This window comes from Ailuropoda melanoleuca, chromosome 13, assembly GCF_002007445.2.
Source record: "Ailuropoda melanoleuca isolate Jingjing chromosome 13, ASM200744v2, whole genome shotgun sequence".
In the NCBI taxonomy this organism is placed as follows: Eukaryota; Metazoa; Chordata; class Mammalia; order Carnivora; family Ursidae; genus Ailuropoda; species Ailuropoda melanoleuca.
Window position 1 is genome coordinate 20,315,022 of NC_048230.1, and position 70,554 is coordinate 20,385,575.

At 49.3% G+C, this 70,554-nt stretch overlaps 1 protein-coding gene and 2 long non-coding RNA genes across 4 annotated transcripts; 2 read left to right on the forward strand and 1 right to left on the reverse strand.

Moving 5' to 3' along the window:
- Positions 1-19,565: 19,565 nt before the first annotated feature.
- On the reverse strand, positions 19,566-22,786 carry LOC117795385. Its single transcript, XR_004619350.1, has 3 exons — positions 22,671-22,786; positions 21,743-21,896; positions 19,566-20,259 (listed from the first exon to the last, which is right to left on the reverse strand). It is a non-coding gene; the product is annotated as an uncharacterized LOC117795385 (long non-coding RNA).
- Positions 22,787-45,607: 22,821 nt separating this feature from the next.
- On the forward strand, positions 45,608-46,421 carry LOC109490669. The gene is made up of 3 exons (XR_004619437.1): positions 45,608-45,652; positions 45,916-46,120; positions 46,390-46,421. It is a non-coding gene; the product is annotated as an uncharacterized LOC109490669 (long non-coding RNA).
- Positions 46,422-48,692: 2,271 nt separating this feature from the next.
- On the forward strand, positions 48,693-54,188 carry TOB1 (transducer of ERBB2, 1). Of its 2 annotated transcripts, none has more exons than XM_011233309.3 (2): positions 48,693-48,890; positions 52,249-54,188. In XM_011233309.3, the coding sequence occupies exon 2, from the start codon at positions 52,393-52,395 to the stop codon at positions 53,425-53,427; it is 1,035 nt and encodes a 344-aa protein (XP_011231611.1). In that variant the 5' UTR covers positions 48,693-48,890; positions 52,249-52,392; the 3' UTR covers positions 53,428-54,188. The 2 variants fall into 2 exon arrangements, with proteins under 2 accessions (XP_011231611.1, XP_034496550.1); XM_034640659.1 differs by lacking the exon at positions 48,693-48,890 and adding an exon at positions 50,031-50,330.
- The last annotated feature ends 16,366 nt before the right edge of the window (positions 54,189-70,554 follow it).

Below are 70,554 nucleotides of genomic sequence, written 5' to 3' on the forward strand. Positions count from 1 at the left end.
CAGCCATGAGCTTCCTGCTGCAGCTTGTGCTGGAGAATTTGAGGAGCCGAGAAAGCTTCTCACCCAAATCGTAAAGACGGGATGTTTCACGACTCTGAAGTCACGAGGATTCGGGGGACGGGGTGGTATCCAACCCAGTAAAGGAGAATAGCCAACATGCGCTTTCGTGCATTCCTTCGGTGGTGCTTTTTGAGTACCTACTATGTGCTGGTTCCCTCTAGGGCCCGGGGGCCCATTATTTAATTTCCCCACCAGCTTATGCAAGAGGCACTGTTGTTCCCATTTACAGATGAGTAAGCTGAAGCTCTCAGAGGCCAGGTTCCATTGGTGTCCGTCCCCTGCAGGAAAGCTGTATCCCAAGTCTCCCTTCCGCTGGCCCAGGCTGGCAGGGGCGGGGCAGAGGCTAGAAGGCCTGTGGTGGGGGTTGCCCACTCATTGCCCTCTGGTGCCTGGGGTGCTCTGTGCTCTCTGGCTGGGGTCAGAGTCTCCAGGGGCCCCTCGGCCTGGACCCGACCAGGGCAGCCTCACCCACCCTGCAGAAGGAGGGCCGGGGCACCTCATCACATGTCTGTGTGTGCCCCTTCTGGAGACACAATGAACCGGGTGACCTCTGACCCACCCTCCAGCCCAGACGCTGTAAATGGCAGGTTCCTAAGAAGATCCTAAGAAACGCTCATGTTTACTGGGGACCTCTCTGCTTATAGAACTTACACTTTACAAGGTTTGGAAAAGTATTTAAAAGTCACCCGCGATGCCACCAGCTAGAGAGGACCAGGGTTAGTGTTTGGAGGTCTCTTGCCTTTCTGTTCCCAGGTGATGTCAAATATGAAACACAAGCAGATTGTCTTCCCCTCTGGGGGCACGGATCATGGGTATCTGGTGTTGTTTGTATCCCCTCCATCCCTTTTTTGGCTTGTTTGGAGACTTTTTTTTTTTTTTTTAAGTCCTTCCTTGTACGTAGCACAGACTTCAGGAAATACTTGTTCAATGAAAGAGCGGCAGGCAGAGCCCGGTCATGGTTGGGGCCGGAACACTGGCTGGCTTCGGTGGGGCCCAGCACTGGGCTGAGACGGCTCGTTGCCACTCACCGCCCAGCCATTCCCGGCATCCCTGGCCCGTGCTCAGCCCTCACTGGGCTTTGTCGACCTTTAATAAGAGAGAGATGCAGGTGGAGAGGAGAAGCCGACCTGGGGAAGAGGAGGGGGGGCTTTGGTGTCAGCCAGGGTCTCGGCCTCCTCCCAGGGTCACAGGCAGAATACAACCCCAGGACTAAGGTGTGGGGATCCTCCCCTTTGAGAGCCCTGAGAGGGTGTTTGGCAATAGGGCACTGATCTTCAAGAAGAAAGGAGGTCTGTGCACTCTGTACACTCCGAGGCTTGGCCAGGCCAGCAAAGGTCGCAGAGTTTCTCTTCTGAAGACTTCCAAGAATCGGGGCATCGCTGTGCACTGGGTCAGCCGCCACCTACCCTGGGGCAGTGGGGACTTCGGGAGCCCTTCCAGAGAGCCAGGAGGCCGTGGCAGGCTGTGGACAGAGGAGGGTGTGGTGGGACGGCCGAGCTGGGGGAAAGGCAGGGTTTCCTCCCTGGGCTGGGCAGGGCGCCTTGCCAACTCCGAGGGGCCCGGCTTCGTGCTTCTCCGGGCCTCAAGCCCCTCTCAGATCTGGGAGCTGGTGGGAGCCTTCGGACGGAGCTGGCCCACTCGGCAAGGGTACATTAGGATTCTTTCTGGAAAACCAGAAGGAGGAGGGAGTTCCGATGCCAGGCTGCCAGCCCCTGCCAATGGGGAGGCCTGCACGGTAGGGCCTTGGACCCCTGGGCCTGAATCTACACTCTGCCACGTCCAAGCTTGGTGACCGTGGGCAAGAGGAGATCTCACCTCTCTGAGCGTCAGTGTTTTCCCCTGTGCAATGGGGATTCAAACCAGAACAAAACACCGAACTTTTTTCCTCTGTTCACCTCCCCCTCTCAGGGTTGCCGAGAGGATTATGCAAGATAAATTAGGGAAAAGGTGCTCGATAAACCTTATTCTGCCCTAAAGGGTGGTTCTCAGAATTGACTGCCCATCCGAATTGCCTTGGGGACTTGGTGAAACCACAGCTCCTCCCCCCTCCCCCGCCAAGCGGGTCTGCGGTGGACCTGACTTTGCCTTGTTCCTAAGAGCCCACCGGTGATTCTGAGGCAGCAGGACCCCCCACAGAGCATCAAAGATGCTAAAAGGCTATTTCCAGGCAGGGATCCTGAGTGGGGGCGCAGGGTCTCCCCACCACTCTCAAAGCCTGGCCCACAGCCCCTCCCTCCCAAGGGCGCAGCGCACCCTGTTGTGAGCTGCTGGTTGCTGGGATGCGATGTGGGTTTTTGTCTGCTGTCCCCACCCCTTGCCAACCCGCCCAGCAGGCCCCACTGCCTTGGCAACGCATTGCAAAGTCCACACAAAGGGAAACTGTGCCGGGGAGGCTGGTCCTGCCCGACGCCTGGGGAAGGGTTTCCATGGCAACGCTGACATCACCAGGCTCAGCTGCCTGCCAAGCCAGGCCCTGAATGGAGGCGCCTGGGTGACCACGCTGCAGCCCCGTGGAGAAGGGCGACCCAGGGGCTCTACGCGATGCTGGGGCGGGCCTTCCCCAGTCCCTGGCCCCATGCAGATCTGGGTTCAAAATCCAGACCTGCCCCTGACTTGCCCGGTGACTCTGAGCACGCCGCAGAGCTGAGGCTCACTCTCCCCGTCTACGGCACAGAGCCAACAGTATTTACCTTGCCGTGAAGATACACAAAATCACAGATAATATATGGCTCCATGGTAAATTGTAAAAACCAATTCCAGGGCTGAGTGGCAACATTAGGTTGTTTCCAGGGGAGCCCCCTGACTGCCAGCCACCTTGATGGAGGATCCTGGAAAGAAGCCTAGGAACCGGAGAGGAGAAGGCACGATTATTCAGCAGCTCCCCCTGGGGGAGGGGCGGATGAGGGGGCGGCATCTGGTTAGGAAAGCCACGGAATGGGGCAAGTGTGGGTCGGGATGGTGGCTCCGGGCTGTTCCGATCTCACACCCTGGGTTCACAGAAGGGGATGCAGCGGTCCAGAAAGTAGGTGGGACTGGCCCCGTCATACCCTGAGTTATGAGGCGTCAGGAGGCGGATAAGGGTCCCTCTGCGCCCTGCGGGTGTGCCCTGGGGGGGGGCACCTCTGTTCTTCACACAGAGGGAGGACACTGATGGCTCTGCAGAAACCAGGTGTCAGAAGCCCTGGCAGGAGAGGCTGTGAACCTCAGAGAGCTGTGAAGTGTGGGTTGGAGCTCACCCCCGTGTAGTGTGCAGGCAGCAGGGGGTTGGGGGCACTGAGAAAGGCCATGGGGGCTTCCTCTTAGCTGCCTCCTCCTCTGGGCTCTTTGCAGGGGCGGGACAGCGTGCTCAGAAGTTTCCCTCCGCCATTTCCTCTCCCCAAGCTCTGGCCAGGGGTGCTGTCTGCTCTCCAGCAGTGCCCGCAACCTACCCACCCCTTCTGAGCACCCGAGGTGCGGGCCCTTCTAAGAAGAGGCCCCACAGAGTGTGGCCCACCCGCTCCCCTCCACCACCAGCTTTGCCCTTCCCAGCCCGTCCCCCTCAGGGTCCACACCCGCCCCATGCTCTCCATCTTCAAGGCAGGTGCTGGGGCCTGTCCCACTCACAGAGGCGCAGCCTCAGGCCAGGACTCCGGACCCCTGTGCTGCCAGGCTTTGCTCAGCTTCTAACCAGACGCCTGTGCCCGGGGGCCCTCGGCTCCCTTTGAGGGAGGGCGGACCTCCCACCCTGCCCCTCAGGAAGCTTCTGGTGAGTTCTGGAATAGCCATTCGGACCTGATAGTAGGAAGGCTGCAGCCCCTCATTCCATCCACCCCCCTCCTTCACCTCCCAGGGTGAGGGACCCACGTGCTGCTGGGACGAGGAGCGCGTGGGCTGCCCAGCAGCCGAGGTAGGGTCACAGGAGGAGAAGGGAGCCATTGGGGTCACTTTGCCAGGCTTGTGCCCAGGGGAGGACAGGAAGGAGCTTCCTATGCACATGCCATGGTCTGTCCCTGGGTCCCTATGGACCCTCCGCCCCTCAGGGCCTGGAACTTATAGTCACCTGCTGTGGTCTCCTGCTCAGACGGACTGTGACACGACACTGTTTGGCTTCAAACTGGTTCTGTAAGGGTGGCCCCTGTCCAGTATCCCGAGGGTGCAGCGTCATCCACGGGAGGGGGGTGCCCTGCAGGAGGCCGTGCCTGGGAGTGGGAGCGCCCAAAGCAGGGGGGAGACGGAATGCCCCTTTTGAAACAGGGCTCCCCTGGGAAAAGAACTTGGTGCCCGCTTAAGACACATTCTCTCGCAGCACAAGGGAGCTTCCGGACTCCATCAAGGGGACAGTGGCTGGACTTCAGCCCCTGGGACACCAGCCACACCTTCCCCAGTCTGGCTTTCCTTCAGGGAGACAGGAATTGGGTCAAAAGTTGGAAGCACCTGACAGTAGGCCAACTCTTCCCAAACCAAGTAATGGGCTTTCCCAGGCTGCCTCCTGCGGCCTCCTCGGCATGGGACGGTGGGCCCCAGTGTCGGGGCCTGAGCTCTAGTGCCCAGAACACATTTGGGGAAGTGCCCCGTTCACTCAGGCCACCTGCTCCAGCCTTCGAGAGGCTCCCGCAGCTGGCCCAGGCCTTCAGACACTCTAGGGGGCTCAATTCTGGACTCTTCGACTTGAGTCTGCTCAGCCCAGCCCTGATTTACACCATGTGGCTCTGCAGAAGAAGCCAAGTCGGCCCTCAGTGTGGGGAGAGCCGCAGCTGCAGCCTGAGGTGGGTGGCCGGCCTTGGCCCGCCCTCACCGTGACCCTGGCTCCCGCCTCTCACTGACCTTCACAGACTCCTCACCGAAGAACTTCTGGCCCCAGCGTGGCGTCCAGTGGCCTGGATGGAGCAGGAGCCAGCTGCCGAGGCTGAGGACGCCAGGCTCCCTCCCCGGGGAAGTCCTGGGGCTTCCGGAAGGCTCTTTCACACCTACCATGCCACTGCACCTGGCCAGGACCTGCTGAGGAAGGTAGTGTCTTTTCCAGGTACCAAGAAGGGAAGGGCATCACAGCTATTCCTCCACGGAGACCAGATGCCCCAGGCCTGTCCTGGGTTCCGTGTCATCTCTGACCAGGGAGCACGGCCCACCCTGTTCACCCCAGGGCTCACACAGACTGTCTGAGAGTCGGTGGGTGGCCTTCTGCCTCCCCAAGGTCTCCAAAAGCTGGAGAAAACTCCCTCTGTCCTCCTTCTTCCTTCTTCTCACCAGAGTGTTGACACCAAGTGAGCACACAGTGACAGGTGAGACCCTGCTGCTTGGGAAACGGCTACGCCAATGACAGTGGGCTCAGCCAGCAAGGACGCCCTGCCAGCGAGTGGCAGATGGACCGTCTCAGGGCCGAGACAGCCTAACCTTGCCTGAAAGGGCAAAACGAAGGGCTGTTCTGGATCCCGGCTCTCAAAGTGACTGTCCTTTCCAAGACACATGTTGGCGGGTCCTTAGCCCCCATTAGCCCAACCCTCAGACCAGAGATGTTGTGTCCTGGGGTCCTTCTGCCAGAGGCCGGGGCAGGCCTGGCACAAGCCTGGGAACCGCAGACAGGTCTGCGTCCTAGGCTGGCGTCTGGAGGCCCAGTCTCCCTCGGGCTGACCAGCTGGGACACTTTGAACAAGGGCCCTAATCTCGCTGACTCTCCATTTCCTTGTCTGTAAAACCGGCCCTGCCGACGAGGAAGGTGTTGTGGGGGCAAACGAGATCCTGTGTGCCCAGCTCTGTAATGAGGCAGGCGCTGAACAAAGGGAGGAGGGCGGCCCCCACCCTCTGACCACACAACTGAGGGGATCAAAGGCCAACAAGGACATTCAACTTTGTTGGAAGAACCAGAGATTGTAAGGTGAAGCCTCTGCCCCCTCCCTGGCCACCTCTGCCTCCTTTGGCTCGGCCCCGGCCCTGTTGAGCTAGGTCTGAGTAAGGCCAGGAAGGCCAGTGACTCATAGTGACCTCACTCCTCCTGGGCTCTATGGTTCCTTCTGTAAAATGGGCACAGCAGCTCTTGGTTAAACAGTCTCCCAATGGAAGGCCCCTGATGGCTGTGGAGCTCTGTAATCACCCTCACCACCGCTCCTTGCTGTTACTCATCTGCCCAGGAAGATGTGCAAAAGGGGGAGAGTCCAGAAAAGAATCAAAAAATTAAGAAAATAAGCTTCACTTGCAGTCCAGAACTCAGAGCCAGCTGGGTCTCACACCTCTCCTCATCACAGCTGGCTGTTCCTTCCCTGTCACTTTTCCACAACCAAAAACAAGTTACCATTTAACCAGGCCATGGGAACTGGGGCCAAACTCTCCAAATGGCAAACCAGCAGGACCTGTTTGCTGGGACGCAGTAACCCCACTGGACCTGGTACGTGGCTGCCCTCCTACAGCCTTCCAACTCCTGCCAGGCCCAGCCCAGCAAGGTGACCTTGGCAAGTCTCCTGACCTTCCCTAGCATCTAGCATGTGTCACGGGGGACGTTGGGGGGAGGGGCCGCCAGGAGGAACCAGAGATGGGGCTTGGGGGGAACACACAGATATCCAAGGGGGAAGGAAGCAGTGTCCTCCAGACTTGGCTGGGCAAGCCCAGAGCCATCCAAGAGTCCTGGAGAGACAGGCTAGGAGGGGAGAGGGAGATTGAGCAAGAACTAGAGAGAAGGGGGGCCCCCAAAGTCTACAGGCTGGGGGCCATGGGAGCCAGGGAAGGGACAGATCCCTCCTCTTCCCTCGGTCCTCCCACTGCAGCACCCAGGCCAGATCTGCCATGGGAGGTCTCCCTCCTTGGGTTCCTCCTGAAGCAGGGTTAGGTCTTAATCACCCCAAGGGCCCCCACATGTCTGATACCTGTATATATCATCAGCGCTTATGGAATAACTGCTTGGCTCTAATTCTTCTCCCCAAAGCCCCAGCCTTTGGTTGATTCAGCACCCGGATTCCTGGACTCTCAGAGCAGGGTGGTGGGAGGGGTCTTAGCGACGATTAGGGTGGGGATGAGCGGGTAAAGAAGAGAGTGTGGGAAGGAACTTATGCTTTACTTTAACTTTTTTTTTTTTTCACCCAACCCAGGGCTTGAACTCACGACCCAGAGCTTGAGATCAGAGCTGAGGTCAAGAGTCAGATGCTTAACTGACCGAACCACCCAGGTACCCCTACTTTATTATGTTTTAAAAAAATTCTTTGCCTAAAGTGACATCAGATTATATGTTTCCCCTTTTTAAAGTTTTAAGTAAATTTAAATTATAAAATATTTCAAATATACAGAGAAGAGCAGATAGCCACACACCCAACCTTGAGCTTGAATAAATGTTAACGCCGTGCTATATTTTCTTTAGGTCTTCTTTGGTCAAAAAGTTAAATGTTGACAATAGAACCCAAGTGCCATCCCCAGTTTATGTCCTTCCTCCCTCTTCAGAGGAGGCCTTGAACTTGAAATCGATGCATTTTTCCATGTGCATTTTCATACTTTTACTACAGAAATGGGTCCATAAGCAACCTACAGTGTCCTTCTGATGTTCATAAAATGCTGTTGAAACGTGAGCTGTGGACTGAGGAATGGTGCAAGGTTTTCCTTCTTGGTCCTCTGGGGCCTGGCCTACGAGTTACCTCCAGGGCTGGGGCTGCAGGAGGCCAGGCCCAAGCTCTCACCCTCTTCAAACAGGGGCAACTCTCTCCTCTGACTTATAGATGAGGCTTCTGTGTGAGATTTCCTTGGAAAAACAGGTTCCACTGCTTGAAATCCCAAGTCTAATGGAAACCCCTCTCCTGACAGAGGATGTGATTAGGGCCCAGAGAGGGCAAGTGACTTGGTCAAGGTCACACAGCCGGTTCAGTGGCAGTGCCCATTGATGCCAAATTCAGGGTTCTCAGTCTCCCCACTGGCCTCCCTTGTTAAACAAAGGAAAGATAGAAGAGCACCCAGCCTCAAAGGTTGATTTGCTCCCGCACTGGGGAAAAGGAAAAGCAGTCCGGACCGGCACCTATGAGGACACCAAACCACCACCCCTTTGGAGAATCACAGGGCACAAGGAAAGCCCAGTATGGCAGCCACCAGCCACCTGTGGCTGCTGAGCGCCGGGAAGGGATCTAACCCAAACCAGGAGCTTCTGCAAGAGTGAGCTACACACCGGCTTTCAAAGACTTAGTATGGAAAAAGGATATAAAAGATCTCATTCATTTTATGCTGATTGTACGTTGAAATGATAATATTCTGGATGTGTTGGTTTAGGCAGAATATGTTCCTAAAATTGATTTTACCTGTTTCTTTGCACTTTTTAAAACGTGGCTGTAGACAAAGTTAAAATTAGATATGCGCTAGCCTTCTGCTCCGCTGGATAGTGCTGCCCTAGGCCTTATATCCAGTGGCCGAAGGCAAAGCAGTCAGACCACAGAGAGCGAGGCCAGAGCTGGAGAAAGACGGACTCTGGAAGCCCTGAGCTGGGGGCTCTACACAGAATCCACACCAGGGCACAGGATTCTGATCAGGAGGGGATGGAACATGCAATTGCCCTCCTGCCCCGTTAGGGGCTCCTCTCTCTCTGAGCTCCTCCCACCCTGGTCCTCCAGGATCCAAGCTCGCCCTTGCCTCTGTCCTTGAGAGCCCTGGCGTTCCCTCCCTCTACCTCTGTCTGCACAGACTCTAGGGAATTGGGACAGTGTGAGTCCCCTCTTGCAGATCTCTGGCCTCTTTTTCCTGTAATGATGACAGGGGTCTTTGCTGCCCCCACCCCATCTTCCCTGCCCCATGGAGTTGAGTGCTAGAACCGGATTCCTTCTCCTGAACCACCCCACACACACACCACTGGACCTCCAGGAGAGGGACCCCGGGCTCTAGTGGGCTGCGGAAGCCCCCCCACCCCCACCCCATGGCAGCAGGCACACTCCACAGCTCCTGGCGGTGAGAGGGGCCGCTGAAGGGCCTCAGCGTCTGGATATCATGCCTCTCGTCTGGCATCGTGGGAGATGACCAGCCCACCCCCAGGAAGCCTTCCACGAGGACTGTCTTCCCGGGCACCATCGCCCAGGTCTGCGGTTCCAGCCAATTATTCTGTCGTCCCCAGAGTTGGCAAAGCATGACACTTCCCTATTGGAACTTCTCAGCTATCTCCCCGTGCAGCTGGGAGCTGTCAGCCAGCAGCTTTTCTCTGTTAAGGTAGGGGTGAGGAGCGGGGGGTGGGGGGCTGCAGTGCCTATCAGAAAATGAGAAAAATGTCAGGCGCTTAAGTGCATATGACAGATAGCAACCTCTCCTCCCCATGGGGCGAAACAGAATCCAGGATATAACAAGTTTGGAGGTTTCGACAGGTTGGGGGAGACCCCCAGCAGCGCAGAGGCAGAGGCACGTAGTAAAACATTCCGATGACACCAAAGCCGAGTTTTTGAAGGATGGACACATAATTCACCTTTCGCCACAGGCTTTTGAAAATCCAGAGGTGGGTGCCGGTAGGAATTTTACAGGACACTTCCCTGGAAATACTCTTTCTAATGTAGAAAAAAGTCGTCAACAGAGCCCTGCGCTTCAGAAACCACAGACTATGAAGAATGAGCATACGTGTTGAGAGTTCACTGTTCTAATCAAATAAAACCTACAACAAAGTTAATCTGACACATAGTTAATGAGATAATCATTGTTGCGCTTCGCGGGAATTAGGCATTAATGGGAAGCAGTTTTTATAAATGACGGTAATTATACTGCTGCCTTTACTCAGCCAAAATGTTAAGGTTTTTTCTTCGTGTTTTGTTACTTCCCCTGTATATGCGGTCGGTGTCTGTGATGAAGTTTCCTGTGGGTCTCAGGGCGGTGTTGTCACTGTCGCCGCCCGCCCCACCCCCACGCGGGGCGCAGGCCCACAGCGACTGCGAGGTTTTCTTGAGCACCTACCATGTGCCGCTGCTCGAAGCTCTCAGCTCGGGTTATCTCGTTGAGTCCTCACAAGACTCTCCAGAAATAGGTGTTTTTAGCTGGTAGTTCACAAAAGAGAAAAGGGAGGCTCGGGTTGGTGATGCCGCCCACGGTCACGGTCACGGAGGCAGGAATGGGCCGCCCCGGGCAGGCTGAGCCTGTGGCTGGAGCGGAAGCACAGTGTCGGACAGCCCTTCTCCCCTGTCCCTGGCTGGCCTCTGCTCTCTGGGGACACCCTGTGACGGGCACTTGAGGGCAACAGGCGGCAGGGGGAGAAAAGGGGGCTCAAGGCAGCAAGGGCTTGGCAGCCACGTGGACCAAAGTTCAAATCCCGGCTGCTCACACACGGGGCATGTGACCTTCTGAACCTCGTCTGCAGGGCCCTCATCCGTCAGGTGGGGAGGGGGTCCGGGCAGCGGGGTTGATAGAGGCCTAGCGCAGGCCGCACACACGGGTGGGGGCAGGCCCGTCCGGGGGCGCAGGAGTGGCGGCAGGGACCGGGGTTGCACAGCCCCCTACCTGGGAGGCCTGGGATCCAGTGAGGGAAACAATCCAGAAAGCACATTTCCCGCTGAGCTCTGTGATCCGGGCGGCACCCAAGGGGCGACACCGTCCCAGGCTGTCATCGGGACTCGCTGCGGGTCAGTTTAGGGTTCATGAGTAAAGAGAATCCCCACTTTCATCGCACATCTCCCCAAAAAGCCTGCAGTCCCCTCTGTAGTCCTTTTACGCTGTTCTCCAGTACGAAGGGTTAAGCCCCTGGGTCCAGTCCTGCCCGAGGCACAGGGAGGGGTCAGCCGGCAGGAAACCCTAGGTGGAAAGGGAACAGAACGGAGAGCCTGCAAACACTGTCCAAGACAAACTTCTGCCACCTTACCATTTTGCCCTGGGCCTGACCTATTCGCCGTGACCAACAGGGGGGACAAAGAGAGGTTATGTGTAAAGGTACTTTGTGTCCCTGCAACAGGAGGCCAGCAGGGAACTCTTGTCACCGGCTGGCGGGGCTGGGATTCCAGGGCATGACCTAAAGCACCAAAGTCACTGGCAAAGCCGGACTGAGTAGGGGCTGTTGTGGCCCCTGGAGGGGCTTCCATCCTCAGGCCGGGGCCACAAGGGTCACTGGGGCTGGCAGGGTCATCTGGGGCCAGTGGAGTCCTGGGCACTGACCAGAGTAGAGAGCTCAAGAGTCGCAGGGCTGCATCTAGGCCACACTTGGGGCTGAGTTCTAAATCTGCCCTCTTCCGGCTGCGAGACCCCGGGGAAGCTACTTCTTTGCTCTGAGTCCCAGCTTCCCCATCTGTGAAATGGGCTCGGCGGCCAGGCTGCGGTGAAGATGCGTGTACTCTGACTCGCATGCCGAGCCCAGGGGCTGACTCAAATGGGGGCTCTGTCAACGTCAGCCATTCATAACAACAATAAATATTATGAAAATTTTTTCCGGAAATGCCTGTGTAGCACCTGTGACAGGCCAGGCCCCGTGCAGCGTGCTCTTGGACTGCGAAGGTGAGTAAGATGAGTCCCGCCCCTCCTAGGGGGCATGTGCAGGATTAATTCTAACCTAAGCCTGAGAGCACTGAGTGACGTGAAGAGAGGTGTGCCAGGACAGGCATTCAGGGAAGGCTTCCTGGAGGAGGCAGCTTTTCAGCTGGGCTCGGGCAGGTGGCTAAGACTGTGGAGGTGGGGGCAGAGAGGAAGGGCATGACTGCATGAGGAAGGAAGCAGAGCTGTGAAAGAGCATGCAAGTTTAGGGCACACAGAAGCTCTGTGTGGCTGGAGCACAGTGTCCAGTGGGGGCACAGGGGAGTGGTCAGAGGGAGACTGTTACTGTCCCACGAACATGCCAGTCTGCTTCTGCCGTACTGGGTGACCCTGAGCCAGTCACTTCCTGTCTCTGCACCTGGTGGATGGCTCCCCATCTTTCCCTCTGAGAACTTGAGTTACCCCCTTCATTTTTTCCATTCTCTCTCTCACGCAGGCTGAATCTTTGTATGATGAAGTCACTGAAGGTTTTGACCTTGGCTGTGAATGATCAGTCCCAGGCAAAGTGCAAAAGCCCCAAAATTGTGTGGGGGGGTGGGACGATGGGAGGGCCCTACCATAGTCCAGGAGGGCTAGATGGGGCCTGGGCTGCAGGAGTAGAAGAGAAGGGTGGGGTGGAGTGGGGTGTGGGGGTGGAGGGGGGTGGGCTGAGAGCGGTGAAGGAGAAAACACTTTTCCTGCCTGGAGCCCTGGCCTGGAGGTCTGGAGGCGGGGCCAGGAGGAGGAGGAATCAGGGATGGCGGAGTCCCTGGGTCAGAAGTAGGGCCTGGGTGACTTGCTCGCTGCAGAGCTGGGGAACCCAGCCAGACGGACAGCTCCGCTCTCCGGAGAGGGAGTTAGGGGCTGCTTTGAGCGCACATGGAATTGGAATCACCTGTAAGAGCCTGCAGTGGGGTGTTCAGTAGGGAAGGGGGTTAGGACCGGGCACTACCGGTCTGGACGTTGCTAGATGGGGCCAAGGCCGGAAACACAGTTTATCCTGTCCAGCTCAGGGCCTTTGACTGATTCCACAGGGACGTGGGGCGCGGGGGATAGGGAAAGAGAATGACATAGAAGTGACAGTCCGGGGCCTCGCTCTCCCCCTTCTGTGGCATGAGAGGTCTTGACCGGGGGTGGGGGGTGGGGGGGACCAGCTCTCCTGCACCTTTGCTTTAAACCCCATGAGATGGTCTGGAGAACAGCCTCTGTTTCCAAGTGCAGTCTCCTTGCCAAGACACCTGTTCTCTTTCCCTTGGGAAAATCCTAAGGTGCCCCCACCTTGGCCCTTTCTGCTTCCGCTGTCACTGCTCTGAATTCTTGTGGGGTGGGTGGGCAGGTGAGGAACAGAAAGGTTCGTTTTAGGGCAGGTGTTGGGGCCCAGGCCCTGTTCCTGCTGACCATTTTCTTTGGTATCTGAGGGGAGGCCTGGCCTGGGTAGGCGGGACCGATGAGACTGGTGCCTAATGAGTGACTGATGTGCTGGCCAGTGGGACACACTCAGGCCTCCTAACCCAGCAACTCAAGGGGTCTTAAAGATCACCTGGCTTTGGCCTCCCATCCCCCACCACCCCCACCCCCACCCCCAGACCAGAAAAGAGTGGGTAGGAAGAGACCTGGGGCTGACTTTTTATCTTTTGAAAAGCCTAACAGAAATAGAACATTTATCTGTGTGAAGGCTACACAGGCTTAACTAAAATGTCAAGTTTCTTTGCTGGAATTATAACGGGGAGCATGATAAATGTACATTTATTCAGTCATTACTAATTCAAGACCCTGTTTTGTACGAAACAAANTCGGGACTCGCTGCGGGTCAGTTTAGGGTTCATGAGTAAAGAGAATCCCCACTTTCATCGCACATCTCCCCAAAAAGCCTGCAGTCCCCTCTGTAGTCCTTTTACGCTGTTCTCCAGTACGAAGGGTTAAGCCCCTGGGTCCAGTCCTGCCCGAGGCACAGGGAGGGGTCAGCCGGCAGGAAACCCTAGGTGGAAAGGGAACAGAACGGAGAGCCTGCAAACACTGTCCAAGACAAACTTCTGCCACCTTACCATTTTGCCCTGGGCCTGACCTATTCGCCGTGACCAACAGGGGGGACAAAGAGAGGTTATGTGTAAAGGTACTTTGTGTCCCTGCAACAGGAGGCCAGCAGGGAACTCTTGTCACCGGCTGGCGGGGCTGGGATTCCAGGGCATGACCTAAAGCACCAAAGTCACTGGCAAAGCCGGACTGAGTAGGGGCTGTTGTGGCCCCTGGAGGGGCTTCCATCCTCAGGCCGGGGCCACAAGGGTCACTGGGGCTGGCAGGGTCATCTGGGGCCAGTGGAGTCCTGGGCACTGACCAGAGTAGAGAGCTCAAGAGTCGCAGGGCTGCATCTAGGCCACACTTGGGGCTGAGTTCTAAATCTGCCCTCTTCCGGCTGCGAGACCCCGGGGAAGCTACTTCTTTGCTCTGAGTCCCAGCTTCCCCATCTGTGAAATGGGCTCGGCGGCCAGGCTGCGGTGAAGATGCGTGTACTCTGACTCGCATGCCGAGCCCAGGGGCTGACTCAAATGGGGGCTCTGTCAACGTCAGCCATTCATAACAACAATAAATATTATGAAAATTTTTTCCGGAAATGCCTGTGTAGCACCTGTGACAGGCCAGGCCCCGTGCAGCGTGCTCTTGGACTGCGAAGGTGAGTAAGATGAGTCCCGCCCCTCCTAGGGGGCATGTGCAGGATTAATTCTAACCTAAGCCTGAGAGCACTGAGTGACGTGAAGAGAGGTGTGCCAGGACAGGCATTCAGGGAAGGCTTCCTGGAGGAGGCAGCTTTTCAGCTGGGCTCGGGCAGGTGGCTAAGACTGTGGAGGTGGGGGCAGAGAGGAAGGGCATGACTGCATGAGGAAGGAAGCAGAGCTGTGAAAGAGCATGCAAGTTTAGGGCACACAGAAGCTCTGTGTGGCTGGAGCACAGTGTCCAGTGGGGGCACAGGGGAGTGGTCAGAGGGAGACTGTTACTGTCCCACGAACATGCCAGTCTGCTTCTGCCGTACTGGGTGACCCTGAGCCAGTCACTTCCTGTCTCTGCACCTGGTGGATGGCTCCCCATCTTTCCCTCTGAGAACTTGAGTTACCCCCTTCATTTTTTCCATTCTCTCTCTCACGCAGGCTGAATCTTTGTATGATGAAGTCACTGAAGGTTTTGACCTTGGCTGTGAATGATCAGTCCCAGGCAAAGTGCAAAAGCCCCAAAATTGTGTGGGGGGGTGGGACGATGGGAGGGCCCTACCATAGTCCAGGAGGGCTAGATGGGGCCTGGGCTGCAGGAGTAGAAGAGAAGGGTGGGGTGGAGTGGGGTGTGGGGGTGGAGGGGGGTGGGCTGAGAGCGGTGAAGGAGAAAACACTTTTCCTGCCTGGAGCCCTGGCCTGGAGGTCTGGAGGCGGGGCCAGGAGGAGGAGGAATCAGGGATGGCGGAGTCCCTGGGTCAGAAGTAGGGCCTGGGTGACTTGCTCGCTGCAGAGCTGGGGAACCCAGCCAGACGGACAGCTCCGCTCTCCGGAGAGGGAGTTAGGGGCTGCTTTGAGCGCACATGGAATTGGAATCACCTGTAAGAGCCTGCAGTGGGGTGTTCAGTAGAAGGGGGTTAGGACCGGGCACTACCGGTCTGGACGTTGCTAGATGGGGCCAAGGCCGGAAACACAGTTTATCCTGTCCAGCTCAGGGCCTTTGACTGATTCCACAGGGACGTGGGGCGCGGGGGATAGGGAAAGAGAATGACATAGAAGTGACAGTCCGGGGCCTCGCTCTCCCCCTTCTGTGGCATGAGAGGTCTTGACCGGGGGTGGGGGGTGGGGGGGACCAGCTCTCCTGCACCTTTGCTTTAAACCCCATGAGATGGTCTGGAGAACAGCCTCTGTTTCCAAGTGCAGTCTCCTTGCCAAGACACCTGTTCTCTTTCCCTTGGGAAAATCCTAAGGTGCCCCCACCTTGGCCCTTTCTGCTTCCGCTGTCACTGCTCTGAATTCTTGTGGGGTGGGTGGGCAGGTGAGGAACAGAAAGGTTCGTTTTAGGGCAGGTGTTGGGGCCCAGGCCCTGTTCCTGCTGACCATTTTCTTTGGTATCTGAGGGGAGGCCTGGCCTGGGTAGGCGGGACCGATGAGACTGGTGCCTAATGAGTGACTGATGTGCTGGCCAGTGGGACACACTCAGGCCTCCTAACCCAGCAACTCAAGGGGTCTTAAAGATCACCTGGCTTTGGCCTCCCATCCCCCACCACCCCCACCCCCACCCCCAGACCAGAAAAGAGTGGGTAGGAAGAGACCTGGGGCTGACTTTTTATCTTTTGAAAAGCCTAACAGAAATAGAACATTTATCTGTGTGAAGGCTACACAGGCTTAACTAAAATGTCAAGTTTCTTTGCTGGAATTATAACGGGGAGCATGATAAATGTACATTTATTCAGTCATTACTAATTCAAGACCCTGTTTTGTACGAAACAAAACCACGGTATGCTGCTCAGAAGCTCCGATTGCTTTTGTGTCATATGAAAGCGGCTCCTGAATTCATAATTACTGAATGCATGTAAGTCGATAGCCCTGAACTTTTAAAACATGGAGTGTGTGTGTGTGTGTGCTTGTATTATCTCAGCAGAGCTGAGATTATACAAGTGAAGATGTTCTCGTTTTATAGATGAGAAAACTGAGGTGCAGTGGGTGAGTGACCAGCTCCGGGTCCCATCATGTGGGGGTGGGGGGGACGGGGGGGGTCACACCCAGCACAGCCAGGCCCCCTGACCCAACTGTAGCCTGGGCACTCCCTGGTGCTCTGCGGCTGATGTCTCACTGGCAGTGCGGGGAAAGGGGGGTGGTAGGAGAAGAGCTAGCGAGGGTCAGCAGCTGCCTAAGATAAGGGCAGGGGACCCCTGGGAATACACAGCCTGTGGATTGGAGGGATTGAGCGGGGTAGGAAAAACAGGTGCAGGTGATAACAGGGAAACGGGGGAGGGGAAACAAACAGAGACAGAGAGGTGGATGGGACCAGACCGAGCAGAGGAGGTGAGGCCCCCTCGTGTTCGTGGTCCTGGAGGGCAGATCCCATGGTGAGCAGAACCTGGTCCCAGGCCCGCCCACTCCGTAGGGCCCTGAAGTGCACGATCAGAAAGGTCTGAAGGGAGGACCCTGGCCTCAGCTGGCTCTGGCCTCAGCCAGTGGGCAAGGGCGATGCCCACACGTGGGGGGCAGGGTTGCCCTTTGATAAACCAGTGGCGGTAGTACCCCCTCACCCCACCCCCTAAGAGCCACCCAGCCACTGGGGCAGACAGTCCCTTTGTTTCCTAGGCCCTGCCCCGGTGAACTCTTGTGCAGAACCAGCCCCATTAAAAATCCCTCCCCTGGCAACTAACTGGGAGCCCAGTCTGGTGTGGGGAAAAGGGCACTGGGCTAAGGGTTCAACGTCCACGGCTCCAGGCCGTGCCCTGTCAGCAGCTCCCAGACTCACTCTGGGGGCTGCTCAGCCATCCCCACTCAAGAGGAAAGGTCTCGAGTGACTTCCGGGTTCCCGGGCCAGCAGCGAACTTGGCTGGGGAGCTGGGTGGGAGCTGGGGTGTTGCTTCCTTCCCCTGCGCGCTTGGTGTGCAGACAGAGGCTCTGCCACTCACAGGAGGTGGGGGCAGGGGATGGGCTGGGCATCGGGCGGCCGCTCTCCTCTGCCCCAGCATGGCTGTGGGGACCTGCCGGGGCCCTGGGTCCTGTGCTCGGGCAGCAAGCTGACACCTGCATGCGGGTGGCTGGGCGTCCTGCCCGGGGAGCTGGGCCCAGGCCCTCTTGTTCAGCCAGAAATTCCAGCCTTTTAAGGATCAAGGGCCAGAGAGGGACCTTTTCCAGGCCGCCAGGGAGCTGTTTTTCCAGCTTGGTGGTATCACCAGGCCTTGAGGGAGACTTCCCTGATCTTTGATTGGGCTTTCTGGAAAGGCGTTTGTCTGCACCTGGCAGGAGGAGCGGCTGGCTTGTGGCCACTTCTGTCAGCACGGAGGCTCCGGCCCCCTCATCCAGGCCCTTGGGAAGGAATGACTTTTTAAATCAACTTTATTGAGGTCTGATTTACATACAATGAAATGTACTCATTTTAGATGTACTGTTTGAGGGGTCATACATGTGCTGTGTACCCAGCTCAGTAATCAAGGTACAGAGCATTTCCACCAGCCTAAAAGGTTCACTTGTGTCCTCTTCCCAGTCACCCCTACCCTGGTCCCAGGCATCCAGCGATCAGCTTTCTGTTCCCATAGACCGGCTTTGCCTGTCTCACATATATTACCATACAGTTTGGACCCTTGTGTCTTTTCGCTCTGCGTAATAATTTCGAGATTCATCCATATCCTTGTGTCTGTCGGTGGTTCTTTCCTTTTTCTTGCTGAGTAGTGTTCCGTCGTGTGGCTGTATCATAGACTGCTTGTCGGTTCCCTTGTTTTGGGGCATTTGGTTTGTGTCCAGCCTGCAGCTATTGTGAATAAGGCTGCCATGAACATTTGTCCGTAAGCCTTTGTGTGGACGTGTGTTTTCCTTTCTCTGCATTAGTACCTAGAAGGGGGGTTGCTGGGATCGGATGATGAGCTTGTGTAACTCTGGAAGAACCCCCCAACCTGTTTCCTGGAGCGGTTGTACCATTTTATGACGTGTGACTAGGGAGGGATTTGGAATGCTGCCCTTCGCTGTCTTGGCCTTTTGTCTTCCCCAGAGACTAAGCAGAGCTGTGCGGTGGTTTGGCGCTCCGGGGGTGGGAAGGGCCCCTTGCCTTGCCAGAAGACATTCCCCTGCCCCTTCCACGTGGCAGCTCACCGTGGAGATTCAAGTGGCTGTGCTCCGTGGAGGAGGGCTGAAGATCTATTTATACGTGAGTTTAAGCAGATGCGTTGTTGGCTAAAATGCCGTAATTCTTTTCCTTTTGCTCGTTCACACCATTCCGGGCAAGTGTTTTTAAACAGAGCTACGAACACACTGGCGGCCCCATCCTAACCCCCCTGCCTGCCCCCCCCAAGGTAAAACCATTTCTTTCCAAGGTCAGGGGACGTTGAGTGCTCCTGTCCTGGGTACCCCCTTCTCCCCAGTGGGGTAGGCGATGCATCTGGCCACAGAACTTGCTGTTTTGCTGTCGGTGGCCCATGTCAGCTCTCATGTCCCCCAACACCTTGCTTCTCACTGCCATCGGTCACCAGAGAGCTCTGGGCTCCCCCAGCGCCAAAGGATGCAGCTGCCCAGAGAGAAAGAGGGAAGCTTCCTTGCTCATTGCCAAGAGGTGTGAAAGTACCAGCAGAATAAAGGCTCTTCGGTGGGAGCAGGAATTAAGGAAACCCAGGGGCCTGGTGTCGCACATCTGCTGAGCTGAGCTTACTGCTGTCCCTGTCCTGAAGTTGCTAAGCCTGGGCCAGCAAGTGGCTCCTTCAGGATAAATTAAGATTTCCTTCCTTGTAAGACTCTTGGGCTATCCTCTCCCTCAGATCTCAGGACAACTGCCAAGGCGTTCTCCCCTGCTTGGGAAAACAGCACTGCCTGTTCCAGGACTAGCTCACTTAGTTGAGAACGACAAGCAGACCCTGTGCTGAGTGCAGAGCCCAACATGGGACTGGATCCCACGACCCTGAGATCATGACCTGAGCTGAAGTCAGACACTTAACCGACTGAGCCACCCAGGCGCCCCTAGAACTTTTTTTTTTTTTTGCACCTTCTACATTGGGCCCTTATGTGGGCTGGGCCTTCAAGAAAAATAAATCTCAGATGATCCTTGCCCAAAATGCATTGACAATTCCAGAAGGACACAATGACACTCAGTGTTTAAGACAGTGGAGTACCAATATTAGATGAAGAAAGAGACATATAAGGATGCAAAACAGCAATAAGAGAGGTGAACGTAAAGTCCCGTTGGAGGGGGGGCTGTAGTTGACACATTCGAGGAGGAGTTATTTGGACTGGGCCTTGAAGGGTGATAGAAGTTTTCCCTGTGAAAGGGGCAGAGGGGGGGCGCCTGGGTGGCACAGTGGTTAAGTATCTGCCTTCGGCTCAGGGCCTGATCCCGGCGTTATGGGATCGAGCCCCACGTCAGGCTCCTCAGCTATGAGCCTGCTTCTTCCTCTCCCACTCCCCCTGCCTTGTGCTCCCTCTCTCGCTGGCTGTCTCTATTTCTGTCAAATAAATAAATAAAATCTTTAAAAAAAAAAAAAAAAGAAAGGGGCAGAGGGATATTCAAAGAGGAGGGAATGCCATGTATAAAGGCACAGAGTTGTGAGGCACTGGCCGTGTTTGGGATTGACCTGGAGTGATACGGCAGGAGTATAGGTGTCCGATGGGCCAGACTGCGGAAGGCTTTGTGCTATGCTGGGGGGCGGGGATCTAATTTTCCTGGAAGCCTTATAGGCAGGGGCAAGCCATGGAGAGATTTGCATTTTAGGAAGATTGCTTTAGAGAAAGTGAGGTGGAGAGTATGGGGAACAGCCGGGAGGGCCGAGAAATAAAGTAGGTGAAAACCGAGCTGCCCCCAACTAAAGCCTGGGCTTGGAGAGAAGGGGCAGGTCTGAGGGACTCAGGGTTCCAGCTCCGACCAGGCAGATGGAAAGGGGCCTCTACCAGGCCGGGGAAGGTTTCAGGCTGGAGAAGTGACTTCTGGAATGGACCTAGAGCTATGGGCGGTCAAAAGGCTCCTCCAGGAAATCCCCGAGCTGACAGGTCCCTAGAAGATCGAGGTTGCCAACTTGATTCCTTCCAAACAGCGAAGCGTGAGGATTCTCTGAGGCGTCAGCTTTCCATGGGAGCTTGTGAAGCAACATACCTATTGTTGGAAAATGGGTTCTTCAGGGAGGGTGCCGAGGGGGGCCCCGGGCTCGTTACAGCACGGAGCGCACAGCTGTAGGTCGTCCAAACCCTCCACTTGACTTTATTTATAATCCTAATTACACCCTCCAGGAAGAACAATTGCTGATCGACCCAGTTACAAATTAAAGTTAATAAAATGAAGAGCCGATCGAGCAAGTGCAGCCAAATGCAGGGACGCCTGAAGCAATCACGATCATGGGACTCGGGCTGGCCCGCCCCCCTCGCACACCGCTCTCCTCCCACAGCCCCCCTCCTGCCCCTGGTGGCATCCACCTGCGGTCGCCCCCCCATCAGGCCTGGCAGGATTCAGGTTGCCCCGGTGGCTCCCCCCACCCCACCCCAGGCCTTCCCCTCCACGGGTGCCTGGCCCGGGGGGGCCACGTCAGCTGTGGGCGAGGGTGTTTGGAAACCAAGGCTGCTACACGCAGAGCCTCAGGAAGCTGAGACAGGAAGCAGGGCCTCCACTTCTGCCCTCCTTCCCCAATCTCTTGTGTTCCCCTTCGCAGCTCCCTTGGCTATTGGCGGCACCTCTCATTTCCCCTGATCGCTCTCCCTGCCCACTTCCTCACCCTGCGGCTGACCTTGTCCGTCAGCCCTGAATGTCCTGAGAGGGGCCCTGGATCCTGTGGGTGTCCCAAATGGTCAGCTGGGCGCCGTCCGCTTGGCTCAGCAGCACGGACAGCTCAAACACAGCCTCTGGCTTTTGCTGACCCTGTTCATTCCTTTTTTCTTTGTAAAGAGTGGAAACTGGAAAGGGAGAGTGGGGGACAACTGTCTCTCCCCGGCCCAGCTGTCTGGGCCTGGGGCTCCTCTCTCTCCCTCCCCTTGCTTTCTGCTGAACGATTAGAGACCGTCGGTCTTCATTCCTTCCAATCCACAGCACACAAAATGGGGGGGTTATCTGGGATGCCCAGGGAAGCATGCCCAGACAGGGCCACTTCTCTGCAGGGGGTGGGAAAGGCACACGGTTGGTGTCCTACCTCTGACCCTTTCTGCCAGCTCCCAGAACCCAAGTGTCACGTGCATGCCAGCCTGGCAGGGAAACGGCACATCCCCCCCGCCCCCAGGGTTTCATCCAGCCGTTCTGGCTTGTCTTTGCCTTGTATCTGCCCAACTCCAAACTCCAGCCCTGGCCCTTTCGACGAGGGGTTTCTATCCAGTCCCACTGGCATTCAGCTCTTGCATTTCCTCGATGAGCATTGATGGGGCTCACACAGTGAGATGCCCCCATCTCCGAACCGCTGTAATTTCAGCAGTGCCCTGGCTGCAACCCTGCCAACCCCCAAGACTCTTGGCCTCTGCCCTGGGGAAGCCAGGCTGGGCAACCCAAGGGAAGGTCTTAGAGTGACCAGCAGAGGGGCAGAGAGGAAGCTGGTGAGGCCTTCAGAGTGGGTCATGCCTGGGGTCAAGACCTTCACCATCAGACTTCAATGACTCACCTCTGTGGGTGGCCCACCCACTCCTTTGTATTGTGATCAGTCTGTTTCCTTGTCTGCCTGCCCACCAGACTGTGGGCTCCGAGGGCAGGCTTATGTCTCATTGGCCATCAGATCCCCACTACCTGGTGTGGGTTCTGGCTCTCTGACCACGTCTCTGTTGAACAAAGAAACAGATGAATGAAGGAGCTCTTCTTCCTTTACTCCCTGCTGAGGCTGACGTCAACCTATTTACATAAGGCCCAAGGGAGAAGCTTCAGGCCATCAAGTCCAGTTGATTTACTTCTTAAAATACACCTCCAGCCAATGCCTTCTTTGGGGGACTGTGCATTTCTCGCCTGGTTAATTCCAACCAGAATTGGTTCACTGATTCCTGGCTTCCGTTTTTAACTTTCTCCCCGACCTGTCCCTCTTCTCCCCTGCTCACGGGTGTAATGCCACTCCTTTGTTTAAATACCGTCACTACCTCTCCATCTCCCACAAAATACAGTACAGTTCCTGGGGCGCCTGGGTGGCTCAGTCAGTGAAGCATCTGCCTTCGGCTCAGGTCATGATCTCAGGGTCCTGGGAAGGAGCCCCATGTCAGGGGAATATGCTTCTCCCTCTGCCTCTGTCCCTTACCAACTGCCACCCCCCCCCTTGCTTGTGCTCTCTCTCTCAAATAAACAAAATCTTTTTTTTTTTTTTAAGTACAATTTCTTCAGGTCCTCTATGATTTGGCCTAACCTGCTATCCAGCCCATCTCTTGCTCTGTTCCCCTATGACCCTGGGAGCCAACCCCTTGGAACTGTTCACTCTTCTAGCAAGTTGTCTTCCACTCCACACTCTGCATCATCTGTCCCTCCTGCAAAAGCCGTGCTCCCCAGCAAACCCCACCCTTTCTGACCTACAGACCTCGCAATAGCCCTGCAAGCCCCAGCTGAAGTGTCACCTTCTCTGTGACTCCTCTGCTGTCATCAGTGAGCCATCTAACAGCCTTTTCGGGTGTGTCTTTTTGTCCAGCACAGGGGAAGGCCAGAGTACTGCAGTCCTTTGCTCCACATTTCTATTGCACGAGCACATACGCCACTTGAGGGCAGGGCCCATGTGGTACTGACCTTCCCATACTCAAAGCTGGCAGAGAGCCTTGCACTCAGTGGAAGAGGCCATGTGTGATAGGCTGTGTGGCCTTGGGCAACTTACTTCCCCTCTGTCTCTCAGTTTGGTGGTTTGTAAAACTATCACAATAGCTCCTGCCTGAGGGAATCCTCAACAAGGAGGGTTACCTGAGTTACCACCTGGAAAGCTTGTGACCAGTGCTTCTCACGTGTTAAGCCCTCAATGAATGTTAGCTACTGTTTTTATAGGGCTTATTTGGCCCTCTGTATGCGTTTTTTGAATGAGTGAGTGAGTGAGAGCCTGGACAGTCTAGCAAGGCACTTTCCAGCAACAAAGAACATTCAGTGTCAGAGTCCTTCTGTTAAGATCTTAAAGACAGGTCAAGGTACCAACTGCCATCTCCATTGGCAGTATTTTCTTTGTGAGGAGCAATTCACTACTTCTTCAAGTAGAGCAAAAAATGTTTGGTTAAGGAAAGATGACTGGATGGGGCGCCTGGTTGGCTCAGTCGGTTGGGCGTCTGGCTCCTGGATTCAGCTCAGGTCATGATCTCAGGGTGGTGAGATCGAGTTCCACGTTGGGCTCCATGTTCAGTGCGGAGTCTGCTTGAGATTCTCTCTCTGTCTTTCTTACAGCATGAGCGGGGTGGGGGCGAAGAGGGAGAAGCAGGCTCCCCATTGATCAGGGAGCCCAAAGTGGGGCTTGATCCCAGGACCCCGGGATCATGACCTGAGCTGAAGGCAGACACTGAACCGGCTGAGCCACCCAGGCTCCCCCAAATAAATGAATCTTAAAAAAAAGAAAGAAAAAGGAAAGATGACTGGAGGAAGCTTATCAGACTTGTAAGAGGAAGGACAGGAAGGAACAGGACATTTGCAACTTGGTGACAATGGTGGGAAGTCAGCAGGAAGGCAGCACTGGGGGTCATCCATGATCCATAATCCATTCACAAATTCCCTGGTTGCCTTTGAGGAGGGATGTGGACCCACGATTACTCAGCTGCTAAATTACAAGGAACCAGGTGGAGAAACAAATTTCCGCATCCAAAAAACGTTAAAGACCATCGAATCCCAATCATTTCTTCAGAGAATGATCATGCTTTTTTTCTTGGTTCAAATTCTGATCCTGTTATTTCTATTTATGAGATGTTGATATATCCCTGCATCTCACTGACCTGTAACATGGAACTAATTCCTCACATGGTTGTTGTGAGGTTAAAATGACATTAAGTGGGATAATTTACACAAGGTAAAGCATGTGATCATAGATGTGTGCAAACTTAGTGTCTGGATCAATTTTGAAACATATGCTATACCTGGATCTGAAAAAATACTCACTTCTCGAGCAACAATAACACTGGGCTGAAACAGGGTCTATTTCTCATTCTTACATTCTAGTCTGAAAAAAACTTTTGAATTGAGTACATATTTTGTTAGTGGCCAGAAATACGGAGTTAAAAAAACAGGGTCCCTGTCCTCATGTCGCTTATAGTCTAGACAAGACAGATTTCTAGTCCTAAGACAAGTTCCACAGGTAACATGATGTATCCACAGAGAAAAAGCACTAAACTGAGATGGGACCTGATTGGAGATGAGGTAGTTAAGGGAGGTTTCTGGAGGAGGTAATGCTTGAACCAAGTCCTGAAGGAAGAGTAGAAATTATCCAGACAAAAGAGCGGGGAAGGAAATTCATTCCAGGAAGAGGAAACAGTAGATTCAAAGATCCTGGGGCACAAAGAAGCAGTCCCATTCTACGAAAAGCAAATTGCCTGACAAGGATGGAGGGGGCATACCTTCATGTGGAGGCAAGAGAAGAGATGGGAAAAGCAAGGCGGCCTCATGTCACAAAGAGCCACGACACCAGGTTAAGAACTCCTGAGTCTGTCCCGAAAGTAGTGGAAAGCCATGGAAGATGGCAAAGCAGAGGAACGAACTGGTGATATTAGTGTCCTGTTCTGCTCACTCTGGAGGCTGGAGGACCGGAGACCCAGGAGTGGGGGCGGGGGGCGGCTATTCTAGAAATGCAGGCAAGACATTGTCGCCTGGAGTGACACCGACGCCATGAAGAAGCTGACCTCACCACCTCCAGCCACAATCTAGAAATTAGCAAATATATCCTGCCCCGTAGTAGATCCTCATTTGAAGTGGCATCTGCATACTTCCAATACCCCAGGCTGGGGGGTACCTATCAGCGGTGCCCCAGCAAGGAGGAAGGCCATGGAGATAAACTTTAGAATGTGGGGAGGTAGTTCCAAGAGGATATACCCCCAAAATGTTTATAGAGACTGTTTCTGGGTAGCAGGATTATGGGTGACTTGTCTTCTTTTTTTCTACAACAAACATGAGTTATTTTTTATGTATTTATTTTATTTTTTAAAGTAAGCTCTAGGCCCAACATGGGACTCGAACTCATGATCCTGAGATCAAGCGCCACCTGCTCTGCTGATTGAGCCAGCCAAATTCCCCAAACATGAGTTATTTATATATTTTTCTAAAGAATTAAACAGGGGCGTCTGGGTGGGTCAGTCGGTTAAGCGTCTGCCTTGGGCTCAGGTAATGATCCTGGCCTCCTGGGATCAGCCCCTGCCCGGTGGTGGGTGGGGAGTCTGCTTCTCCCTCTGCCCCTCCCCCTTGCTTACGCACTGCCCCCCTCTCTCTCTAGCATGCTCTCTCTCAAATAAATAAAATCTTTAAAAACAAACAAAAATTAACCCTAGAACTTTGGATCAAAGGAATTTGGAAGATCCAGGAAGATAGTAGGACTGGGAGAGGGCTAATTCAGAGGTCGGGATCCAGTTTGGAGCCAGTGATGGTGAGGAGATGTAGGGGGAGACCAAAACTCTGCCACAGGAGGGTTGGGCCGGACAGTCAGTGCCTGACTTTTAGGGGGATCCTGGTGAGCAGAGCGGAGAAGGCAGCGATTCCATCAGTCAGGGAATGACATTCGGTGCAGGGCTGGGGGGCAAGTGCTAGGCGCCCAGGTTGTCATTAAGCGGCCGAAAGACACGGGGAGAGATTGTGTAACTGGGTTGTGGGGAAGGAGAATAGTGGCCCATTGTTGGAGACCCGATCAACAAATGGAGAGCGGTCATCCTGGGGGCGTGGGCCTGAAATACGGTCCAAGACGGCGTAATTATCCACTGTGGGTCCGCGCCTGGGCTGAGTCACCAGAGAACCGTGCTAACCCAGTTCAGCTTTGCCTGCCCCAGCACTTGCAACAAAGCCGCTGAGATCCTGTGGCTGAGAGGCTCTTGCCACCAGGCCTCGGGCCTGCACAGCAAGCGAGAGAAAAGCAGCCAGCCTTATCGGTCACACCGCCCCTCCACAATCCTCTCCCCCTTTCCTTCCTTGAGTCAGGGATTTGCATAATCAGGCACCTGATGGGGGTGGGGCGGGGGGGGGTGTAAGTGCCCTTCCCCCNCGCCCCAAGACCAGGTGTAGGGGGACAGCGGCTCAGTGGGCCCCGGTCTGCTCTGAGCGGCCGCCGTGTCATGAGGGGGAGCCCGATGTTCGCAGGAGTGGATTAATGAGGTTGGAGACTGGTAGCTAGCCTGGGGATCGGAGCCAACGGCGGTTACATCACCAGTGGAAATAAGAAACTACTGGAAGAAAGGGAGGAGCTGGCAGGCCTTCCGCAGGGGTCTCTGAATTTTCATAGCGATTCGGCTCAGCAGAAGGTGTGGAACAGTGAGCATTTCGTTCAACCCCTCAGAGTCTTCGTCTGACTGCAAAGTGGTGGGAACGCACATGTTCGTGACCCCAGAGACCACTACGAGTGTACCCTTGTGCAGAGCCAGGCTCTTGTCCGAAGGGCTGTACGTATTTATATGATATTGGATTGGATTATATTACACTCATCAGCTCTATAGTTCGCAGCAACTCCACATGAGGTAGGTATCACCATGATGACTGTCCCCCTACAGCTGCGACCGCGAAAGCACGGGGAATTTGAGAGACTTGCCCAAAGTAGCGGAGCCTGCGTTCAGACCCCGTGCAGCCAGACTCAAGACCCCGAGCCTCAAAGCGCGCCTTTGCCCCCTCCCCAGCTGCGGACTCCTTTTCCAACAGATGCGGGTTTGTTTCTTTCAGTCGTGACTAGCACCCGCAGAGGCCTGAGTCCGGGAGCCTCAGGCCCCACTCACAGCCCACGTGCGGTGCTCACCAGGGTTTCACCCCAGGAAGGAATGGGAGCGACAGGTGTGTCCGCCCCGTGTAGGTCCTCACAAAACCACGGAAGGCACGGGAGGGGAGACTCTGAGACCCGGCGACCTCCCACGGGCATAGAGCTCCGAAGCCCAAAGAGGCAAACTTCCCAACGCCCGGCTTCTCAGGCCTCTTGGAGAGGAAGCCAGGCAATGGGGTAGCTCAGGGCTAGGCCTCGAGAACCTGGGGTCAAAAGCCCATTTCTGCCCCTTCCCGGGCATGTGACCTTGGGCAAGGGACTTTAGCTCTTTGGGCTTTGGTTTGCTTATCTGTAAAATGACAATCCAGTCATACCTACCTCGGAAGGCTATGGGGAGGTGCACATGGGATGCTGTCCGCAGCTAGTAGAGCGACAGCTCCAGGCCCGGGCCAAGAGTACGGGATTTGACTCAAGGTTTGCTTTACTTAGAGGAGGCAGGGAAGGGCTATACCCAGAAACCAGAAGATTCATATGGTGGTGGGGCATCGGTCTGGAGAAGATTCTAGCAGGAAGCAAACGGTAAAGTCAGATTGCGGGGAGGGAGGAATGAGGTCCCGGGAGGCTCGAAGGCAGGTAAATGGGGAAGGGTCTAATTGGACTGTTGGTTATTTTGGGGGCCCACAGCTAGGCAGCTGGGTGCCCTCCTTCCAGGACCTGTGCTCAATATTCGGAGGGCCTGCCAGTGTCCGGTGGGAGGCCCGACCAGGCCGTCAGTATAAGAGTAGGGTGAGGACCTGGCAGCAAGGAGTGGAGAAACAGCCACTGGGAAGGAATTTTGAGGTGGAACTCTGCTTTCCCGGTGGCTGGGGTTCGGGAAGAGATGATGAAGCCTGTAGGAGGAAGCCACCGGAACCGGGGTTCACTTGACATGGGGAGAGGCCGAGTCCAGATATTAGGTAGATATAGGGGGGCCAAGGGGTCAAACCAAGGGGAGAAGGTAATTAGCATATGCAAAAGCTGAGGCTAGTGCTTGGTTCAAAGTGCATGCCATGCACGTGTTGGTGGTGTGATGCTGTTTTGGCAGCCGGGATCCGTGGTGGAGAGACACGATTTCAGTTCCTTAGAGCAGAAGTTATCAGACTGGGGACGGATGCCTTGTTACTTCCCTCCATCCTTCTGGGCACCGATACTGCCTGCTTTTTAGTTTCGCTAAATGAGACCGTTTAAACAACCAAAACATGCATCACCTACCATCACCATGATTTCATAAAAGAGCCATCTTATCACCAGAGCTAAGGTGGACATAATCTCAGAATAGACATTTAAATTAGTCATGAAAATTAACTTTACAAAAGGCTCCCTTGCACTGTCTTTTTGTCGGTGTGCAGCTGATGGAGGGAAACTCCGTCTGGAGCTCAGCTGATGGGCAGAGCAGAGTCTGGGACACATTCATGCCCAGGGCTCCCCTTCCTGGGCCCTGGGCTGCCTTGTGGGGCTTGGTTGGGAGGAACGTGAGAAAGGCTCCGTGGCCATGGCCAAGGTGCCTGTCCTGACCCTGAGCTTTCGTGCTCACGGCCGGCACCTCTGCAGTCCTGTGCAGACACTCCAGGCCACTGGCTTCTGGCCCAGTCTGACCCCACGCCATGCCATGGCCACCTGGGTCCTCTTCCTCCTACAGTCCTCCGCTTGCCCTTTGGACGCGACACCTGAACTTGTTTTCTCCCATTTGACCTTTGGCACTTTCTAAGGGCCTTGGCTGGAACCTGCCTTCCACCCCTCCTGGGACACCCTGCCCCTCCTGGGACACCCTTCCCCATCCCCACCCCTGGACCTCAGCCTCAGCCCTTGCGCTCGATTGCTGAGGATCCGCACGGAATGTTAGCGCTAAGATCTGCCCTCCCAGCCACGGCAGTATGGACCCAACACTGCTTCCACCCATGTGCTCCTCGTCTCCCCACCGGGGAGAGGGACAGAAGGAGAAGACTGAGTCTCACATTGGCTCACAACCTACAGAAATCAGTAGGCCCCAGGGCAAGGAGCTGAATGTGTAATTAACCCATATCTGTGTCAAAGTTTGTCTCTTGGATTTCTCTGTAAGCTCTATGAGGCGGGGACCTTCCCTGGTCGTCTTCTATTTAATCTTTTATTTCCCACTTGTCCCCAGTTCCCCATGTCCGCCCCTCCCCAAAAAACCAACTAGCAAAGGCCATCCGAAATATATTTGTTGCCGTGGATTCCTTCATTCAATACACATTTACTAATCATTTGCCAAGAATGATGCTAAGACAAAGCAGATATGGACGCTGTCTACAAGGGGCCTTCAGCCTCACGAGAGGAGGACGCATGGCCAAGGAACTGGAAATGAAATCGAAAGCACAGAATATTTCCAAAACAAGCCTGAAGGCTGAGCCGAACTGGTTTCACCTCCAAGTGCTTGGGTGGTTTGGCCCATACGGGTCAGCCCAGCCCGGAAAGCAATCTCCCCACTGGGGCTCCAAACATGTCCTGTTCAGCCTTGAACGCAGCTCTGAGCCAAGGGCGAGTCAGCCTTGCAACCACACCACCACCTCGTTTTGTTTTCAGAAAGGTTTTTTTTTTCTGTCTTGGTCTGCTGGTGCTCTTCTCCCTGACCCCCTCCCACACTCATCCTAAACACGACAAGAGAGACCTTTCCTTAAAAACAACTGTCTCCCATTGCAAGATAAGGGTGCCCTTTCTGTGTTTTCATTAATTTATTGACGCTTGTTTTCCTACGGAGTTTGGGCTGGCCTTGTACTGATTTTGTTGAAGCCCGAAGGTTGTTTAAGCAGAAGGACACAAGAAAGGGGAAAACAAATCAAACACTAAACTCTCAACCAAAAAAAAAAAAAAAAAAAAAAAAAAATCTGTCCGCTGATGTAGACCCAGTGATGGAGTTTCCCAAGAAGAGCATCTCAAAGTGAGTGGGTTGGGAGGACCCTTCAGGCCGACGATACAGAGCAGGATTTCTGTACCTTGCTCTTCACTGCTCGCTGACAGCAATGGTGGGTCATAATTCCTATGGGGGTCAGAGGGCACGTTCTCAAGGGGTTCTGGAAGCCACTCCCAGTGGGCTGCCTTCCAGTCTCTCTCCTGTCTCCCAAGGTAAGGCTCTCCAAACTTCCATGAGCTTTTGGTAGTACAGTGATCTCTTTCTTCCCAGTTTGTAGCTGTGCGGAGTGGGGGCAGCCCAAAGGTTGTGGGGAAGCTTTCTAAATCAGAAGTCAGGAGACCTGGGTCCTAGTCTTGGCTGCGCCCCTGACCAGGGCAAATGCCCTGACTTATCTGGCTCAGAGAGTCTGTAATGTTCAATGAGTCTGTAATATCTGCTTCGTCAGTTTTAGTTATGTAATTATAAATCGAATGCGTGTTCGCTGTAAGAAAGCAAAGGTAGGACAGAAATGTATCAAGACAGGTCCCTCACCCCACCCACCATCAGCTCCAGAAATAACCACTGTTTGTTAGGGGAGCACCCTTTCAGAAATGGTCTCTGCCCACACAAAGATATCACTGGGTGCGTTCAGACCCTGCCTTGATTCCGGGGTTCCCACGGCTTGCCTAGTGACTGTGGGGTTTCCCATCTTCCGAAACAAGAATCTGCCTTAACACCTTTTATTCTTTTAGCACTAAGCAAGGTTTTGCTTTTATTTTTTTTCTTTTGAAATCTGTATTCCCTTTTTCTAGAAAATTCCAGAGATAAGGAAGAGGTGTGGAGCTGGCTCATACAGGGCCGAAAATCAATGACTCATATCTATTCCAAACTCCTCATTCAGCGATGTCACATTGGTAGCTTGCAATTGGTTGCATCTGGCAAAAGCTACAAATTAGGACCCCACCCCCACCCCATCGAGTTTGGCTGCGCATCCCGGGGTGGGGGGGTGGGCTGGTGAGGAACAAGCTTTGATAACTCGGCTGGGGCTGGGGGTGGTGTCAGCTAAATGGTGCTATGTAGTTTGATGGGCTCTGTGGAGTCAAGCGAACCGGATCTTAGGCTATGTCTCTGCTGGCAAAGAATAACAGAACCCCAGGCAAGATCGTGGAAATAGACGTTGGCAGAGAGGAGGGACTTACACCTCCTCTCTCTATCCTGCTGTCCTGAAGCAAACCCTCGATAAAGTTCCATCTTTCAGACCTCAATGGGAGATTGCTAGAACAATGGCCCCAGTGGGTGGCATCTCCTTGGGTCTGCACCCCTTTGCTCTGGGATGTCGCTGCTCCCCCTACGGAGCAGTCGAGTCTATCTTGCCATCTCCTTGAGTCTGGCCTGGCCTCGTGCCATTTCTGACCAGTGGGATATGGGAAGGGAGTGGGGAGGGATTCCCTGACCACCCTCCCAGCTTCGCCCATTACCTACAGCATCAAGTTCAAGTCCTTTTATGGTATGCGGAGCTCTTGCCCAGCCGGGCTCACCCACAACTGCAGTCTTCTCGGTTGCCTCCCCCCTCTGACTTGACGACCTCAGGGCCCTACACCAGGCTCCTGCAGGGCCTCAGTCTCTGAGATGTCCTTTTGCCCTCCCACCCTTCGAAGCCTCCTTCTGCTCTGCTCTTCGATGCCGCCCTCACCTCCCAGGCCGAGACAGCCCCTGCACATTCTGTCTGGTGATACAACAGGGTCCTTCCCTCCCTCCTTTCTTCCTTCAACAAGTGCTCAGTGAGCACCTGTGTGAGCCAGGCTCTGTGTTTGGTTCCAAGGAGACCACAAGAGAGACATCCTTGGGGACCTTACAGGCCCCCTTACAGACAGCTGTGGAGTTGTAAGGGTAAAGAGCTCCAACGGTGGGCGTTGGGACAGCCTCCCCATGAAGAGGTGAAATTCACAGCTGAAAGCTGAGTAGAGGTTAATGGGGGGGGGTGAGAGGCCCCACTGTGGGAGGGAACCTGGTATATACTTGAGCAAGTAAAAGAAGGGGGAGGAAGGTTGTGTCAACTCTGGGTGGTGGGCCTGGTAGACTGCAGTGAGGATTCTGATTCTCCTCCTGGGGGAAATGGGAGACACTGAGGAGTTTAGCCTGGTGAGGGTAGAGGGATGGGAACATGTCTGATTTGCATGTGGGGTGGTCAGTGATGGGCTCAGGGGTGAAGGCGGGAGAGCCCACAGGAGGCTGCTGGAAAAGTTGAGGAAAGAGATGTTTGTGTCCTGGACTGTGGTGGGTGGACCAGATCAACAGGTAGGAAGTCAAACTGATGGTCAGGTTGGCAAGAGGGACAAGGTGACAAAAGGGGGTGTCCAAGATGGCTCCCTGGTTTCTGCCTCGGGGGGTGTCTGTGCTCCCCCTAGCCTGGGGCTTACTAAGTCTTCGAGCCTCTAGGCCCAGCATAGCATTTTATGAAGAGCTCGTGGAAGGGATATCCAGACACTGGGGAATAAACAGGCAAAATCTCTCTATTAGGAGTATGTCAGGTGTTAAATTCAAGCCATTTTAGCCACACTATTTACAGAATCCTGGTAACAAACAGGTACTTCCAAATGCACAAAAATCAGATCCCTTCCAAAGTGATAAATTAACGCTTATGGAATGTAGGCAGATAGGTGGGACATGAGCGTTCTGGTCTCATTTTTGCAAGATAATAGTTTGAACTAAAGGAAGCTTTTGGAAAAAACCACTCCATCAACAAAGAAGTAAGCCCTAAATATAAAGATATGTTGATTATATAAACTAGATATACTATGTTATATGATAAATATTAAAATATATTTAATACGATATTATTTTTTCTTTGTTTAAATTCTTTTAAATATTAGTTTGTTTTTTTTTAAAGATTTTATTTATTTATTCAACAGAGATAGAGACAGCCAGCAAGAGAGGGAACACAAAGCAGGGGGAGTGGGAGAGGAAGAAGCAGGCTCATAGCGGAAGAGCCTGATGTGGGGCTCGATCCCATAACGCCGGGATCACATCCTGAGCCGAAGGCAGACGCTTAACCGCTGTGCCACCCAGGCGCCCCTAAATATTAGTTTTAATTGCAACAGTACCTGCTTGCTGGGAGAAACTCCAGCAATACATAAAGAAAGGCGTCAAAGTCAAGGGCCATTGCCCCCACCCCCAAAACTCTCTTTCACTGAACGTCACCATTTTTTCCCCTCTGCACCAAAACATGTTTCCACTTTTCATAAAGATGAGATTGTGTAATACTTTCCTGTGGTTTGATTTTCTCCCCATATCATAGTCATATGGAAGCATGACTTAGGGTCATGGTCAAGCCACAGGCTTTGGAGCCAGATCCCTGGGGTTCAAATCCCAGCTCTGCCAACCAGCTGTGTGATCTTAGATGAATGACTCGCCCCACTGTGCCTCCGTTCCCTCGTCTGTGAAATAGCACAATTTCGGTGTCTTCCTCATTGGGCTTCTGGAAGGATTAAATAGACAAAAAACATGGAAAAGAGTGCCTGGTACGTATGTTATCTTCCCACATCAGGACAGATCTGTCTCATCAACAGCTTCCAGGTACAAGATGGATCGAAATTATTCAACTATCCTTTGGGGATGGACACCTAAGTTGTTTCCATCTCCTTCACAGTTCTACACTGTAATTATCTGTAAAGTATCTTTAAAGATGTGTCTTTGCTGATGAATCACAGGTCTGTACCTCTAAAACCAATAATACATCATATGTTAATTAATTGAATTTAAATTTTAAAATGTTTTAAAAAACCCTGCAGTATGGAGGATAAAAACTAATCCTTGGGATTAAACACTGAGATTCATTATAAAGTAATTTTCTCCAGTAAAAAAAAAAAATTTTTTTTTAATTTTAAAAAATGTGTCTTTCTGCAAACATGTGGGCACCAATGTTCACGCCTACAAAATGGCACCAATGTTCACGCCTACCCTCGTACTTAGCCAATTCGAATTCCTGTTAGAGATCCCTTTCCCCAGTCTTTTGTCAATGCTAACAATTAGCAGTTTTTGGTAAGTTTCATCAAACCAGTGGACAAAATAAAAATATCTCACTGTTGTCATTTGTGTTGCCCATGTTATTCATGAGCTCGTCATTTTATATGTTTATTAATAAGTTGTGGTTTTTTTCTTCTGTGAATTGATTCCATTTTAATGTTGGGCAATTTCCATAGAGTTTATATCTTTCAGTTGTTGATTTGTAGGCGTTCTTTATATATTACAGTATTAATCTTTTGCTCTTTGCCTAAGTTGCAAATGGTTTCTCTCAGTTGGCCGTTTGTCTTTTAATGTTGTTTGTGGTTTTTTTAGGTATACCAAAGATTTAACCGTTTTTCCGTTAATCTGCTTATTAATGGATCAATCTGTTTATCTGTAGTCTTGTTAATCTTTTCTTTATGGCCTTTGGGATTGGGGCCTTCCCTAGCAAGACCTACGGCTGCTCAAGATTTATAAAATACATTTTTCCATTTCTCTTGTTGTTTAAAGGCTTTAAAAATGTTTTGATTTTTAAACCACCTTGAATTTCCTCCTACCATTGATAGCCAGTTGTCCCAACACCATTTTGCCCCATAAATTGCGATTGCTGTCATTATTCTAAACTGAATTTCTATTTATACAGGACATACTTCAGGACTCTCTGTTCTGCTTCCTCACCTGTTTGGTTATTCCTACATCAATACCTCGTTTTTTAGTATTATATTCTTTGGTATCTTTGTTGTAGGTCTCGGTACATAACAGGAGTTTCTCCTGTCATTATTCTTCAATTTCAAAATGTTCTTGGCCATTCTTTTTTTTTAATTTTTTTATTTTATTTCTTTAATTTTTTTTAAGATTTTATTTATTTATTTGACAGAGATAGAGACAGCCAGCGAGAGAGGGAACACAAGCAGGGGGAGTGGGAGAGGAAGAAGCAGGCCCATAGAGGAGGAGCCTGATGTGGGGCTCGATCCTGGAACGCTGGGATCACGCCCTGAGCTGAAGGCAGACGCCCAACGACTGCGCCACCCAGGCGCCCCTGTTCTTGGCCATTCTTGTACGTTGACTCTTCCAGATGCATTTCAGAATCAGCATATCCATAAAAAGTCCTGCTGGAATGTGTCAATATCAACTAATTTGGAGGAGAATTAACATCTTTTTAATACTGAGTTTTTTCATCACTTTCAGAAGATCAACCCTTTCTCTATATGTTCAATATTTGTATACTCTTCAATAAAGTTTATAAGTTTCTTTCCCATAAGTCCTGTACATTTTTTGACAATTTGTTCCTAAGTACCTTTTTTGTTTTTATTATTAATGTGAGTTATATCTTTTTTCTATCATATTTCCTAACTTTTTATTGCTGATATATAGGAAAGCTGCTGGCTCTTGTGTGTCTGTGTGTATGTGTCCTTTCTAATTTGCCACCTTGTTAGATTCTTTTGTAAGCCATAGTCATTTTTTAAGGTGTTGATCTTGGAGGTTCTGCGTGAATCATCATATCATCTAGAAATAATGCCATTTTCGTCTCTTTTCATGTCGATGTGTACCTCTTTTTTTTTCATCTGACTGCAACGACTGTGTACTCCAGGCAAGTGTACTAGTAACAATGGTATCGGGGCAGCTGGGTGGTTCAGTCGGTTAAGTGGCTGCCTTCGTTTGGCTCAGGTCATGATCTCGGGGTCCTGGGATTGAGCCCCGCTTCGGGCTCCCTACTCAGTGGGGAGCCTGCTTTTCCCTCTCCCTCTGCTGCTCCCCCTGCTTGTGCTCTCTCTCTCAAATAAATAAAATCTTAAAAAAAAAAAAAAAAACCAACGGTTTCAACTTGGTTTGTCTCAATCCTGACTTTAAAGAAAATGCTTCTAATACTTAGCCATTAAGTTTAGCATTTGCTGTGGCGGTGGGTTTCTGATGGAGACTTTATCAAGTTCAGGATGTTTTCTTTCTTTTTTTTTTTTTTTTAAGATTATTTATTGAAGTAACCTCTACTCCCAGTGTGGGGCTCAAACTCATGACCCTGAGATCAAGCACCGCACACTCCACCCACTGAGTCAGCCAGGAGCCCCAAAGATGTTTTCTTTCCTGCTTCACTTGTAAGAAGGTTTTTTTGTCTTGTTTTGTTTTGGTTTTCCCATCATGAAAGGGTATTGTATTTTATTAAATGTGTGTAGAGGTTTTTTATTTTTAATTTTTATTGTTTGGTATCAATGGAAATGATCAGAACTTCTCGCTCTTTGGTGTGTTACTATTGTGAATTTCATTAACATAAATATCTTAATGTTGAGCCATCCTCGCATTACTTTAATGCACTGATCCAACTGGCTAATGTTTCATGTAAGACTTTAAAAATCTGTGTTTAGGGGCGCCTGGGTGGCACAGCGGTTAAGCGTCTGCCTTCGGCTCAGGGCGTGATCCCGGCATTATGGGATCGAGCCCCACATCAGGCTCCTCTGCTGGGAGCCTGCTTCTTCCTCTCCCACTCCCCCTGCTTGTGTTCCCTCTCTCGCTGGCTGATTCTATCTCTGTTGAATAAATAAATAAAATCTTTTAAAATTAAAGATAAAAATAAATTAAAAAAAATAAAAATCTGTGTTTATAAGCAAATTTAGCTTTTGCTTTCCTACTTGGTTGTTCTATGCTTGTCCATTTTGGTATCAGCATTATGCCATCCTCATGAAATGAGTTCGTAAGATCTTACCATAAAACCACATTGCCCTCGTTTCGTTTCCATGGGTAGATTTTACTTTTTTTTTTTTTTAAGTGGGCTCTATGCCCAACCTGGGGCTCGAAGTCAGGGCCCTGAGATCCAGAGTCACATGCTTCACCAACTAAGCCAGCCAGGCACCCCACTGTGGGTAGGTTTTAAACTATTTTTTTTTCCATTATGTGTGGTCTATTTGGATTTGATACTATTTCTTGAGTCAATTGAGATAATTTATAATTTCCCTGAGAATTATAATTTTCATCCAGATTTAATCCAGTTGCACATAGCATGCTCTAAATTCTTTAATAACCTCTGTTTCTATAATCATGTTCTCTGATTTCTAAAATCATCAGTTTGAGCCCTTTTCCCTTAATCAGAATTATACAAATTTTAACTATTTTATCAGTCTTCAGCTTTTTATTTGAGACACCTGATGTTTGTTATTTCGCCCATTTTGTCTTTATTAATTCTTACCTCTGCTTGACTTAGGTTTATTTTTGCTTCTCTTTTTCTAGCAACCTGAACTGCATGCTTAGATAACTTCGTTTTTCTTATTCTCTAATAAATGTGTTTAAGGCAATGAATTTCTCTCCAATTATCACTCTGTCTGCATCATATAGAACTTGGCATATAGTGTCCATGTTGTCTTTATTCTAAAGTGATCTATGTTTCAGCTTTGATTTCCTATTTAACTACAGATTATGGAAATTTCAGTTCTGATTTCCTCTTTAAGGCAAAAGCTATTGCAAAAAGTACTTTAAAATTGCAAGTGAATGGATTTTTGTTGTTGCTACATTTATCGTTAATTTCTCATGTTAAGGATTTGCGTACCATTTGGGTCGGAAGGTTTCTACTCTGGGCAATTTATGGAAATTTTTTTTGTGGTCTATTACACAGGCAATTTTAAACTTTTCCATGGATATTTGAAAAGAATGTCTGTCCTTGGCAAGTCCTACAAGAATACAGATATCTACTTATTATTCAAACCTTCACTTTTTATCTAATTAGTAAATCAATTTTGGCCTATGATTATCTAATTAGTAAATCAATTTTGGCCTATGATTTAATGATTTCCTTCTGGTTGTTTTCTTCACTCTTAACTTCCGGAATTCCAATTTTGGTCAATATTGAATCTCCTAGAGCTATTCTGCATGTCCCTTAATATTTTTTCATATTAACTGTAGTGAGAATAGAAGAACGGTGATTTAACTTGAGAATCCCAATGCCACTGGGCATGTGAAGGCATGTGGTGAGTCATTGTGTCAGTACTGTCCAAGTGACACGTTTTTAACAAGTTCAAAAGAGAGCATGCAGTAGGAGAAACACATTGGGATACCAGCGGCCAAATAGCAGAATGCTGAATTTTATGAAACGGAAAAAGTCAGTTCAGCCAAATATTTATGAAGCCTTCTGTGAATGGCACAAGTACAGAGCAGTGGAAGCCGCCGCCCCGCCCTCATGGCCATGCAGATCTCTTGGAGAGACGGGACCGGCACCGATGCAATAGAGTTGGGTAACAAGAAGACAGCACACACTTTCATGCCAAATGAATGGCCCAGGCAGCGAGTGTTACAGCAGCCCAGGGAGTAGGGAGATGGAAGTTGTAAACACAAGATTGCTTATGTAGAAACCTACCCCAGCTGGCTTTAGCCAAAAAGGGACTTATTATTAACTCAGGAGTATCTGAGGTCCCTCTTAGGCACACTTAGGTTCTCTTGGCCTTACCTTCTCTCCATCCAGCTGCCGCACAGGCTCTGATTAACTTCACACGGTGCAATTGGACAGCTTCTCAGCTCACACTGCATCACTGGCCTCCTGCCCTGAGACTTCCCAGTTGACATGGAGGGGCAGGACCCTCCTTGCCTTCCAGTATTCCAAACCTGGAAATGTGGGAGAGTTAACAGCCTGGGATCTTCAGCCTTTGACTAGTGGAAAGTCAGAACTAGTGAGTAAATTCCTGGTCCTTTCCTTTCTCGGAGGGATTGTCCTGGGACGCAGTTTATGCCGCTTTTTGGAGGACTGGCCCGCGGGGGGTTTGAACAATTGTATTTAACAGTAAACTAGCTCAATAATGCAACCTTGGGTTGGTTCTCCCTCCTTGGCTTCTTTATCCCCTTTGTCCTTCACTCCTGCTCCCTAGGATTTGACTCCCTATTACAGTGGCAGAGCAAAGCCCTTCGCTCAGGCTCTGCTCTTTTGGGGACCCGGGCTTAGACAACCTGAATCTGAAAGCCCAGATAGAGGTGACAGAGGGGCTCAAAGGTTTCTTCGGGTACTTGGTTTTCCTCCATGTTTTGCCTGTGTTAGCTGAATTCGCCAGCAGGCTCTCTCCTGATGGTACTAAGATGTTTCCAGGAGCCTCAGCAACTGATGTGCCCAGGTTCACATTTCACAGAAAAGAGTCCTAGCCCCAGTATCTCAAACAATTGATAGTTATTAACTCTGATTGACCTAATTAGGTCAGCGACCATCCCTGAACCCATCACAGTGGTCAGGAGAATGCTATGTTCTAGCTGTCTTCAGCTTACATGTTAGGACCCAAAGGGAAAAGATGGTTGGAGAGGGGGAGAGGGGTGGGTGCTCAAACAGCACCCAGGAGGGGTTGTCTAAAGTAGCAACAAATTCTCAGCACGGACAAAGCTGAGGTAGAAGAAACCAATCTTCCTGGGGCCCCAGCAGAATTTTGTTAGGTTTTCTAGAAACCAAAAGCTTTTGGCTTGTACCCTGCCACGGAATTATTCCCTTTTCTTTTGTGCCAAGGTGGGTAGAAATACTGGTGGGTCTATAGACAAGATCTATTTCCTCCCTAAAAGACAAAGTATTTCACCTTCAGAATAATGGAACAATGGAAGACTACTCCGTTGAGTGATCAAAGCAATTGAACATAGATTGACAGGGCAATTCTTATGTGCCAAGCGCTGTACTAGGGTACAGAACTAAATAAAATATGTTCCAAACAGAATTCCAACAATATCATTCCCTACTGAAAAATCACGTAACATCTTCTCATCTATGAAAGGCAAAATTCTCAATATCCCAACCCAAGGCCCTCAGTAATCTGGCTTCTGCCTATCCAGCCTCTTCTCTAGAGTCTCAATACCCTTCCCCTTTCTCAAATAGTCTGTCTTCTTTCATTGGATCAGGCAACTACAGAGCAAAGCCATCAATCAGTCAATATTGATTGACTGCAAGGCCCTACAGAGCTCATGTGCGAAGACATAAAAAAGCCTGGAAACAATCTAACATAGGAGACAGGACACAAACACATGGAAAGTAAGATAACCTAAGAATTAAGTAGCAATCTAAAACACCAAGGCATGAGGCTCTGAGAGATATTTTGAAGATGGAAATGCCAGAGTTGGGGACACTGTATAGGAGAGAAGAGAGTGTTGATAATACTCGTGTATAGTTTACAAGCAATTTCACGTACTTTCTTACTTGAACTGAATCAAATTTCCGTTGAATAGAAGAAGTAAAGAAGAAGGGAAAGGAGGAGTGGAGAAGAGAAGGGGAGAGGCCAGGAGAGGAGGAGGAAGGGGAGGAAGAGGAAGGGAGGGAGGAAGGAAGACAATGTTAACATCTGTGTAGGGTTTTACAGTTCACCAAGCAATTTCACAGGCATGATCTCATTAGATCCTCACACAGCTCAGAGGGAGTTTTTGCTTCTCTTCATTACATGAGGGCTGAGACTCGGTGCAGCTATACCCAGCTCATACTTGGCAGAGTGGGACTTAAACACAAACTCGCTCATTTCAAGTTCCTAATTTTTCTACATTGTTCAACTACAGCGGAGGTAGTGAAGAAATGGGAGCCATGCTGGGTACATCCTATGTCAGCACATGAATGTAAAAAGTCAGAAGGGAATATTTCAAGTAGTTACCAGTAAACAGTGTGATGTGTGGCAGAAAGATCAAGGAGAAAGACAATTGAGTAAAGATCACTAGAACTGGTTTTTTTTTCTTAAACCATTGATAACCTTTGAATCAGGCCCAATGCTAAAAAGTCAAACAATAGATAAGAAATCAAGGTCTACAAAAAGATGGAAGACCTGTACTCTGAAAACTGTAAAACACTGATGAACATAATTGAGGATGACCCAAAGAAATGGAAAGACGTTCCATGTTCATGGATTGCAAGAATACTGTTAAATGTCTATACTACCCAAAGCAATCTACACATCTAATGCAATCCCTATCAAAATACCAACAGCATTTTTCACAGAACTAGAACAAACAATCCTAAAATTTGTATGGAGCCACAAAAGACCCCAACTAGCCAAAGCAACCTTGTAGAAGAAAAGCAAAGCTGGAGGCATCATAGTTCCAGACTTCAAGTTATATTACAAAGCTGTAGTAATCAAAACAGTATGGTACTGGCACACAGATCAGTGGAACAGAATAGAAAATCCAGAAATAAACCCACAATTATATGGTCAATTAATCTTCGATGAAACAGGAAAGAATATCTGATGGAAAAAAGACGCTCTCTTCAATAAATGGTGTTGGGAAAACTGGACAGCCACATGCAGAAGAATGAAACTGGATCATTTTCATACACCATACACAAAAATAAATTCAAAATGATTAAAGACCTAAAATGAGACCTGAAACCATAAAAATTCTAGAAGAGAACACAGGCAGTAATTTCTCTGCCATTATGTGTAGCAAGGAAGACACAAGCAAACGTAAACTGTTGGGATGACATCAAAATAAAAAGCTTCTGCCCAGTGAAGGAAACAATCAACAAAACTAAAAGCAGCCTAAGCAACGGGAGAAGATATTTGCAAATGACATATCTGATAAAGGGTTAGTATCCAAAATATATAAAGAACTTATAAAATTTAACACCCAAAAAACAAATAATCCAATTAAAAATGGGCAGAAGACACGAACAGACATTTTTCCAAAGAAGACATACAGATGGCCAACAGGCACATGAAAAGAGGCTCATCGTCACTTATCATTGGGGAAATACAAATCAAAACTACAATGAGCTATCCACTCACACCTGTCAGAATGGCTACAATCAACAACACAAGAAACAACAGGTGTTGGCAAGGATGTGGAGGAAAAGGAAGCCTTGGGGCGCCTGGGTGGCTCAGTTGGTTAAGCATCTGCCTTCGGCTCAAGTCATGATCCCAGCGTCCTGATATTGAGTCCTGCACCAGGCTCCTTGTTCAACGGGAAGTCTGCTTCTCCCTCTGCCGCTGTTCCCCTGCTTGTTCACATGTTCTCTGTCTCTGTCTCTCTTTCTCTCTGATAAATGAATAAATAAAATTTTTAAAAAAAGGAGCAGGGGGAGGGGCAGAGGGAGAAGGAGAAGCAGACTCCCTGCTGAGCAAGGAGCTCATGGGGTTGGATCCTGGAACTCTGGGACCATGACCTGAGCTCTGGGATCATGATCTGCACCAAAGGCAGATGCTTGACTGACTGAGCCACCCAGACACCCTGGGCAAGTTCTAGAATGAAATTTAAGATCAGAATCATGCTCAGCAACATTTTGGCATAAAGTATGCAAGATGCTCACATGAATTAAAGAGAAACACATAAAGATCTCTCATAGAAATGTGGAGAAAAGGCATGGCTAGAAAATTCACTGAAAGTGTAATGCAAAGAGCTGAGAAATAGGTGAAAACATGTTCATCCTACATACCATCAAAGAACTGTAAATTAAAACAACAAAGAGATGCCATTTTATTTATCAAATAGCCAAGAATAAAGAAAATATCTTCGTGGTCAATGCCGGCTAGGATGTAGTGAGACAGACATGATTGCACACTGGGAGTGTAAAATAGTATAATCTTTCTGAAAATTGGGTTGTCATTATGTATCAAGAGCCTTAGGGATGCCTGGGTGGCTCAGTCGGTTAAGCGTCTGCCTTCGGCTCAGGTTGAGATCTCAGGGTCCTGGGATCAAGCCCCACATTGGGCTCCCTGCTCAGCACGGAGTCTGCTTCTCTTCGGCCTCCCATGCCGCTTGGTTGTGCTTTCCCCTGCCCCTCTCTCTGACAAATAAATAAATAAAATCTTTTTAAATAATCCTTAAAAAATATCCCTTCTCTTTGATCCAGTAAATACACTGATGGAACAATCCCCAAAAAGAATCAGAGATGTAGTTAAAGATTTATATATAAAATGCGTGCACTGATAGATGAATGAAAAAGTAGATATGGCATACACTCCCAATATTAGTCATAAAAAAGAATGAAGTCTTGCCATTGGTGACAACATGGATGGACCTAGAGGGTACTGGGCTAAGTGAAATAAATCAGAGAAAGACAAATACCATATGATGTCACTTCTATATGGAATCTAAAACACACAAAAAAATGAACAAACAAACCAAGCAGACTCTTAAATACAGAGAACGAATGGGTGCTTGCCAGAGGGGAGAGGGGAGTGAAATGGTGAAGGGGATTAAGAGGTACAAACATCCAGTTATAAAATAAATAAGTCAGAGGGATGAAGAGTACAGCAAGGGGAATATAGTCAATGATGTAATAACATTCTATGGTGACAGATGGTGACTACACTTATCCTGGTGAGAACTGAGTAATGTATACACAACTGTCAAATCACTACGTCTACACCTGAAACTAATATGACATTGTAGGTCAACTACACTTCAGTAATAAATTAAAAATATTTTTTTACCTTTGTTAAATATGATTGTTTTTATACAGAAAAGCTGTCAAGAACCCAAATGCTGAACAATGATCAAATTATTCTGAATCAGAGAATGCAGTCCTTAAAAATGATAATTATAACAATGTTTAGGGTCAGGGGAAAATAGAAACAACATAATGCTGAGTGCACTGCAGGATACAGATCTGTAAATGCAGTAGAAACTCACGCAGGAAGAATCAGAGCCGGGTGCTTACCGTGGTTATCACTGCATGGTGACATGCAAGGTGATGGCTATTTTCCTTATTTCTGTTTCCCAAATTTTCTACAATGAGCATTTCCAGGTGTTTGTTTGTTTGATTAAGTAGGCTCCACAACCAGCATGGAGCCCAATGCAGGACTTGAACTCATGACCCTGAGATCAAGACCTGAGCCGAGGTCAAGTGTAGGATGCTTAACCAAATGAGCCAGCCAGACACTCCTCCAGGTTTTGTAGAAAGAAAGACTAGATATATTCAGACTGGGTAAAATTTTATTTTGTTTTTTTAAGGATCAAGTTCAGGTTTCCTTAAAAGATGCTAAATTAGAGTTTTTGATGAAAGTATGTTCAGCTGTAAGTCATGGAGCATTTCATGTGGCTTAAAAAGTAGACTAGAGGGGCACCTGGGTGGCTCAGTCGGTTAAGCGTCTGCCTTTGGCTCAGGTCCTTATCCCAGGGTCCTGGGATCCAGCCCCACAACAGGCTCCCTACTCAGCAGGAGCCTGCTTCTCCGTCTCCCTGCCACTCCCCCGGCTTGCACTTTCTTCTGCATCAAAAAAAATAAATAAAATCTTTAAAAAAAAAAGTGGGGCGCCTGGGTGGCACAGCGGTTGAGGNAACAGGCTCCCTACTCAGCAGGAGCCTGCTTCTCCGTCTCCCTGCCACTCCCCCGGCTTGCACTTTCTCTGCGTCAAAAAAAATAAATCTTTAAAAAAAAAAAGTGGGGCGCCTGGGTGGCACAGCGGTTGAGGGTCTGCCTTTGGCTTAGGGCGTGATCCTGGCGTTATGGGATCGAGCCCCACATCAGGCTCCTCTGCTATGAGCCTGTCTTCCTCTCCCACTCCCCCTGCTTGTGTTCCCTCTCTCGCTGGCTGTCTCTATCTCTGTCAAATAAACAAAAAAATCTTTAAAAAAATAAAAAGTAAACTAGAGCTAGGTAGTCACTAGCTTTGGTCAGAGCCTTTTTTTTAAGATTTTATTTATTTATTTGACAGAGAGACAGCCAGCGAGAGGGGGAACACAAGCAGGGGGAGTGGGAGAGGAAGAAGCAGGCTCCCAGAGGATGAGCCTGATGTGGGGCTCGATCCCAGAACGGTGGGATCACGCCCTGAGCCGAGGGCAGACGCTTAACGACTGAGCCACCCAGGCACCCCTGGTCAGAACCTTTATCTCTGTGATTTTCTTGCATCCTCTTCATGGTGATAAAAAGGCAGCTGCAGCTCCTGCCATCAAATTCACGTTAAGGCAGAAAAAAAGGTGGAAGTTTCCCAGTGGTGATTTTTTTAAATGACCCCAAATTCATTGACATTCCTCCCTTTAGAAGTGTGTGTGTGGGTGGGGGGGTGTCTCTGTACTTTCCTCTTGACTCTAGACAGGCTTATGATTACTTCGAGTAACGGCTATGGTAGAAGTGGTGCTTTGTGACTTCCAAGGCTCGGTCAATAAAAGGCCATGCACCTTCCACGTGCCTCTCTTAGAATGCTTGCTCTTCAGAAACTCCCTCTTGGGATGCCTCCTCTCAGAACCAGCTGCCCTGCTGTGAGAAGCCCAAGCCACAGGGAGAGTTCAGAGGCATGTGTAGGTGCTCCAATCAACAGTGCCAACTGAGCCCAGCCTTTGGGTCACCCCAGCCCAGGTGCTAGACAGATGAAGTGAAGAAGCCTTCAGATTCATGCAGTTCAATTCAGGAGCTGCTGGCCACCTGTGGTTATTTCAATTTACATTTAATTCAAATTAAATGAAAACATGAGTTCCTCAGTCCCCCTGGCCACATTTCGAGGGCTCGATAGCTACATGTGACTCGTGGCTATCGTATTGGACAACATAGATAGAGCATGTTTCTATCACCGCACAAAGTTCTATTAGACAAATCTGCTCCAGATGATTCTTGAGTATTTGAGTCTCCTTGGCTGAAGGTCCAGATGTTGTGGAGCACAGAAAAGCCCTCTGTTTCCTGTACCCTGTCTGAATTCCTGACCTCTAGGGTCCCAGAACATAATAAAATGGTGTGTTCGATGCTACTATGTTTTGGATAGTTTGTTATGTAGCAATAGTAACTGGAATAACTTCCTTTGATAAGATGGTTTCTCAGAAGCCGTCCCAGCTGACCTCTGTTGACGTCACATTGGCAGAACAGTGTCACAATGCCACCCCTGCCGCAGTGAAGGCTGGGAAAACATGTAGCTGGCTCTTACAGCTTCGTGCGTTCATGGGTGCGTGAGTGTAGTCTCTCTCTCAAATACAGTATATATTGCTGGATCATGTATCTGTTTTGTAAACTAGAATTGAGTGTATGTAATTCTATTTAAGTAGAGCTGCATAGCAGATGCATTCTATGCTCTAAGTTCATGTATCATGACAATAGAGCACTTTGCATTTTTCTTAACATAGTGTACAAGAGGTGAAATCTAGAATTCATATAAAGCATTCTAATATTATTAATCAATGTTAATCAATTAATGTTCTTTGTATGTAGACTATCGTGAACACTGTATCACTCCCAGAATCTGCAGCTATAATCTCTGGCTGAGATCAAAATCCTCATCCTTGGCGAGGGGAAAGAAATTCAAAGATTTGGTTTGGATTTTTGTTCATCAAGATAATAGGGAGTATGCACGTTCTAAGGACATAATCTCCTATCGGACCAATTCCTTCAGTGGGATTGCTTGTTGCAAAGATAAGTGAGTTTGTTCAGTGTTATCTAGTTATCTTTGGATTACAGATGTCTGTGTACCCATCTTTTGGAGAGAATGTATGGCCCTCCTCCACTAACCCATGTGAGAAGCCACTGGAAACCACACTGAGGTTTCTTCAGTCATAAGTGTGTGACTTCCTTTGAAAAATGTTTAGGAAAGAATTGGTTTACTTGGTTTTTAATAACTCAATGATTAGTTTATAATTGCTCCTTACCAACAATTTTTTTAAAGATTTTTTTTTATTTATTTGACAGAGAGAGACAGCCAGCAAGAGAGGGAACACAAGCAGGGGGAGTGGGAGAGGAAGAAGCAGGCTCACAGCAGAGGAGCCTGATGTGGGGCTCGATCCCATAACGCCGGGATCACGCCCTGAGCCGAAGGCAGACGCCCAACGACTGCGATACCCAGGCGCCCCTCCTTACCAACAATTTTAAAATGTGCATCATTCAGGTGGCATGACTGCCCACAAGAAATGAGTGATAATAACGATAAAAACATTATGCTTGTACATTGTCTTACTTTGAAGTAAAGATACAAGGCTGAAAAAAAAAAAGATAGAAGGCTGATTCTCTAGAAGTGAAACAAGCCTTAGTAAGCACACATCAGGTGGTGGTAACTCTCTTGTAATCCTCAGGTTACAAACTAACAGAATGAGAATTCGAAGGTTTAGCTTCAGGACACGTCTCTCAGAAAGCCAGGTGTGAGTGTGTGTGTGCTTACATGTGTGAATGAAGTAATAATTCAGAGCACTTTCAAGAACTGATGATGATATTGGACCATACTTGTTTACCAAACAATCATTACCTTCAGTGTGAGACGCTGCTCTAGGAATTGTGTGGAACGCGAGGGAGGGAAAGGCAAAGGCTGTGATTTTCGGTGACTCTTACTTGCCCACAGAGAGGAATTCCAATTGTTGTGATACCACCCAGAGCCTCAAATCAAATGCTTCTTTTTTTTCTCCATACGTCAAAACAATCATTTGGCAGTCCATTCCCCTGTGCAATTTCAAAGTAAATATGAAATAATAATAAGCCATAAGAGGGGGCCTTTAAAGTGTAAAATTGGGTAAAGGGAATTTTGTCCCTTCTGACTTGGAAGGGTATCAATCTGGTTTCCCCTGTATTTGCAATCTGTATCTTTAAAACAACTGCATTCTTTACTTTAGGGGCATTGAGTTTTAAATGTGGAATTTTTTACTTGAAAGAGATGTTAGAGATTATGTAATTCAACCCTTTTTATAGGTGAGAGAACTGAAGGTTGATAGAAATGGATAAAATTTAGATCTCCTAATACCTGCCCTTCAGTACTTTCTTTGCCCAGTATGCCATGGGGCCTCAATGTGTGTGTTTATATTTGTTTCAAAAGGTTCTCATACCCTTGGACTAAGCTGCAATAACTCATACATTTTTGACATCTAAATTTTTTATTTAAAAATTTGATTTTCTGCTATCACTAATTAATCAGAACCTATCAGATGACTGCTCTTGAATTTTAAGCCAGGGATTATAGATTGCGGACATTCAGAAAAGAGAATTTGTGCTTTCCCTTTGAGAATTCTTGAAAAGTATAGATAAGGTTGACAAAATTACAATTCATCTATCTTTGGTTAGACATTTTAATCTCAGCGAAGCCTAATATGCTCCTCTAATTATGGTGATATATTTTCCAAATTACAAATCAAGACACGTGGCCCGACACACGGTCCTGCAATTCTGGGTGTTTGGTACAGTAATATTATTTGCCTAATGGTAAGAGAAATTATGCCCTGCAGCACATGAAAAATGAAGTGTTTCTCTTGATACGCCATTCCCAAAATACCCTATCTTGCTTCTTGTAATTTCTGTGCTCACCTAATTATAAAATTAAAAATAACTCATTTTTTATAACAAATGGAAGTTCATTATAGAAAACAAAAAAGTACAACTGAGCAAAAAGTAGAAAACACTGAAATAATAATATATTTTGATGCAGAGAAACATTTAATTTAAAATGTTTCCAAAAAATAAAACAAAACACTTCACACTTTCTCAATCAAATCCCACTTTTCCCTGTTACAAAAAATCCAAAGACTAAAAAATCAGAAGTTAAAGGTTCATTGAGTAAAACTTGTATAGTTCTTAAAACACGCCACCCGAGGTTAAGGAATACGTACAATAAACATGAAATGGGCCACCTGACCACTCCCACCCTCAACCCATCCCACAAACCAATCTTCCCTCCCTCTCCCACACACATTGGGGACTCTAGAAATATCCTCTATCGATCCGGTTCCTTCTAAAGGGGAACGGGGGCGGAGGCACGAGGGCATGAGAGTCCGGGCGGAGAAAAAGGCTACAATCGGATTTTACATCCATAAAGCCCAAAGCCTCTAGGCCTAGCACCTAAAGCGGGTGTGCGTGCAGGGAGCACAGCTGGTCTACACAGCCGGCTCCGCCAACACCCCACTCCGCGGGGAGTTGCGCTTTAACTTCCTTATAGCAGGTTGAGAGCGCAGGCCCCACAGTTTTAAGAGGAAGGCGGAGCCCCAACTGGTGTTTTTCCAGGAAGCACTTCTTGAGTGCAGAGCAAAGGAGAGAGAAGGCCAGCGCTGGGCGTTTCATTCATTGCTCCTCTTTCTCCCCCTCCCTCTTCCCTCTCCTTAGACTTTCTCTCCCCTTTTCCCAGTGCGAGTTTGACGTCGGTCTCCTGGATACCAGACAGCCAATCGCCTAGTTGCTAAGGGTGAAGCGCGGCCAATCAGGCGTCGTTGCTACCTGTGAGTAATATTTTTAGCAGAGAGGGAAGGTCGGTTTCACTCCCAATGTAACTTCGCGTATTTCTCTGCCTCAGGTTGTGAAAAAGGGCGCTTACCCGCCTCCCTTCAGTCCCTCTCTTTCCCCGCTCCCTATTTACCCGCTCATATTTCAACCGAAGAGTATCTTAAACGCACATTACAGGAAGGCACTGGGTGTATTATGTGTATTTATGTTAAAGTACACTTGAAATACATGCATGCATGTATATACTTAAATACGTACGCAATTTGGCACGGAGGCCTGGGCCGGGACATTGGGGAAAATATGTGCTTCTTACAGTTTCAAGCCACCCCCACGTGCAAGTTGCTGCCGGGTCGCCCAGGGAGGTCTGATGTGGGATGCAGAGGCAGTTAAACTGTCACCTGGGCGGGAGGTGTGGCCAGGTGGTCGCCCTTCCCCACCCCCAGCCTGGCTCGGCAGCTTTGGGTTCTGCTGTTGCCGCTCTCTGGGTGGCAGTTGGCCTAGGCCCCTGAGGTGATTAATATTCAATTAATCGGGTGCACGAGTCCGTCTCACGGTTCGCCCTTTCTCTAGGCTCTCCTGTGTGCACTGGAGGCCGATTTGGTAGCTCGTCCACGAGTGGGATTTTCCTGGGCCACAGTCCCACTCGGGTAGGGCATTATTTTGCAAACCGTCCCCTCCCTCTTGAGGCCTCGGGCTCTCCTCCCCGTTCTTCCCCGCCGCTCCGCCACCTGCCTCGCTCCCCTCCCCCCTTCTCTCCAGGACTCTCCGCCTAGACCAAGCGTCAGCGGCCCCACCCACCACTGTCGCCCTCACTGGCACTTCTCTCCCCCAATCCCGTTCCCAGTTTTCTCTTAATCCCGCCCACAGTGTTTCCAAAACGTCGATTCATTGGCCGTCGTGGAGTCCGAGGGGTGTGGCCTTGCTCTCGGGGCCCTCCGCCGCCCGTCAGGACATGGGCAGGCGGGACCTGACCAATGGCGTCGAGGGGCAGGGCAGGGGCGGAGCCGCTACCGAGGGTTTGGGGTGAGGGGCAGGAGGGCGGGGAATGGTTACGCGGCCCCGAGCTTTGTGACGCGAGGCGGGCGCGCGCACCCCTACGGGAGGGGAATGGGGGCGGGGAGGAGACTATAAAACGAGAGGCTGGGCGCGCGCCGCGGCAGAAAGAGCGAAGCTCTGGCCCGGCGGGGAGTGGTCATACTGCGGGGACGCTGGGCCGGGCACCGGGCTGTGTGGAGAAGTGAGCGCGCTCGCCTGACCTGTCCCTGCCACCCCGAGCCACAGGGGGCGAGTTCCCGAGGCCCGCGCCGAGGCCCTCGTCCTCCGCCCGGCAGCGCCGTCTTGCATTCAGCCTGCTGACCGCTGCCGACCCTCCCGAGCCCCCGCCCTGCCGCCCCTTTTCCCCCGCCCAGCGGCCGGGTCTGTGGTGGAAGCAGCCCGTAAGTATCGAGGGGCGGCGGGCGGGGTCCGGGGACGGAGGGGCTACAGCGGCGTCGAGCCCCGGGCCCTCGGGGACGGCGGCGTCGCGGCCCAGGCGCGGAGAGGATTGACTCCGAGGGGAGCGGCTCCGAGGGGCCCCAGCGCGCCCGGGACCTGGAGGCGGGGCCGGCCGGCGCGTCGGGCTCGGCCCGGGCAGGGAGGGTAAACGGGGAAGGGCGGCCCGGGCCGAGCTGACGGGAATCGGGGGTTGGGGCGCCGGGGAGGAGCGGCGAGCTCGAGGGAGACGATGGGGTCCGCGGGGCCAGTGGCCGCCGGGACCGAAAATGGTGCGGGGGAGCCGGTGCTCCCCGGGCTCTGGCCGGGTCCCAGGGAGCCTCGGGCGGGGGGCAGGGGGCGGGAGCGGCGGGTCAGGTTACCGCGGGGGGAGGGGAGCGGCTGACCCGGAGCGGCCGGCGCCCCGACCTGTCGGGTGCCCGGCCCAGAGTGGTTGCTTTGCCATTTCTCGTGGCCTTCCTCCTCCTCCTTTTTGGGGGAGACTTGTACTCTTCTCCTTCTCCTCCTCCTCCTCCTCTCTTCCTCCTCCTCCTCTTGCTGCTGCTGCTCCAGTGCTTGGGCTCCGAGGGCTGTGAGCAGAAATCTAATGAGACCCAACTGGCTGTTTATGTAATTCTTCACGCTCCTGTCTTAAGGCGTTGCTTTTAAAACTACCTTCCGCGGAGCCTGAATATCGCTCGTCTGCACCGTCAGGCAATTTGGCTTAATCAGCTGCCTTTGCCGGCACTCAGGCTTTGGGCTTGCAAAGTGTAGTTTGGGGGCAGCCAGGGATCCTTTCCCCTTTGTCACCACGAATATGGAAAATGGAACAGATGGATTAATACCAACTTGATTTTTTAAATGTCCTTTTAAATCAACCTCCGTGTACAAACAGATCCCTTTTGCAAATATCTTCTGTTTGCCCTTGATCTTTTCTTATCCCCACCCAATGCTGATCCAGCAAACGTTTAAAGGTCGACCTTATCGTACAAGCTTCTCCGGCTGTTCTCTTATCGTGAAGGAGGGAGGTGGTTTCGAAAAAAAGAATAAAACTCAGAAACCCTGCCCTTTAAAGAGAATAATCAATAGAGTTTTGAAATTAATTGTTGCTTTTGTTATATTTGCTGCCAAAGAGATATTTTCTCATTTTGAAAAATACACATTGAAAAGGAAAAGCACAGAGAAGCTCGATTATTACATTGTTTGCCCTTGTATATTTACGATGGCAGCTATGTAGGGTAATTTGGTTCATAATTATCGTTCACTAGGTTGGCAATTCATTTAGTATTTAGTATTTTTAATTTTTGCATCACGTACTTGGGAAATTAAAATAATTTTCCTAACTTCTCAAACGTCTAAACCTTTAACGATACAGCAGATTTAAGCAGCACATATCCAGAATGAACTGAAATATAGAATTCACTTCTAAATTAGTGAATAGGAATATGATCACTTTCTAAAACTGGTATATATGTGTGTGGAGGTGGATGGATGGGTGTGCGGAGTAGAGCTTCCAATAAATATTCTTGTGAGAACTGAGGGAAGAAATACACTACATATGTTGTATATATATATATATACACACACACACACACACACACACATACATATATGTATATATATATTTAGAGCTGTATTCAGGAAAAATAAATAATAGGGTTAAATATATTGTTTTAACTGTAAATCCTAAATTGTCCCATGAGATTTTGAACTTTAATAAACAATTTTCTATTGTATGTTCCTTTATTTTGTGCTGATTATATTTTTCTGACTTTCTAGGCCTTTTCAAAAGTAAAATTACTCTGGGCGTAAGAAGAGGTTGTGGGACTTAGATTTATCTTATTTGGACATGTTTGTTTCTGTTTTGTCTTGTTTTTCTTTAAGGAGCAAGACCACTCAAGGTGAAGGATAATCTACAAAATACCAGCACTTTGAATGAAAATTTGTTTCTCTGCCACAAACTGAACACTTTTGTGTGCGTGTGTGGGGGAAGTTGAAACACAAATCTCACTTTGTGGCATAGCAGCTATGCAGCTTGAAATCCAAGTAGCACTAAATTTTATTATTTCATATTTGTACAATAAGCTTCCCAGGAGACGTGTCAACATTTTTGGTGAAGAGCTTGAAAGACTTCTTAAGAAGAAATATGAGGGGCACTGGTATCCTGAAAAGCCATACAAAGGATCAGGGTTTAGATGTATACACATAGGGGAGAAAGTGGACCCAGTGATTGAACAAGCATCCAAAGAGAGTGGTTTGGACATTGATGATGTTCGTGGCAATCTGCCACAGGATCTTAGTGTTTGGATCGACCCATTTGAGGTTTCCTACCAGATTGGTGAGAAGGGACCAGTGAAGGTGCTTTATGTGGATGATAATAATGAAAACGGATGTGAGTTGGATAAGGAGATCAAAAACAGCTTTAACCCAGAGGCCCAGGTTTTTATGCCCATAAGTGACCCAGCCTCATCAGTGTCCAGCTCTCCGTCGCCTCCCTTTGGTCACTCTGCTGCTGTAAGCCCTACCTTCATGCCCCGGTCCACCCAGCCTTTAACCTTTACCACTGCCACTTTTGCTGCCACCAAGTTCGGCTCTACCAAAATGAAGAATAGTGGCCGCAGCAACAAGGTTGCACGTACTTCTCCTATCAACCTCGGCTTGAATGTGAATGACCTCTTGAAGCAGAAAGCCATCTCTTCCTCAATGCACTCTCTATACGGCCTCGGCCTGGGCAGCCAGCAGCAGCCACAGCCACAGCAGCCATCCCAGCCACCGCCGCCACCGCCGCCACCGCAGCCGCAGCAACAGCAGAAAGCCTCCGCTCTTTCTCCTAATGCCAAGGAATTTATTTTTCCTAATATGCAGGGTCAAGGTAGTAGTACCAATGGAATGTTCCCAGGTGACAGCCCCCTTAACCTCAGTCCTCTCCAGTACAGTAATGCCTTTGATGTGTTTGCGGCCTATGGAGGCCTCAACGAGAAGTCTTTTGTAGATGGCTTGAATTTTAGCTTAAATAACATGCAGTATTCTAACCAGCAATTCCAGCCTGTTATGGCTAACTAAAAAAGGAAAAAAAAAATGTATCGTACAAGTTAAAATGCACGGGCCCAAGGGGGATTCTTTTTTTTCTCACCTCCTTGAGATTTTCTTTTTTTTTTTTTTTTTTTAAGCTTAGAGTAAGGATACATTCAAGCTTGGTTACAAAAATAAAACCTGCATCATTTTTCGTTTGCCAACCAAGCACAAAGTTATTTTATACTGACTGTATATTTTAAAGTATACTCTCAGATATGGCCTCTTACAGTATTTAAGATATAGCAAGGACATGGCTGATTTTTTTTTTATAAAAAATTGGCACTAATAAGTGGGTTTATTGGTCTTTTCTAATTGTATAATTTAATTTAGTACAAAGTTTGTAAAATATCAGAGGATATATATATTGTTTCTACGACACGGTATTGCATTTCTATCTTTTTACTACAGTGACCTGTGACAGCAGCAGCTTCATGTATTTTTTTTACTGAAATTGTAAAATATCCATCTTAAAGACATCAACTATTCTCAAAATTGTGTACAGGATATTCCTTTAGTGGTGGAATTAAAATGTACGAATATTTGCTTTTTCAAAAAAATGTATTTTCTGTTAAAGGTTTAAAGATTTTTGCTATATATTATGGAAGAAAATGTAATCGTAAATATTAATTTTGTACCTATATTGTGCAATACTTGAAAAAAACGGTATAAGAGTATTTTGAGTCAGTGTCTTACATGTTAAGAGGGACTGAAATAGTTTATATTAAGTTTGTATTAAAATTCTTTAAAATTAAAAACGCCTGTCGTGGTCTTTGTTTTGAAGCCTTGGCCAAAGAGCTGTCTCTGGAGTTAAGATGTCAATGCTAGTGCTGCAGGAAGGGCTGCCTCCTAGAATCACGAAGGAATGCTGGAAAGGAGTTGCGCTCCTCCTGTGCCAGATAGTAGCAGTCTGCCACATAACAAGTCCTATCGAAACCTTACAACCTGACTCATGCTTGGGATGGCTTTATTTATATGACTTTCTTCAGCCCCCAGCTGTCTCCCTGTGAATAGGGGTGGTTATGCTAAGGCTAGGCAACCCTGTTTTACAAGTGTTAAATTGTGGTGTTGTGCTAACATCTAAGAGACTCCGATGATAAAATAAAATTCACTCATGTAACCAGAGAGGATTTATTTGAAATGTATATGGGGAGACCATTGGATCGGTTTTCTGTTTCTGCATGGGAGATGAATAGCTCAGAAACCTTGCTTGGACAAAGCAGCTGACCTAACTTTAAAAAGATTAGGTCTGTTTACTCATCCTTACACTTAAAGTTCAGTCATATTTACGTGGAGCATTTATGATCAAAAGCTACTCAAGATTGGACAGGGTGCTAAATGTTAGTATTTGTGTGCATTTTCCCAGCAAGAAAGTTTGCTTGCTTGCTTTCTATTTTATTTTATTTTATTTTTTTTTTAAAGATTTTATTTATTTGACAGGGACAGCCAGGGAGAAAGGGAACACAAGCAGGGGGAGTGGGAGAGGAAGAAGCAGGCTCATAGCGGAGGAGCCTGATGTGGGGCTCGATCCCAGAACGCCGGGATCACGCCCTGAGCCGAAGGCAGATGCTTAACAGCTGTGCCACCCAGGCGCCCCTTGCTTTCTATTTTAAATACAATTGGATGGCCAACCTGCTTTGGGAGAGGAGGGAAGGTTCAAAGGTTACTTACCGGTAATGTGTCAAATTGTAGTGGTTTGGCAGGGATGGGGTTTTTAAAAGGTGATGAGTTGGAAGTGGGAGACACTATTTTTAAAGTAAAATGAGTCATTTCACTGTTTAAATGTCCATTGATAGTGTTGACATAGTATTGGTGAGAAAATTGCCTCACTGGAAGAAGACGGTACATTTATAGTAGGCAACCAGCACTGTCTGGGTTACTGGTGAAATAAATTTGGTCTTAAATGAGTTTTGTGGACACCAGTGTACAAAAGCCTTTTGTCTGTTACCCATGCAGTTTAGAGCAATAAAAAGTTTTAAGGAAACAAGCACTGGGAATAACCGAGCTGAGCTGTTTCATCCGCTCCATGGTGAGGCCTTTGTCCTTGAGTGGACAGAATGAGGCTCTGAAGAAGTACTGGGATAGTGAGTGGAAATGTGGCGGACAGCTGGTCCGCCAGCATTATCAATTATGTGCTTTTGTGATCCCCAGGTCTGAATAGCTGTAAGAACAATCAGTAATGGTTTTAAGCACTAGTTTCTGCTAAAGACCTGGGGAAGTTACCATAGGTTTTAAAGAAAATTGCCTTTTTACAAATAAAGAGAGCATACTTTTTCTGAAAATCAGAATTAAGGCAGCTGGCTAGTAGATACACAACAGAATTTGTAACAATCTGGAACACTAATAAATTCAGATTTTTTTTTTAAGATTTTATTTATTTGACAGAGAGAGAGACAGCCAGCGAGAGAGGGAGCACAAGCAGGGGGAGTGGGAGAGGAACAAGCAGGCTCATAGCGGAGGAGCCTGATGGGGGGCTCAATCCCATAACGCCGGGATCATGCCCTGAGCCGAAGGCAGATGCTTAACCGCTGTGCCACCCAGGCGCCCCTAAATTCAGATTTTAAATAGCTTAATGTAAATACGAATATCTTCCATATCTTAGGGATGTGCTTATTGCCAGGAGACACTGGGGAAATGTCATACTGGTACGTAGGTCGGTTTGGTGCTTGAATCTTGATTGGTTTCAAAAAAATCCTTTCAATTTGAGCTTGGTATTCTTAAGGACTTTTTTTAAGAATGAACAGAGATTCTGCTTTCATGCCCTTTTTGGTCATTAGGAATGGAGATGTTTTTTAAGTTTTTATTTTAATTCCAGTTAACACACAGTGTAATAGTAGGTTCAGGTGTACAATATAGGTATTCAGCACTTCCACACATTACCCGGTGCTTATTGAAAGTGTACTCTTTAATCCCACTCACCTATTTCACCCATCCCCCCCACTCCACTCCCCTCTGGTAATCATCAGTTTGCTCTCTATAGTTAAGAGTCTGTTTCTTGGTTTGCCTCTTTTTTCCCCCCTTTATTTGTTTTGTTTCTTGAATTCCATATGTGAGTGAAATCATATCGTCTTTGTCTTTCTCAAACTGACTTCTTTCACTTAGCATTATACTCTCTAGCTCTATCTATGTCATCGCAAATGGCAAAATTTCATTCTTTTTATGGCTAATATTCCATTTGTGTGCGTGTGTATCCATTCCTCAATCAACGGACACTTGAGCTGTTTCCATAATCTGGCTGTTGTAGTTAGTGCTGCTATAAACATCAGGGTGCCTATATCCCTTTGACTTAGTATTTTTGTATTCTTTCGATAGATAGCTAGTAATGCGACTGCTGAATCATGGGGTAGTTCTATTTTTAACTTTTTGAGGACCCTCCATACTGTTTTCCAGAATGGCTACACCAGTTTGCATTCCCACCATGAGGGTTCCCCTCTCTCCACATCCTCACCAACAATTGTTTCTTGTGTTTTTGATTTTAGCCAAGGAATGGAAATTTGTCGTCTTAAGATTTTATTTTTAAGTAATATCTACGCCCAACATGGGGCTCGAACTCACAACCCTGAGATCAAGTGTCGTAAGCTCCATTGACTGAGGCAGCCAGGCATCCTGAGGAATGGAAATTTTTTAAAAGGTGCTTTTTTTTTTAAATTTAAATTCAATTTGCCAACATAAAGTACATCATTCGTTTCAGATGTAGAGTTCAGTAGTTCATCAGTTGCATGTAACACCCAGTACTCATCACATCCCATGCCCTTCTTAATGCCTGTCACTCAGTGACCCTGTCCCCCTATCTACCTCCCCTACAGCAACCCTCAGTTTCTTTCCCATAGTTAAGAGTCAAAAGCTGCCTTTGCCTAGCACACATTATAAAGCCTTAGAAAAGCTTACTTACATCTTGGTCCCAAATCTTTTTCTTCCGCTCTGCTATCATACTTTTGTCCCTTTGTGGAAAATGTTTTGGTTGATGATTTGATGAGTTAACTATCTTTTTTTTTTAAAATTTTATTTTTAAGTAATTTCTATACCCAACATGGGGCTAGAGCTCACAAGCCCTGAGATAGAGTCACATGCACTACCATCTGAGCTAGCCAGGTGCCCCGATGAGTTAATTATCTTAATAGGTCTTTCCCATTGTTGTTACTTCTGGAAATATGGATACTGTATAGCAGCCTCTGAATGGCCTGATCCTGTGTCCAAAATACTGCCTTACAGATGGCATAGCTCACTGATGAGTGAATAAGTTGACACCAAAAGGTAGCTCTCTGGGTTTCGAGTATTTACTGCCCGTCTTTTCTAAAATCAGGTGTATTGTTAAATCTCCTTTGAATAACTTTAACCTCTATTAGATGGCAAATGTAGGCCTTCCGTCAAAATGCCTCCTTAAAGATAATGACAATCTTTATTTACTGTGATTAACTTAGTTTTTGAAGGTGAAACTAAAGGTGTCCTGAGTTTAAAATGTTCTAATGTGTATTGGTGTTAATTTCATTCTCATATAGATGTCTTACAGGCATTTTAATTGAGAGATGTACTCTCACAAATCATCAGGAGAAAGGTTATTTTTTTTTAAAGGTTTTATTTATTTATTTGACACAGAGAGACAGCTAGCGAGAGAGGGAGCACAAGCAGGGGGAGTGGGAGAGGAAGAAGCAGGCTCCCAGCGGAGGAGCCTAATGTGGGGCTCGATCCCAGAATGCTGGGATCACGCCCTGAGCCGAAGGCAGACGCTTAACGACTGCACCACCCAGGCACCCCTGGAGAAAGGTTATTGTAAAACAAGTCACTGTAACAGAAAATTTAAGTAACTCCAGTTGGGCATACTCAAGGTAATGAGATAAAATGCTGGTTGGAGATCTTCCTCCATAACTCTCTCCCTACACCAACTGAACAGAGCATAGGCATGGCACAGCAAGTATGTCTCTTTGCTTGAATAGAATGCATGCTTTCATCAGAAGCAGGATAATAACTCGTGCAAGATCAGGGAAGAGGAAAACAGCTTTATTAGAAGATATGTAGAATTGCCATTCCCGAATAGAACTCCTTATACTGTTGAGTATGCCAATCAGTTGATGCTTAATCGATTTGGCCCGGGAGGCCACTTGAGATCTAAGTTCTTTAATTTTTTTGTGTTCTATTAGGAAGACACTAGTTTCATGTTTAATGAAACTTGAATCAATATCTGTGCATATAACTGGAAAATTAGCCCAACACTGTTAAAGCTGTTCTTTAAAAAATGTTTTAGGGGCGCCTGGGTGGCACAGCGGTTAAGCGTCTGCCTTCAGCTCAGGGCGTGATCCCAGCGATCTGGGATCGAGCCCCACATCAGGCTCTTCTGCTATGAGCCTGCTTCTTCCTCTCCCACTCCCCCTGCTTGTGTTCCCTCTCTCGCTGGCTGTCTCTCTCTCTGTCGAATAAATAAATAAAAAATCTTTTTAAAAAAATGTTTTACAGCACTTAGCATGTACCGTGCATAGTTCCAACGCAGTTGACGGAAGAGGAGCTGAGAGAGTTAACTCACCCATGATGGTCTGGCCAATAAGTGGCAGACTTGGAATTCAAACTCAGTGAAGTTCCAGCGTTTATGCTCTTAAACTCGATGCTTTGTTCCCTGGGATTAGTTGTTCTTCTGATTTGAAGTCAGGGGGATAAGACTATTTTTGATGTATCAGCCACATGACTGGGAGAATCTCTATAGGAGTGTTCATGAGAAGAGTCTAATGTGAGGCTCCTGGCCATGCTTAGGCGTCATGATGATGTATGGGGGGGACATACTTTATATTTCCAGTGGCCATAAACTATAATTACAGGCTCTCTGGAAATGTTTTCAGAAATCATTAAGTCAGTGCTTTAATTTTGTTGATTTTCTTAACTCAATTGTGTAAATTGCTTCTTTCATTTTAGAACCACTGGATGATTCCCTCAGTAAGGACTATAGACTTAGTGGCCCCATTCCTTCTAAGTAGAATTGTAATTGTTGACCTCCTAGAGCTGTTTCCATACATTCCTCACCTGTGCTATTGATAAACACCATAAGGAAAGGTCAAGTCAGTCACCAGAATAGTCTTCAACTGTGTGTTCCCTAGTACCTATGATCTTTTTCTAAGTTACTTGGAAATACATGATTTCTGTATGTATATGGATGTTGTGATAAATGGCCTTCTTACCCTTATTTTAAAACACTAAGGAAACCAAATGACCTCTTATTTCAAACTGGTTCTGAAAACCTTCCTTGAAAAAAATCTGTTTTGGTTTAAAAAGTCACATTTTCGAAGCATAAGCTATTATGGATGAACTTACATTCCCATTAGTGTTGCTGTGAGTTTTGAACATGTCTAAACTGCACAGTAGGGGCACCAGGGCGGCTCAGTGGGTTAGGCGTCTGGCTCTCAGTTCAGCTCAGGTCATGATCTCAGGGTCATGGGATTGAGCCTCCCGTTGGGCTCTGCGCTCAGTGCTTTGTCTGCTCGTCTCTCTCTCTCTGCTCCTCCCCCCCCGCTCACACACGCACTCTCTCTCAAATAAATAAAATCTTAAACTGCACAGTAAACAGAAAAACCCATTTTTTAATGGCTCAGAAGAATTTCAGTAGTTTTTTTTTTTTAAGATTCTATTTATTTGACAGAGAGCACAACAGGGGGAGCAGCAGAAGCAGAGGGAGAAGCAGGCTCTCCGCTGAGCAGGGAGCCCGAAGTGGGACTCGATGCCAGGACCCTGCGATTGTGACCTGAGCTGAAAGCAGACACCTAACCGACTGTACCACCCAGACGTCCTGAATTTCAGTAGTTTCTATAGGGATTAAATCTTGTTATATCGAGGGGCGCCTGGGTGGCGCAGCGGTTAAGCGTCTGCCTTCCGCTCAGGGCGTGATCCCGGCGTTATGGGATCGATTCCCACATCAGGCTCCTCCGCTATGAGCCTGCTTCTTCCTCTCCCACTCCCCCTGCTTGTGTTCCCTCTCTCGCTGGCTGTCTCTATCTCTGTCAAGTAAATGAATGAAATCTTTAAAAAAAAATCTTGTTATATCGAGTACCAGTTTTTTTAGATTTAGAGTTGGTTAGAATTTGATTGGACCAAGTTTTGCTGCATCCTTGCCTGGGCTTTTAAAGGTTTCACTTGGGCTAAAAGTCATCTTGTTAATGGAATGTGAAATAGTAAACCTCTACTAACCATTTCTCAGTATTTGAGGTTTAAGATTTATATCTTAGAAGACTTGCTTTATACATAGTCTGTAAGTGGAGCTTGGAGATCATCTCACAATTAGGCAAACCCCAGAAGAAAACAATGAGGGGGCAGTTCACGTGTGCCGGCTGTTTGAAATGGAGTCTCATTCCTTCCCTAATCATGTTAAGTCATTTGGCCCAGATGGCTCAGTTTCTTCATCGGCAAAATGGGTAGGGTGATCTCTGTATACTTCCCCAGGCAGTTCATGAGGTGCTAATCCCCTCACTAGGAAGAGTTGTCAGTGAGGTCACGGAACATGTGTTCTTAGGGGTTTACAGTAGTGATGAGGCACGAAGTCCAGACTTTCACCCTCGGTTTGTTGACCTTTGAAATCAGAAATGTAAATGCAGGGGCGCCTGGGTGGCTCAGTCGTTAAGCGTCTGCCTTCGGCTCAGGGCGTGATCCCGGAGTCCTGGGATCGAGCCCCACATCAGGCTCCTCCGCTGGGAGCCTGCTTCTCCCTCTCCCACTCCCCCTGCTTGTGTTCCCTCTCTCACTGGCTGTCTCTATCTCTGTCAAACGAATAAATAAAATCTTTAAAAAAAAAAAAAAGAAATGTAAATGCAGACCCCAGCCATCTTTACTATAACGGCATTTTGTTGTCTGGTCTGTTACTTGCATCCACAGGGAATTAAATAAAAATTCTACGGTATTATCATAAAAGCTGTTGTATTCATGTCTCAGTGACAAATACCACTGAGTGGGTGTCTCTAGTTTTGAGGCGCTGCTGGGGAAACCGTGTTTCAACATTCTTTTTCATACAATCAGCAAATTGATTTAAACCCAGAACACAAGTTGACGTTTCTTTTGAGAGCAGCCAGAAAGGTTGCTAAAGTGTCCACGTCGTTGTGAAAAGTATTGGAATGGTTGTTGCTATGTAAACAACACTGGCTCGGGCATAGGAGTGGTTAAAGGTAGCTCTGGTGGGAGACGTGTCCTACAGAGAATGGTGCCAGCTTTATTTTAGTGCAGGTAGAAAAGAAGAGGAGGTTTGCTTTACAGAAGGGAAAAACATTGAGGACTTGGAAGGAAAAACACATTCCGTCTGGCATTATGAGTACTTTACTTCACTGATAAAATATGACCAGTGTGCAGAACAGAGAACAGGTGTAAAATATTTTTAGACAAACCTTGGCATATACTGTAGGTCGCATCCCTTCTGCCTATACGCTCAAGTCTTTCAAAACTAATTGTGGAAAAACCACATTTATCAAATAAGCGAGACCTTGCTTTTATGGTTTTCAGGCACTAAATGTTAGAGCCAAACATAAACTTCCTTCCCGGCCATCAGGTCGCAGCTGTTCTTAAACACTGGGGCTCTGTGTGCCCTTCTACAGATCTTAGCCTCCTTTTCCTTCCTGAGCACTGTTGAGAGAGCCAGGAGAACATGGCACCATGGCCTCTTTTGGAGCAGGCAGGAAGAAATGTGGCAAGCATGGACGTGACATCGCTCTAGCTTGGTTTCTAGCACATGGGAATAAATCGATGACTTCTGGATTCCGATGGAAGGGAATACTGGATACCCCTTCTGTTGGTATGGGTTATGAAATGGAGTCGTGTTGTCCGTTTTAGCCCAGATGCCCTGTGACATAGGCTCGGTCATTCTCTACACGCAGGTGCTCCTTTCTCCTTTCAGATGGCTTTTCCATGCAACCCCCCGCCCCCCACCGTGCACCTGCCGCCAAAATCCATCAGTTCATTGCTAGAAAGGATAACGGTTGGATTTTTTAATTTGTTTTATAATGGACATGCCTGTTCTTTTCCCACACTAATTATTCAGATCTGCCTACTGACCCCAGAGCTCTGTTCCCCAAAAGAACACTCTTTGTTTTGTGAACTACCTGCCATTGTAAAGTTCGAGGCCTGGCGACTTACTTTCTGCTAACTCCTTTCTATTTCCAGGAAACATGATGGGATCTCCAAACCACTTCAATCCAATGCTTAAGATAGCTGCAGTCCCTGGGCAGCCTTTCTAGAAACTAAGGAGTCACCAGAGGCCCTTTAAAGACTTTGGGAACTACCCAGTTTTCAGAGGGCTGTAAAGAATCCTAGCTGGGGAAATGTCGTCTTTCTGAATCTGCGATAGATTGGAAGAAATGAAGGAAACGCCTTTCTTTCTTTCTTTTTTTCCATAGTTTAGGTAGAAATGCTTTTTGGAAGGAGACTTATTATCTGAGCCACAAAAGTTCAAAGAACTTTTCGGATTCTGTGTAAAAGGAACAGACAGATAGAGGTAAGACCTTACCTCCCCCAGGAGCCTCTGCCTGAGGAGAAGGACCTGGCCGCAGGTAGGAAGGCAACTGGGGCGTGTCTCCTCTGTCTGCCCCTCCTTCAGGATCTGGGAAAGGGGATAGAACAGTGCAGGAGGGAGCCTTTGTATACCCTGCCTTGGCACTTGTTCTCGAGTTCAGTTCCCCTTAGTGGAGGCTTTGCAGAAGTCTGGAGACCCAGGACGATACCCCTAGTGCGGGCTTTCCTGATGGCTGTGTGTTTTCTTCCAGACTCGGAAGGAGGCTAGGTGGTAGCCATGTCCGTACCTTGCATGCTGCCTCTTTGAGTAATGATGACTTTGGCGTAATCTGGACTCTTCAGGAGTCCAGAGGGAACCACCAAAGTCAGAAGCTCCAGAGTCATAGCCAACACTTTATAGTATTTACTACGCGCTAGATATTGTTCTAATCACTTCTATGTTTTAATTCATTTAAATTTCGTAAGAGCCCTCTGAAGGCTGCGCTGTTTCCCTTATTTACCGATAAAGAAATGGAAGCAGGGAGCTTGTGACGGTGACAGCCGGTGGAGCCAGGACTGGAGCTGGGGGTTTCTGTTTCTGTTTCTAAAGTCTGCGGTCCTTCACCATGACACGGCGGGGCTCCTTTGGCTGACCTCAGTAGGAAAGCTTTCTACAGGAACCACACTGGGTTATTTAGGGGACGTTATCTAAATGTGCTTTGCGCCAAGCTCCCCGTGTGCACCCAGCGTGGGCCTGGAAGTGGTGGTTTGTTCAGCAACCGCACCTCATTTAATATCGCCTCTGCTGCGAGAACACAGTGGGATAGGCTGTGGGAACGTGGGGCTCACACGCTGGTTGTATGTAAGCACATCACTGCTGCTGTCCCGGCACTCAGACTCTGTGAGAAGGAAGTCTATGGTCCCGGGCTTTCCTCGTGCCTTCGATAGCCAAAGGGTGAGGTTGACTCGGTAGCTGCTCTGGGGTCCCATTCCACTCAGGTCCTTAAGTTGTCTTAGACAAAGGGAGATGTCATTTGATCCAACCCCTGTGTCATCCACTCAATGCATTTATTGGGCATCTACGGGGTTAGGAATTGTGGTTAGGACCGTTCAGAGAGCTTACATTCTAAGCAAAGATAACCCCCACGCCCAAATGATCGGACACAGGAGAATGTGGAGGTAGGAACAAAAAACGGACAGAGCATGCCCAGCTGAGGGATTCTCGATTGCAGGGGGAGTTATCGAGTGATGAAGAATGGGGCATCTGGGGAAGCACGGGCTCCCTCCAAGTCCCAGCCTCAGGGGGGAAAAAACCTGGTCCTGGTTCTTCTTCTCCATCAGTTGTGTCCACAGTGGGAAGAATGTCTGCTAACCCTTGGGGGGAAAAGCTGAGGAAATCAGAACGAGCAGCTCAGCCGCCAGCCCATCACTTCCAGGAGAAGCTGCCTTTGAATTTGGATATTTTAATTTTTTACACTGTTCCAAGTTTTGAACAGAAAGACACCACGAATGAGAGCTGGGTTAGCAGTGTGTTCGTCAGGCCCAGGGGTGGGGTGGGAGGTGAGGTAAGAAGTCCAAGGGAAGGAGTGGTAGTAGTTAGTGGTAGTTGGTTGCCCAGGAAGGATGCTTCTAATTCTTACCTTTTCAAGATGCTTATCCTAGAAACCTCCTCAGGCTAGAAGCTCCCTCTAGGGGTCATCTCATTTGTTTTCCTACCTTTAGAGACAAAAAGTCTCTGTTTTTTAAGTATCAGGGTTCACAGCAGGTAACAGGGTCCCAGAAGCTGGTGTTGGTGGAATGTGCGTGTTTGCTGCACAAACTCAGATACCCCCAGGGCTCTCCCACCTGTCCTCCCGTCCCCGCCTCACCACACTCTACTCCTAGCCAAGGGAACAAGTCTTTTCAGAGCTCAACTGTTCCGCTTTCCAGTTTGGCTTTTTGGACGCTTACAATGTCTTCCAGTTTGAGCATAAATCAAAGAATGAGGCTTTGAAGGAAAAGCTTAATATAAATCTAAGCCAGAAATTAACAGCCCCAAATAACTTTTCTCCTGGGTCACTTTCCCTGGGCAATGTCCTTCCCCAGGCTCCCCTAGGCTTTCTTTGTGGCTGAGCACTCTGTCATTCTCTGAAAATACTGCCGCAAGCCGGCCAAGCCCCTTCACGTGATCTGCGATGTTGAGAGGGCATCACTTCTCTGCAAGAAGCATGCATCTTGCTTGGGAACAGCAAACACCAGCATCTGATCCGTGTCTCACCCCACTTTCCCCAGCAGGGACAGAGGCCTGGGCCCCACAATTTCGCCTACAGAATCCTTGGTAACTGCTAAGAACTAAGTACGAATGTTCTAGAGTAGTGTAGGGGCCTCATTAAGCCTCCAAATAAAATTATTCCTAGTAACCCTGTACAAGAAAGAATATGGGCTTTTGGGGTGCCTGGGTGGCACAGCGGTTAAACGTCTGCCTTCGGCTCAGGGCGTGATCCTGGCGTTGTGGGATCGAGCCCCACATCAGGCTCCTCTGCTATGAGCCTGCTTCTTCCTCTCCCACTCCCTGCTTGTGTTCCCTCTCTCGCTGGCTGTATCTCTCTCTGTCAAATAAATAAAATAAAATAAATCTTAAAAAAAAAAAAGAAAAGAAAAGAAAGAATATGGGCTTGGAGTAAGCCTTTGAACTGAACCCCAATGCACCCTTGAATAGCCGGGTCCCGCCAAAGCTACTCAGCCTCAGATTTCATATCTGGGAAGTCCTACTTGTTACACGGGCAGTGTGAGGATTATGTAAGCTATAGAGCGCATTAAGCATAATCCTCTTCCCCGTAGGGAATTACTGGAACTCTCTCCACTCTTCTGTGAGATGGGGCTTGAACCCCCATCTTCCTCTCTCTTCCTGTGGCTTAGCCTCAAGGGCACGTGCTCAGCCTTCCTAGGGGAGGTCAGCTGGCCCTAAAACAATGCATTTTCACGAGAACCCTAGGCAGTGAAACTTCACTGTGGATTAGCAGGGGGAAGAGAGGAAGCAGAAGTGAGAGGAAACCATATTTCGCTGTGCCCTAGTGGTCGATGCTGTACGTGGGCTTAAATGCACGGGTTTTAGAGTGACATACACCGAACTAGGCTTGCTTCGCTACTTGGCCAGGGGCCTTGGGCAAATGATTCAATCTCTGCGAGCCTCAATTTCATCATCTCTGAAATGGAGAGAATATGAAATGGGGGTAATTAATACACACCTGCCAGGGTTGTGAAGATTTAATGAGATACTGTACGAGCACATATTAGGTGCTGTTAGCTCTTAGTAATGGAAATGATTCGTCCTGCCGCCGGAGCACCTAATCGGTAAAAGGTGCCCAGCTTCTGGGGTGGGCATGGGTCACCACATGTGTAAGCCTCGCTACAGCTGTGTTCTTATCCAGGAACACCGGCGTTCTCCTCCTCTTAGGGTCATAAGGTGAAATTGTCGATTGTGATGATTATAAGAATTGTAAGGTTGTAAGGATGACTGTAAGGATTGCTTCGAGTCTGAGTTATTTGGTCACATCAAGACCCTAAGGCTATTTCCCCTTTTATTCTGTTGCCCCTTGTGGTGCATTGAGATGGGGAGTGATGCTTGAGATAGGAGGTCAGTGAGAGCTCAGCTCCGTGCTCTGAGGTCCTGGAGCCATGAATGAAGGATGGAGAAACGCTCTTAGGGCCTCCATGGACACCATTGCTTGACGCCATCACTAGACTTTGGTTTTCTGCTTGCTGGTTTCCATCCAACTGCACAACCTGGAGTCTCTCTCTCTTCTTACTTCTCTCCCCTCCTTTCCAGCTACCCTCATCCTGGACTCTTCCTTTGTCCGCAGGAGAGATCGCATCTATTCTTACATTGCTGTCCAAGGGCAGCTTCAGGGAAAGGAGCCTGTTCTCACGTCCTGGCTCTTATTCCAGCCATGGGCAGGAACAAGAAACAGCAAGTATGCCCAACCAACTGGAGCAACCAGCCCAGGACTGACTCTACTATTATTACTCCATTTTGCTAATGAAGGTGCTGAGGCCCGGAGATGTTAACTTATCTCGAGTCACATAGCCATTGTGTGAGCCCAGGCAGTCTAACTTAAGAGCCCATGCCCTTCTGTCACTCTGACCTTTCCTCACTGCCACCCACCCTCGATACTAAGGGGATTTGGAGACACTGAGGCCTAAAATATCTGTGCCCCTTTTATGCCATTGAATTAGAGCAGCAAGGACCATAACCAAAGATTCTTAGACCTTCAGTCAGCACTTACGCACAGGAAACAAGATGGCAGCGGCAGCATAGGTCTCTGAAGAGCTGTGGGGTAACTGATCCACTGGTGGACTGAGTCCTGGGAGGAGCACCTTAGCCTCTGTCATGGGCACTGTGCCGTGCCCTTCTAGTTCCCACCGTCTCCTTCGTATTTAGCTGAAGGTATAACCCCACTTCTCCTGAGTGCCACCACCAGTGGGGCTGGGTGTGTGGCTGCTTACCTGCATACCTCTCTTCTTTGGGGTGGGGGGCAGGACAACGGTTTATTTATTGCGAGTGAAATAGAGGGGAAGAGAATGGGGAGTTTTGAGGGCATAGGGTCTTTTGCTCCCATGCTGCACGGCTGCTTTCTCCTACAGTGGTCCTGGAAAACCCAGCTTGGCAAGAGCTGAGGGGAGGGAGTTGGAGGGAAGGGGGACGGGCGCTCATGAGAGCCAGAGATAAGGCAGTCTGAGGGGAGGTGGGGCTCCTTGTGTCAAAGGGGAGGCAAGGTCAGAGGTGAGGGGAGGCTGGGGAGGAGGGGTCCAAAGTAAACTGGGACTTAAAGGTCCGGGGGCACAATGGGGTTCATGGGGGAGGTCAAAGGTGAAGGAGAGGCCGGAGTGAAGGAAGGCTCATGGGGTTAAAGATGGGGCTTGCTGGGTCACCGGTGAAGAGGGGCTCAGGAGAGGGTGCCTGAGTCCAAGTTAGAGGAATTTGAAGGGGTCAGACATAGAGTGAGGGGTCAAGGGTCTGCGGTCAGCCAGGGTCCAAGACAAAGTGAGGTTCAGGGGCTCAGGCAGGAAGAGAAGTGGGGCTCCCGGGGGGGCCTGGGTCAGCAGCCTAGCAGCTCAGCCTCTTCCTCGAACTTGCCCTCCTGGGCGCTGGCGCCCTGGTACTGCCGGTACTGGGACACCAGGTCGTCGTGTGGCTCTCGGCCTCATGAACTCCAGCTCGCCCTTGCCCTCGCCCTCACCCACGGACCAGTGCCAGGAGGCCTTGCATCGGACTGTGGCCTCGAACTGCTCCAAGACGCACTGGGACAGCTCCTGTGGGGGCCGCGGGGAGGCCACATGGCGGGATGTCACACACAGCTGCCTTCATGCTGTTGGGGATCCGTGTGGCTGCTCTCCTGACTCGGCACGCCCAGCATCTGCTGTTCCGCCCCCTTTCTGGGCATGTGGCCCGGGGAACACGGCAGCCACCGTCAGGCCACCACCGTGTTCTCGGCGCGGACCGTCTGCTGCACGAGCTCGGGCTTGGTGCCGCGGGGGCCCGGCCAGTGAGCAGGTGGGGGGCACGAAGCGGGGTGACCATGCCACTCATGGTGGCCCACACCCGCAGTCTGCACACCTCTTTAGGAACTCAGGGATATCAGAACTTCATTGGCATGAGGACCTGTAAGCCCTCCGGGAGAAAAAGTGAGATTTCCAGATGGAGATCAGAGTCCGGAGACAGTGGGGTCGTTGTTCTTGAGGCAATAGGACCAGTGAGACCAAACTCAGCAACTGGCCTTGGAGTCCTCGTCAGGACAGGAGCTTGGAGTCAGGGGCCACTACAGATAGACCCCTTGCTCCAGAGAAAACAGGAATGATGTGCTAATCCTTCATAGGGAGCTATCCAGCTGAATTTTCTGTGGTGATGGAAACATTCCGTGAGTGTGTCCTCCAGTATGGCAGCCACCAACCACGTGAAATGCGGCCCTAGAAATATAGCTCGTGGGACTGAGGAACTGAATTTAACATTTTATTTCATATGAATTCATTTACACAACTTCAGTACTAACTGCCTGGGGGAGTGTGGGTTTATAACCTTTCCGTAAAGCCTTGGTACTCCCGGAGGTCAGGGTCCAGTTAGAAGTGGGGGTTACAGGGGCGCCTGGGTAGCGCAGTCGTTAAGCATCTGCCTTCGGCTCAGGGCGTGATCCTGGCGTTCTGGGATCGAGCCCCACATCCAGGCTCTTCTGCTGGGAGCCTGCTTCTCCCTCTCCCACTCCCCCTGCTTGTGTTCCCTCTCTCGCTGGCTGCCTCTCTGTCAAATAAATAAATAAAATCTTAAAAAAAAAAAAAAGAAGTGGGGGTTACGGAAGTTCAGGTGGAGAAGTGCAGTTTGGGGTCGTTAGCCTTCAGCTGCAGTGGTTAAAATATATGTCACCCTAGAAGGAATATAGGCACTAAAGTCAGATAGGCCTGGGTTGGAATCTTGGCTCTTCCATTTATTAACCCTGTTACCTGGGGCAAGATTCCTGTAAACATTTAGAGTCTCAGATTCAGTATCTGTAAAAGAGGGAAAATAATACCTTTGAAGTGTCTCTTCCTCCATAAGATCTATAGGGCTTGCTTTGCTCATTCATTCATTCATTGCACAAATATTTCTTCAACACCTTCTATGGCCAGGCCTCGTGCTGGGCATACAGGGGAGAACCAAGCACGTAGTGTCTTTGCCCTCCTGCATGGGGTAGGCTAGGGTGGGAAATAGTAGCATGGCTCAGAGAGGGGCGCAAGGAGTAAATTGGACAACAGATTTAAAATGCCCAATTGAAATTGTGAGCACCGTCCATTCCGTCTCTTTGGGCGTCGTGCTTCTGTCCTGCTGAGCATCCCTGCCAGGGCTCCAGCCCCCTCTCTGCTTCTCTCAGGCAAAACAGTCCCCATCCTCAGACAGAACTGGACGTATCTCTCACACCAAGACAGCACACATGGTCAGGATGGCTACATCCTCACCCCGCCAAGTCTGTGGCAGTAGCAAGACTTGAAAAGGGCAGAAAATGCCCAAGCGCTCACTGCTCTTACCGGGATAGACAAGCTGGGAAGGGGCCCCACCTCCAGGAGGGTCCAATCCAGGAGGTGTTAGAGCTGAGTCCTCTTTTCCCTTCACCTGAGTGGGGTTGAGGGTGGCCGGGGTGTCACTGAGGACCCGGATGCCAGAGGTCCCCGTCCTGGGGTAATTTGGGACGTAGACCCAGAGATTCTTACCCAACCCTGAAATAGAAGAGCTGAAGAACTCGGGAGCCAGAGCGGCGGGAAGGAGAGGGGCGGTAGGCCTGCCCACCTGCCTGCCCTTCCCTCTCCCTCAAGAAAACGCCAGCTGGAGGGCTATTCTTCCTTCCTCCTGACACAGCCTGGAAGATGAGCGTCACTTGACCTCAGGGCACATTCCAGAATGAGGCCACAGCCAAGAATAGGACCCAGGAACCCTGCCACCCATCCTGCCTATATTAATCACACATTCCCAGAGTGGGGGAGAGACTTCAGACTCCTTGAGGAGGTGGGAGGAGGAGGAGGAGATGGTATCAAGAAATAGAGTTGGGAAAAAGCAGGAAGAGCCCAGGGAAGCCCCACCAAGCCCCACAGCTTTCCGGGGCGCCTCGTGGCCCTTGGTCCCAGGGCCCTTGGTTCATTCAGCAGGTGGGCCCTGCCCGCACA

What these genes read in the sequence shown, in the direction of transcription:
- TOB1 (XM_011233309.3), top strand. Translation starts at nt 52,393, where the DNA reads ATGCAGCTTGAAATCCAAGTAGCACTAAATTTTATTATTTCATATTTG.